Here is a 71,729-nt window from a genome sequence, read left to right as displayed (position 1 = left end):
ATCCTGCAGAATCTTAAAATGTCAATCCAATTAAAACTCCACATTTATTAATAATTTAGCCATCAAGAACAAAGCAGCAGCTGCTGCTACCGCCGTGGGCCAGAGATGGCGCTACTTCACCACCTCGTAGCTGCCAGCCACCAACAAGAAAAAGGGGACGTAACAAGCCTCGTCCAGTCACACTGGCTGTGTCTCAATTCAGGGTCTGCATCCTACGTCGGCCGGATTCGTCGGCCAGTTACGTCACAGCGCCGCGACTCGGCCTGTCCCAATTCGAAGACTCCTTCAAATGCGGTCGACGAATGCGGCCTTCTTTTCGCCTGAATGAAGGATAGGTCGGGTGTATCCTTCAACAGGTAGCATTTCCCAAGATGCCTTGCGGGCCGGCCAGCAGAAAAACTTAAAAACAATGGCGGACAGTGAAGCGGGAGCTGTCGGAGAGGATTGCGCATATAAATGTCAGTATAAACTTGAAAACTGTTAGGTTAAGGACTTTTTGTGATACATGAACATTATTTTAGTCAGAAATGTTACAGTAAAAGTGCTTGTATTGCGGTCTCGGCTCGTATGTTCGGCCGCTCGGTGTCGTACTTCTCCCGCTACGTTTCCCCCTGATTTTAATAGAAGTTTGTATTTTAGGAACAAAAGAGAAAACCAGGGAAGTTATTAAGCTTAGGGCGGAGATGGACCACATGATCACCGGAGCAAAGTATTCGGCGGCTGTGGCATGGAGGTACAATAACATCTCATATTTTAAAAAACTCGTTTGAGCTTATTTTTTCAGTGAAAACATGAAAGGAATAACCCGTTGTCCTCTTTTCTCTATCTGTTGTTTTTTCTTACATGTTTGTTAAGACTATTCTGGAGAAAATGGGCATCCAGGGGAAGGTGACAGCGATGACCAGCTCCTGGAGCTGATCAGGGAGGACATGAGGCTGCAGAGGGAGGCAGAGCAGCAGAGGGCACAGGAGAGAAGGAAGAACTTTGACAGCTTTTTACTTTGCTAGAAAAAAATGGTTAAGGAAGATTAAACATGTACATATAGAAGAAATATCTAAATAAAATCAGTTCTGCATTAAACTCTTGAATTTTATTTTTGTTTACAAATGAGAATTGTTTACTAGAGGGTATCCGCTGGGTCTTGAAAAGTCTTAAAAGGTGATAAATCGGTTTTGGTCAAATTAAGACCCTTAGAAAGTATTAAAAACTTTTATCACATCTTTGCTCAGGCTCAGCTAGTCTAAAGTATTTTCTCTGAATTAGCTCTCCAACAGTCAAGGAAATGATTAACCCCCAGAGACCCACGGTTGTAATATTACAACATCAGATTTAAGTCTACAAGAATAAACCTTCCCCATTTTTTTTCTTTTTAAAACCACATTTACATTGCTAATAGGTCCTATTCAGTTCTGCAACACTATTGGCTGTTAAAATGTGTAAATAGGCCCGTTTATCTGGCCTCCTAGAACAACATGTGAAAGGTTAAAAAATATTTTGCAGTTGTTTTCTAAATTTGGGTTTCTGGGGGTTAAAAAGCTAAATAAAACGTCGAGCTCCATCGTTTAAAGTTCCTTCTGCCTTCTGCCCAGCGGTTCCACGGTTGCTAGGCGACGGAACGTTCGCCGAGGGAGTTCATGAAGGCTAGGCCTGTCCAAATTCACAGCTGTTAACATCCGGTCTACCCGGCCGACGGAGGACGCAGCCCACGTCGGCCGGGTGGGCTGGGTCCTTCGAAGGATGCAGACCCTGAATTGAGACACAGCCATAGACCAAGCTTCAGCAAGCCTAGCTGCTAGCCTGCCATGGAGCAGGTTTGTTCTCCAGAATGTGTTAGCATGGTGACCGGGAGGGGCTTTAGGGAACTGAATTAGGAGAAATTAAGCCAGGATCTTCAGAGAGAGCCTGGCTTTTGGAACAGCCCCCTGCTGTGTTTGATTTGATCAGCACATTGTTCTGTTTATTTTCTGGTGAAACTCAAAAACCCAGAACATTGCGCATAAGTTCATTTATTTCAGTAATTCAACTTAAAAAGTGAAACTAACATAAAATACTTATTAGATGCAAGGCCAAATATGTCAAGCCTTTACCAACTATAACTGTGATGATTATGGCTTACAGCGTATGAAACCCCCATTAGAACACTACATGTCATAAATTAAACAATTATTTTAGAACATCTGGAAAAGTCGTTGTGTGTCCTCAGTACTTGGTGTGGGCTCTTGTGCTTTTACTGAAATGGATGAGCTTTAGAGTCATATTCTAGCTTTTCCAGTTTCATCTGTAGATTGAATTCATGGCTCTTGTGTGTGAATAATGTTGCTGAGACATTCTGATCAAAACTAAATAAACTCAAACATTACATCAATATAAATGGTAAACAGCCTGTATTTGTGTAGCACCTTCTTAGGGTTCTACAACCCCCCAAAGCGCTTCACAACACAATCAGTCATCCACATAATCACACACTGGTGGGGATGAGCTACAAAGCAACCACAGCTGCCCTGGGGCGCACTGCCTGAAGCGAGACACCAAACACTGGCGCCACCGATCTTTCTGACCACCACCAGAAGGTAAGAAGGATTAAATGTCTTGCCCAAGGACACAACAGCAGCATTCTCTGGTAGATGCTGAGATCAAACCTTCAACCTTTTGAACCCGTTCTACCTCCTGAGCTGCTGCCAAGACCGGATTATCCGATGGGCACAATTGGGCACGGGCCCAGCGGCCCACGCCCACTACACATCCATGTGAGCAGCCCGAGGGAGGGGAGTAAAAGAGGTCTAGACATTTATCATACAGTAACTGACCCAGCAATCAGCACGACACACACACCACTGAGGCTGTACGCCTCTCGCGCTTCAGCTTCTCCTCAAGAATGGAGAGCGCTGATTAAAAAACAAAAACTGCTGCAAAATGAATGAGAAAAAAATCAGATTTAAAAATCTAATTCAAATGACTTCAAATAATGTACACTGGTAATAAAGAGCATGTGGTAAATATATATGTAGCTGTGAGTGAGTGAGTGAGAGAGAGAGAGAGAGAGAGAGAGAGAGAGAGAGAGAGAGAGAGAGAGAGAGAGAGAGAGAGAGAGAGAGAGAGAGAGAGAGAGAGAGAGAGAGAGAGAGAGAGAGAGAGAGAGAGAGAGAGAGAGAGAGAGAGAGAGAGAGAGAGAGAGAGAGAGAGAGAGAGAGAGAGAGAGAGAGAGAGAGAGAGAGAGAGACAGAGAGATCCCCCACGCTTTAAAAAAGCTTGCAACGCCCCTGGACCCATCCTCCCTGGGCCGGTGCACCGGCTCAAAATGTCCTCCGGCCTGAGTTTTTGTCCCAGTCCAGCCCTGAATAAAATGATGATCAAACTCGTATGAAAACATCCATATCAGATTCATTTAATTATTTAAAACATAAGTGAAGTTACGTGTAAAAAGTGCTGGCTACAAGTACAGGCTTCTGGACGAACTCCGTTGACCTGTTGATGCTCACATCCCACTGTGTCATGACACAGACCGGTAAACGGGGCTGTTACTGGAGAGGGCTGCTAGAGAAAACCAGTCATTTACCTCAGTTACTGCAGTTGGAGGAGGAATGTTTCCAACAGCTTCGTTTCTTAGCTGCTAACTAACTCCATCTCAATCTGAAGCGGAACTGGCGAGGACACTACTCACCTTGCAAGGTGCAGATAACTCCCCCGTCTGTGGAAATGTCCCTAAACTCCCAGTAGAGGTGGTTTCACCAGTTCCTCCTCAGTATCCACTTCGTCCACTTGAACGCACCAATAAACCAGTAGTTCACTGCCGACTTTCGAACAAAAATCCCATCGTTTGGCCAAAATTACGCTTTCTTTAGTGTAAAGTTTAAAACGCCTGTACCGATCACTTATTAAATAACACAGTTCTATAGATTCTTACAGTTCGCGTATGAAATAAATGCGAGTGACGTCTCCGTTCTGAGGATTCATCCAGCGGGATGCGACGCTACATAGCTGGAACAACTTCGGTCGGCTCGCTCTAGCGCCAATTGCTCCACTGTTCTCCAAAAGGGGCGGGGCTAAGTCCTGCTACCTTCATGTACACTTGGTTTTTATACAATCAACCCGTGAAGTTGCTTTAAAGAGACAATGTGTAGTTTTTACCATTAATATCTGGAAATATCCATCAAAATGTTGAAAATGAATGAAATGATACCCAGTTGTTGAAAAAATTAGCAGCTTTATTAAATATTACCATAAAAATCAGGTCTAAAATACATACTTCTAAACTAGCACCCTCCCTGCACCCGTCCCCCCTCTCTACTGTCCACTCCTTGTTCCCTCCTCTCCATGATTGATGTCAAGTTGTTGTTGTTATTGTTGTTGTTAGCCTCAAGGGCAACATGCCGATTATCACTTGTAAGTCGCTTTGGACAAAAGTGTCTGCTAAATACATAAACATAAACACATAAGCATAAACATGGGAGCGGGTCTAGGGCCCAATCTCAGTACTTGCACTTGCACCCTTGGTCAGGGATGTGAGTGCGTAGGGTGTCCCGATTCTCAAGTGCGAAAGTTGACCATGCCCCCATTGCACCCTTAAGCATGAGTCTTTCCGTCAGCTCCAAAAGGGAGAGACATGCACAGACGGAGACATATTGCCCTTATACTTCGTCTCCTGGGGAGTGTTGCAAAGCAATTCCCCGCCAGGACAACAGAGGGTGTAGCGCTGTTCTGTAGTATCCTGTCATGTATCCGGTCCAAGATCGTGTGTTTATATTGTGTTTTTTGTATATAAGAGACTTTTTAACAAACAAGTTTGTCTCTCATTCTCCTCCACCTCTTCATGCGCTCGCAACCTCTAAACCCATGTTTCCTGTCATTTCCGTCTTCTCCGTGTCTGCCGCTAGATATCCTTGGCTCTCTCTTTGTTTTTGAGGGCGCAATGGCGGCGGTGTAGACGACAGCGGTGCCCTGACCAATCACAAGCTTGTGTTATCCGTCTCGATGGACGGATGTTAAGAAAAGAGAGCTCGACTCTGACCTTGCGGGGCTCTCCAGCATTCCCGCAAGGACGGATAATGGTGTTGCGTATCTCCACACTGATGCAGAAGCATGACTCAGGCTTTAATCTGCACTTCACCCAAATCTGCAGCGATGCAGACGTCGGGCAAGGGTATTACCCACAAGTCATTGCTGCAGGAGAAAAGGCTCAAGTTCCTTTTCTGAAAATATGTATTTTCTAGTGAAATTAGTTCATTTTAGGATGATTAGTTGATGCTCTAAAACTTTTAGACAAAGCAGCAATAATTGTAAATTTGTTTCAAATAACTGTTTGTTTGTTTAAAAGTTGGGTTAGTGTTAGGTTTTTGAAAAAGTATCACAGCGACCAGCAACCCGGCATGCGCTGGGATCGATGACGCAACGCTCCCTGTCTCAATTCTGTAATTATTTGCACACTTGTGTACTACGCACTTGAAGCCTTAAAGCACACTTTCTCCAAGTGCACTTTGCTGAAGTCTGCAGGGCACAGTGCGAGTATTGAGACTGGGCCTAAGTTTCTGGGCGACGCCATGTTAGAAGCCATGTTTCCTTCAACGGGAGCTCATGAGGACAAAATACATTTACTGTTTTGTAACAAACGGTTACAAAACTTTCACCATTTTTTTTCCAAGAATATATGCTATTAAATTTTCAATCTACAGTACACCTGAGAGAGGAGAGGTCCTACTTCAAGTGGAGGAGTTTAAGTATCTCTGGGTCTTGTTCACGAGTGAGGGTAGGAGGGATCGGGAGATCGACAGGCGGATTGGTTCAGCATCAGCAGTGAAGCGGACGCTGAGCCGATCTGTCGTGGTGAAGAGGGAGCTGAGCCAGAAAGCCAGGCTCTCGATTTACCGGTCGATCTATGTCCCAATCCTCACCTATGGTCGTGAGCTTTGGGTAATGACCGAAAGCACGAGATCATGGATACAAGCGGCCGAAATGAGTTTAGGGTGGCCGGGCTCAGCCTTAAGCCTGATTCATGCTTCTCCGTCAGCTCCGCAAGGGACAGACACGCACGGATTGACGGAACCGTTTTGCTCTCATACTTCTCCGTCTCCTGGAGAGTGTTGCAAAGCAATTCCCTGGCAGGACAGTAGAGGGCGTAGCGCTGTTCTGTGGTATCCTGTCCTGTATCGGTCCAAGATAATGTGTTTATATTGTTTTTTTTTGTACATAAGAGACTTTTTAACACAGACAAATTTGTCTCTCATCCTCCTCCACCTTTCCATGCGCGCGCCACCTCTAAACCCACATTTCCTGTCATCTCCGTCCACAAATAAAACGCCTGCTGCACATCTTTTCACTCCTCCAGTCATGGGGGAATTAAACGTTCATATTTTTAGAATTTTTTCGTGATGTATTCTTCAAGCTGCTCCGCGTCTGCCGCTAGTTATCCTCGGCTCTCTTTATGTTTTTGAGTGCACAATGGTGGCGGTGTAGACAACAGCGGCGTCCTGACCAATCACATGCTTGCATTGTCAGTCTCGACTGACGGATGTTTAGAAAAGAGAGCTCGACTCCGTCCTCTCCAGCAGTCCCGCAAGGACGTTTTGTGTCTCCGCACTGACGCAGATGGAGAAGCATGAATCAGGCTTAAAAGATAGGGCGAGGAACTCCAACATTTGGGAGGGACTCGGAGTAGAACCGCTGCTCTTCCGGATCGAAAGGAGTCATTTGAGGTGGTTTGGGCATCTTGTCAGGATGCCTCCTGGACGCCTCCCTGGGGAGGTGTTTCGGGCATGTCCTGCCGGCAGGAGGCCCCCGGGTCGACCCAGGAAACGTTGGAGGGGTTACATCTCCATTCTGGTCCGGGAACGCCTTGGCGTCCTGCCAGAGGAGCTGGTGGGTGTGGCTGGGGAGAGGACGGTCTGGAGCTCCCTAGTTGGGATGCTGCCCTCGCGACCCGGACCCGGATAAGCGGAGGAAGACAACAATGACGAGTACACCTTTTACACAGTATTATGTTGTATATTAAAAGTACGTCCTGTATCTAACCATCATGGAGCAAAAGAACAATAGAACAATTTAACAATTTTGGTTGTGCTTCAGTTTCTGGCAATCCTCTCCAGCGTATGAACATATATAGTATTGAAAGCAATATGCATATAGATATTTTTAACAAACGTTTAAGCAAGAAGTCCCAGAATTACACCTTGTTTTGCATCTCCCATTCCAGTCTTAATGTTGGTCAGAAGACTACTGTAAATCCTCTAATATTAGCCTGTATTTAATTAACTGCCGGGTATCATATTTTGGCCGGTGTCGCAGTCGGCGGAGGTGAATAATGGCCGTTTTTTTATTGTGGCTGGGTGGCACAAGCAGGTACGGCGGGTGGTTGTGTCATCCGTCTCACTTTTGATTTGCCAGTGATAGACCGCAAGGGTAACTTTAATCATGCGGAGACGAAGAGGAGGCGAAAATTTGATATCAAGTTCAAAGAGAACGTGCTGATTATGCTGCAGAACACTCTGGGGAGCAGTAGCCGGGGTTGTATGAACTAGTCACTAGTCGACTTCACCACTCTATGGCAACGCGCTGTGCCAGAGTGTCGGTACTGACACCCGCCGTAAAACGGACATTTAACCAAATTGTGACATTTACCCTCTTGTAATTTAACCTTCCCCTCACCCCCGTCCTAACCTTAACCAGCTAGCACATGCAAAGCTCTGATTGTTGACGCGCTCCAGACATCTGCGTCCTGAGCACGGCCACAAGTAACATTATCAAATCAGGTGTCGCCACCTCAAAAACTAATTTAACACGCGATCGTTCATGTCGGCTCATTTCCTTTTATGTTTTCTGTCTTTTATTCTTTTATTTGTGCCTGATGCGTTTTGCTGCTGTGGATCGGGGCGCATCGCCTGTTTTGTCCTCGGTGACGCATCTAACTGATGTGGCCGATGAGCACTCTGCTGTTTTTGCGGTCGGTAGATCTTTTAGAACTGCAGTTCAAAGGTAACTCATAAGGTGAATATAAATGAACCCAGGTAGCAGTTTTTCTTTAGGACTGAGAGGAGATGCAGGAAGATAATAAACAGACAGGACAGAAAAATAGTCAAATAAAAACAAGTTAGTTTTTGTACCTGGTGGTTGCAACAAACAGACACCATTGAAGGTAATCAGAAGTGAGGAACAGAAAATGAAATAATTATTTTAATGTTTAGAGCAGCAGGAACTCTGAGAGGCTGCAGGCGCGTCAGTGAGTTTGCGGCCGCTGCGCAGGGGGAGGGGGGAGAGGGCTGAAGCAGGGGGAGGGGGGAGAGGGCTGAAGCAGAAAGTACCGTTGTTAAAAGAAATGTGTTTAACTTTGAAAATGTGGGCGCAATTTTAATTGTCAAAACCTCCAGTGAACCATTAGTTCATTTTGCTCAAATAGAAATTGAGGCCTGCCTCTAATTCTGGCCCTCCTTCCAATAAAGGCCTGAAGCTTGATGAGCTTGAGTCAAATACAGGCCCGGGCCTGTATTAGAGGATTTACGGTAAGTGTTTTCCTACCCTCCCACTTTATAAGTCCTCAGATTTTTATGTCCATCATCTTAATATATGTAAGAAAAGGTGTCCATATTTTGTCGAATGAGTGTTGCTTGGACCCACCACCCGCAGGAGGAACATGAAGGGTCCGGTGCAATGTGAATCGGGTGGCAGACCAAGGCGGGAGCCTTGGCGGTCCAATCCCCGGACAAGGAAACTAGTTTTTGGGACATGGAACGTCACCTCGCTGGCGGGGAAGGAGCCGGAGCTTGTGGCAGAGGTTGAGCGGTACCGGCTAGATATAGTCGGACTCACCTCGACACATTGCATTGGCTCTGGAACCCGAGACCTGGAGAGGGGTTGGACACTCTACTTTGCTGGAGTTGCTCCGGGTGAGAGGCGGAGGGCTGGGGTTGGCTTTTTGTTAGCCCCGAGACTCTCTGCCTGTGTGTTGGGGTTTACCCCGGGGGACAAGAGGGTAGCTTCCTTGCGCCTTCGGGTCGGGGAACGGGTCCTGACTGTTGTTTGTGCGTATGGGCCAAATATCAGTTCAGAGTACCCACCCTTTTTGGAGTCCCTGGGACGAGTGCTAGATAGTGCTCCATCAGGGGACTCCATTGTCCTGCTGGGGGACTTCAATGCTCACGTGGGCAATGACAGCTTGACCTGGAGGGGTGTGATTGGGAGGAACGGCCCACCTGATCAGAACTCGAGCGGTGTTTTGTTATTGGACTTCTGTGCAAGCCGCAGTTTGGCCATAACGAACACCATGTTCGAACATAAGGATGCCCACCGGTACACTTGGTACCAGGGCAGCCTAGGTCACAGGTCGATGATAGATTTTGTAGTCGTATCATCTGACCTGCGACCGTATGTTTTGGACACCCGAGTGAAGAGAGGGGCGGAGCTGTCAACTGATCACCACCTGGTGGTGAGTTGGATCAGATGGCAAGGGAACATGCCGCGTAGACCTGGCAGACCCAAACGCATAGTGAGGGTCTGCTGGGAACGCCTGGCAGAAGAACCTGTCAAGACGGTCTTCAACTCCCACCTCCGGCAGAGCTTTGACCACGTCCCGAGAGCAGTGGGGGACATTGAGTCCGAGTGGGCCTTGTTCCACTCTGCGATTGTCGAGGCGGCTGTTGCTAGCTGTGGTCGTAAGGTGGCCGGTGCCAGTCGTGGTGGCAACCCCCGTACCCGCTGGTGGACACCAGAGGTTCGGGGAGCCGTCAGGCTGAAGAAGGAGGCCTACAGGGCGTGGCTGGTCTGTGGGTCTCCGGAGGCAGCAGACAGGTACCGGATAGCCAAGCGGGGTGCAGCAGTGGCAGTTGCCGAGGCAAAATCTCGGGCGTGGGAGGAGTTTGGTGAGGCCATGGAGAAAGACTATCGATCGGCTCCAAAGAGGTTCTGGCAAACTGTCCGGCGCCTCAGGAGAGGAAGGCAGCAACTCGCTCACACTGTTTACAGTGGGGATGGGGAGCTGCTGACGTCAACTGAGGCTATAGTCGGACGGTGGAAGGAATACTTTGAGGAGCTCCTCAATCCCACCAATGCGCATTCCGAGGAGGAACCAGAGCTGGGAGGCCTGGGGATGGACTGTCCGATCTCGGGGGCAGAAGTTGCTGAGGTAGTCAAACAACTACACAGCGGCGGAGCCCCGGGGGCGGATGAGGTTCGTCCTGGGTATCTCAAGGCTATGGATGTTGTAGGGCTGTCATGGTTGACACGTCTCTACAACATTGCGTGGTCATCGGGGGCAGTTCCTAGGGAGTGGCAGACATGGGTGGTGGTCCCCATCTTTAAGAAGGGTGACCTGAGGGTGTGTTCCAACTATAGGGGGATCACACTCCTCAGCCTCCCTGGAAAGGTCTACTCCAAGGTACTGGAGAGGAGGGTCCGATCGATAGTTGAATCTCAGATAGAGGAGGAGCAATGTGGTTTTCGTCCTGGCCGTGGAACTGTGGACCAGCTCTATACCCTTGCAAGGGTGATGGAGGGGGCATGGGAGTTTGCCCAACCAATCCACATGTGCTTTGTGGATTTGGAGAAGGCTTATGACCGTGTCCCCAGGGGCACCCTGTGGGGGACGCTCCAGGAGTATGGGGTGGGTGGCTTTCTGTTAAGGGCCATTCAGTCCCTTTACCAGAGGAGCGTGAGTTTGGTCCGCATAGCCGGTAGTAAGTCGGACCTGTTCCCAGTGAGGGTTGGACTCCGCCAGGGCTGCCCTTTGTCACCGGTTCTGTTCATCACATTTATGGACAGAATTTCTAGACGCAGCCGTGGTGTGGAGTGTGTCGAGTTTGGTGGCAGGAGAATCTCGTCTCTGCTTTTTGCGGATGATGTGGTCCTCCTAGCTTCATCCAGCTCTGACCTTCAGCTCTTGCTGGGTAGGTTCGCGGCCGAATGTGAAGCGGCTGGGATGAGGATCAGCACCTCCAAATCTGAGACCATGGTTCTCGACCGGAAAAGGGTGGCTTGCCACCTCCGGGTCGGGGGAGAGGTCCTACCTCAAGTGGAGGAGTTTAAGTATCTCGGGGTCTTGTTCACGAGTGAGGGTAGGAGGGATCGGGAGATCGACAGGCGGATTGGTTCGGCGTCTGCAGTGATGCGGACGCTGAGCCGATCTGTCGTGGGGAAGAGGGAGCTGAGCCAGAAAGCCAGGCTCTCGATTTACCGGTCGATCTACGTCCCAATCCTCACCTATGGTCATGAGCTTTGGGTAATGACCGAAAGAACGAGATCGCGGATACAAGCGGCCGAAATGAGTTTCCTCCGTAGGGTGGCCGGGCTCAGCCTTAGAGATAGGGTGAGGAGCTCGGACATTCGGGAGGGACTCGGAGTAGAACCGCTGCTCCTCCGGATCGAAAGGAGCCAGTTGAGGTGGTTTGGGCATCTGGTCAGGATGCCTCCTGGACGCCTCCCTGGGGAGGTGTTTCGGGCATGTCCTGCCGGCAGAAGGCCCCCGGGTCGACCCAGGACACGTTGGAGAAGTTACATCTCCAATCTGGTCCGGGAACGCCTTGGGGTCCTGCCGGAGGAGCTGGTGGACAAGGCCGGGGAGAGGACGGCCTGGAGCTCCCTAGTTGGGATGCTGCCCCCGCGACCCGGACCCGGATAAGCGGAGGAAGACGAGACGAGACGAGACGAGTGTTGCTTGGCTTTTAAGATATGAGTAATCTGTTCCAGTGGCATTACCTGTAATATGTTTCATCCAGTTATTCACACTGGGCCTATGGAGAGATTTCCATGCAATAGCTATACACTTTTTGCTACAATTAAACTAAGATCCAGAAAAACACGCTGACATTTGCTATAGGCATATTCGTTAGGGCAAAGTCCTATTGGAAATAATTTAGCACCCAATGGTACCTCCTTTTTGATAATTTTTTTAGTAGCAATTTTTACGTCCTCCCTGAACTTTTTGATTTCTGTACACTCCCAAACACAATGATACAACGTCCCTTTATGAACAGCGCACTTAGCACATGTGTCTGGTATATTGCTATTGTATTTGTTCAGTCTCTCTGGGGTGACATATGTCCACATTAAATATTTATGCTGAATTAATCTTAACCTTGCATTGATGAACTTGGCGTGAGCTCCACCACAGGCCTTCTCCCAGGCCTCTTTACTCAGTTCTTGCCCGAGGTCGTCTTGCTGTTCTTCCATCGTTCGCTGCATCTGAGTGATATTCCATGATTATACAATAACAGTCCGAGACTATTCCTTTTCATGTGGAGTCCTTTGTCATCATTTCTTCCAGGATGGTAAGGGAGGGTTTGGAGCCACCACTTTTTTGCTAAGATTTTAGAAAAATTCTGAGCTGGAGGTACTTAAAAAAATATTTCTTTTCTATTCTAGATTTAGTCCTTAGTTGTTCAAAAGACATGAGATTATCAGCGTTTTGCAAATATAAGTCCTTAATCAAATTAAAGATACTTTAATAATCCCAGAGGGAAATTAGAGTTTCAGTACACACAATTCAGAGATCAGACATACATGGGCAAGACACATGACAAGAATTGGTGACTGTGGTCATTCGCAACCCTGAGTCGCGCTACCTTAATAGAGATAAGAGGGGTTTACATGAGGATTGGTTCAGGTGGAGAGCAACAAAAGGCACTTCAGAGTTACCCTCTACCAGGAGGGCAGCTTTGCTCTGCAAAAAACCACCTCAAACATATATGCAACAGACTTCAGACAACACAACATAAGTGTCCACTAGGTGGGGTGGTGGGTTGGGACTATCCCCACTTCAGTTCCTGCAGCCACAATAGAAGCAGCTCATGTCACCTTAGTGTGGATAGGGGGAGGAGCATTGAGGGTTGGAGGGTTGCAGTGACCCTGGAACGTTTCAGCGGCCTTCCCGCAGTCCCGCCCAGGCTGGGATAGTAGACAGAGTTGAGTTGCCATAGCGACGGCGCATTCCAGATATCTTCTGAGGGGGGAGTTTTCATTGTAGCCTTGCAGGCTCAAGGGCACCAGATTCCAATTAGAAATTGTTTTTGGGAAAAGACAGAGACAATTTCCTCTCTGTCTTAGAGTTTGTTGGTTCTCAACCTCTCAAAATCCCAATAATGGACATTAATCTATCCCAATCCATGCTGATTTTTCCACTCTATCCTTGATGGCATCCATCTTCTGTGCCAATGAATGAATCTCGGCCAATGTTCCAAGCTTACGATTCATCTCGACAATTATGTGAGTCTGTGAATTCACAGCTCGGTACAATCTATCTCTGAGCTCGGGGATCAGGCCAATATTCCTTGACAGTTCGTTAATTTTCCGGTAAGCCAGGTAGCCTCCAATGCCGATCAGCAGGAAACCTGACACCAACACCACGAATATACACCAAGCCCCCACAATGCCTCTCTAAAAATGGTCCCAACCCGGAAGTAAGAAAAATTGCAGTTCCACCCTCATCCGCTGGGGGCTGGTACCAGAAGCGAGCAAATCCTCATTGACTCCCATGTTAAAAATGCCGATTTCACAGCAGAAATAAACATGTTTACAGCCTGGTTCAAAAAATGGTTTTTTGTCTAAATTATCTAGTTCACACTCATGACAACTCTGAGGGGGGGTGAATTTTTTTCTCACTCTTCTGTTTAAGTGTATTGAAAGCCTAAAATTCTGTATAATTAATGAGCATCCGACACACGTGACCGCCGCCTCAGACCCACGTGACCACATAGCTAGCTCCGTGGAAAGGCCTCAGTACAGCCTCGGTCTCTCCTGGAAACTGTGTGGGGATTTTGAGTCTCTGTGTTTGTGAATTCTGTTTTGGATATTATTGGTGCAATTGTTGGACAAAATGACTTGCTGTGGTATTAATTGCACTAATAGAGCGTCCAAGGAGTCTCCACTTCATTTTTTTCGGTAAGTTAAAATCTATATTTGTATTTTATGTCACTGCCGCCTAGCTGAGTTTACCGAAGTAGCTAGCTAACTATCAGTTTAACATGTAGCATGTACTGTTTAACCATGAAATTTAAATGTAAAATACGGTAAAATAATTAATAGGGCATATTTAGATGGGTAATAGGGTAAAACCCAGTGCATTTAAGATAAAAATGGGTTGAAATATGACGGAGCGCGCCGCTTGGAGGGACACCTGTGCTCCATTCTTTCATCCGGTAATCCCCAGCGGTCAGGCCGGGCAGGCTGACCGATGCGGCGCCTCGCTGCTGCGGGCTGACCGCTCGTGGATCAGTGGATGAATGACTAATATTCATGTTAACTAAAACGTTAGGTATTTAGGGGGAAAAACAAAATAATAAACATTATACAGATGTCAAATAAATCAAACTGTAATTAAACTATATATTTTCAAAGTCTCGATTCTGGATAAAATCCAACAACATATGCTTTATAAATAAACACTACACATGGCTTTTACACACACACACACACACACACACACACACACACACACACACACACACACACACGTTACATTGTGATTTCTTAGTAAATATTCTATTTGGCGAGAGATAAATTTTATTGTATTTATCCTAGTGAATCTATAATTAAACGGGTAAACTAGTAGTAGCACATCCAACATCAAAGAAAGTAAAATGTTATTATCAGGAGAGGGAGAATGTTTTAGTGGTTAGCAGCAGTGTGCTAGTCGATGGCCCCCTCCATGAGGCCACCACAGCTCAGCAGAACGTCATTGTAGCTTCTTCTGGGGAGAAAAACACTTACAGAGAAAATAAAGTTAACAGCTGAAATAGCAGGAAATAATACAGTTAAAGAGCAGATTGTAGAAGAAAGAAACCCCTGGGTTAAACTGGTCTGTCTACTGCATAATGCTGAACTCTAACATGTGTCCTCAGGGAAGGACCTGATTGGTGTCCAGAACCTGCTGAAGAAGCACCAGGCTCTGCAGGCTGAGATCACAGGTCATGAACCTCGCATCAAGGCTGTCACCCAGAAAGGAGAGACCATGGTGGAAGAAGGTAGAGCAGGTCTGGTCCTGACATGTTTCTGAGGTGTCTGCAGGTTCTGGCTCACTTTTTTTGGGTCCAGGTCACTTCGCTGGTGAGGAAGTGAAGACTAAACTGTGGGAGCTTCATGGACGTTGGGACACGCTGAAGGCCAAGGCGCCCCAGAGGAGGCAGGACCTGGAGGACTCTCTGCAGGCCCAGCAGTACTTTGCGGATGCTAATGAGGCCGAGTCCTGGATGAGGGAGAAGGAGCCCATCGTTGGAAGTCCAGACTAAGGGAAAGACGAGGACTTGGCCGAGGTATGGAAGTCCCTTCCTGAGAAACTCCAATCGCTTTTCTTTGCTCTCTTTCCAGTCCTTCATAATTAGTGTTTCTGTATTTGTCATTTCCTTCGGTTGTCTACCAGACGTCGTTGCTCGTTTGAGCGTCTCATGGGTTAGGGGTAGAAGTGCTGGCCTCGCACAGGAAGTGATGACAAACGTGTTCCCGTCGCTCTTATTTCAAACGGTTTACAAGCTGTGATGTGTGTTCCCGCTGCAGAGCAGCCATGACACGTGGCAGCCGGCAGAAGGCTCACGTTTTTCCACTAAACACCCGCAGAGCTGCGTCTGCGGTGAACTGAGCAGGGTTTGTTTTACGGTGGCGGATCCGATTTGACCATCGCTGCGAGAAAGCTCCACTTGTGTCAGACGAGCTGAAGGTTCTGATGTTCTGCTCCACAGGCTCTCCTGAAGAAGCACGAGGCCCTGATGTCGGACCTGTCGGCTTACGGCAGCAGCATCCAGGCCCTGAAGGAGCAGGCCCAGTCCTGCAGGGTGAGTTCATAACCCTCGGCCCGTCAGAACATTCTTATCCACCACGTTCTAACACCAGACCTGTTAACCCGACAGCAACAAGGTAATCAGCAGGTGCTTTTGTCCTGCAGGACCTGAAGGCCAACGAGTCCCGCCTGAAGGGACATCAACAAGGTGGCATCTGAACTGGAGTCAGAAGGTCTGATGGCTGAGGAGGCTCCTATGGTTCAGGCTCAGGTGAGCGTCACCTGTCTGCAGCAGCTGGTCCCTCTCACTTCCTGGTTTAACTCTGCTCGTCTCTGTTTGTAGCAACAAGAACATCTGGGTTCTGCTCCTGGAAAGGTGCATGTTGTCCTCCGCCTCCACCAGAACCAGACGTGGTGTTTTTGTTACCACTCATTTGTTTGTTTGTTTGTTTACAGGATGAAGCCGACTCTAACACGGCGTCACCCTGGAAGGTGAGTTCATTCAGCTGATCAGAGGTCACCTCTGATGGCCGCAGTCACGGCCGACCGTGCTGACATCACACAGGAATTCAGGTGACCCGGCAGGCACCAGGTGCTGGTGAAAGTGGGGACATGTCAGCTGGTTGCCATGGCTACAGTTATCTTTATGCATCTGTATGACTGCTGACTGGTGTGTGTTTCCTGTGACCTTTGACCTCAGACCGTACGGTTGGGCGTTCAGACGACGGCTAACTTTAATTCCATCAAGGTAAGAGGAAGCTCTTCCCTTCCTGTCTGAGCGATCCGTCTCCAGGTTTCCTCGTCCGGCGTCCAGCCCGCTGGCGTCCACCTTCATCTCACCTTCATCTCATCTCACTTCATTTATAGTGCAATACTTTCACATTATCATTTTCCCACACTTCTGTATACTTGTATTTTGTTGTTTTTCAATAAAGAATGACAAATTATTTAAGTTTGGTTTTTGTTGCACACAAATATATATCTGTAAAAAATATCTACAAAGCTAATGTTTACATAACAAGTATGATTGGGTTTTGCAATACGGCACTCAAGTTTATTTTAGTAAGATTTTCAAACCAAGTAAAGTTAGTAAAGAACACATTTCTATTGTCTGCTAAGAAACTGTTGGGATTTAAAATGGGCCTGTTGTACAAATAACTTGTAAATGATTATTCCTCACTTTTGTCTTAACCAAAGAAATTCCAGTAATTGAGCAAAAACATTTATTTTTAACACTACATTTTATAAAACAGGGCGCAAAGTGTCGGCACATGTATGTATGTCGATGGTCCGCCCCAACCAAACCAAGAGACACAGACGTCAGGGAGGCCAAGGTTGTGTCCAACGGTCTCTGCAGCTCTCTGGGCACCACGCCTCACTCAGCTGCCTCCGATGATCCAAATGGCTATGGAGAAAAAATAACAGGTTTGTCATAATTGTTTAAAGTACAAAACCATACATGAAGTGGTCAAGACAGGTATTTGGAACTTACACTTGCTGCGTTGAGTAGCTGATGTTGGAGACACAGGTTGCCATGGTGACCTTTTAACAGATCTAAGAAAAAAATGTAATAAAAGAATGAAACTTAAAAACTCCCAGACCTCATGTCATATTTACTAATCAGCTATGGCTGATTTGTTTGGAACACAGTGAGTTACACTAATTCTAATATATTTTTATTTCTATTATACATACATACTTTTTAACTGTTATTTTCACATGACTGTTATCAGGCTCTCTTGTTCTGGTTCTCATGATAATTCCGTGTAAGTTATCTTGTGCTTACTTCATCTGTATAATGTCTCTTTACTTTTGGTAAATTGTACTGAGTCCAGAATAAAGGCTAGTTGGCTGTACAAGATACAAACAAGTATTACGTTTTGGAAAAATATGAAACATCACCAGCATCTGTTAGAGCCTGTGGCGGGGTGCTGAGGGCCGGCTCCAGCCCAGGAATGAGCTCTCCACGCCGGCCGGGAGGGTTTGAAACACCGCCATCCTCTCCTCTGCTGGCTGTTCATTCTGTTATGGTTACCGGTGCTTGTGTTGCAATGTGAAACGCTTGGTCTCAGATTTTGTAAGAAAGATAATAAAATGTCCCCCCAAAATACGACTTAAATATATTTTCTCTTCTTCATGATACATTTAATGGCTGGTGCGACTCAGGAGTGATACCGCCGAAAAAAACTGTACTGAAAACTTGCTCAAAGCAAAATGTTTTCATTACGGAAATAAATTATAAACTTACCGATTTAAAACTTTTTTAATACAGGTACTTCTCACGAGCAGGCGCAGAAAACCTCCACCTAAACGCCGTGTGAGGGTCAGGTCGTTGGGTGTTCCAGTTAGCTCCGGTTGGGTTGAAGCTAGGTGGCTACATCCGTTAGCTCGGCTCCCACCTCCGCTTTAGCTTTGGGTTAGCCAGGGTTAGCTTCAGGTTAGCTCGTAGCTAGTTCGTCACTCGATCCCAGCCTTACAGCCCCACCCTCAGCGCCTCCTCTCTTCCCTTTTATGGAATTGTCTGGCCTGGACGGAACCTGTTGTCGCGTGCACGTCCCATTTACCGGTTCCGTTAGAACTTATGAGACGGTGCATCCATCAGGGTTCTAGGGGATGTCGGCGAGTTTTATCGTATCAGATCCGGGTTTGGACCACCTAATTAGAATCGTGTCTTTTATTTTAAAGGTGAAATGACTTGCACGAATAGCAATCCCCAGAGTAGTCCACTTCTTTTAAACTCGTTATCTTTTGGTTAAGATACTAGAGAGAAGTCTGGAGGCAAGCCAAGCCTCTCAGCAATTGTTTGGGTTATCTGGATTAATTGCGCCTCTAACAGCTTATGTGGGAGGTTGGTAACTATAAAATGATTTATGATAGTTGATCAGGCTAACATAAGTTTATCAATTTACTTAATTAATCAAACCTCTCCAGCTGGTAGAGACTTTTTCAATCTGCAATCAGAGCCAAAAATAACCTCTAATATTCTGATTTTATAGCCCTTAAGACAACTCGTTACTCGCAAGGAGGGGGAGTTAAACTCCCCTTATCTTAAGGTTTCTTTATATTATTTTATTACAAACTGTAAAGTAAGTCCTGATAATTCAGAGACCTATGATCGACATGCTTACCTCTGTGCAATTATGGCCAGGGCTCCAAACGTGAAGCTTTATGTTTCTTTTTCAAAAAAGGTTTATTACAAAATCAAAAATACAAAAATGGGTAAATAAAAAACAACTGCTATCCCCCAAGGAGGAATTAGTTCAAAATGATTAAATAAGAGTTAGTTTACACCAGCTCCTGTCTTCTGAGAATCTCCCCAGCTCTCGTCTTGGAATCTCCCCCCCCCCAAAAACTCTCTCAGCCCGATCTGAGCTGCATCCTTTTATATCATTCCTGAGACTGCTCTAAACAATGTAAGAGTCACAAGTCATTCTCTCCTGACAGTTTAGGTCAAGGGGTCATTAACCAAATACACTTTTTTAGCTCTACATAAGACATTTGGTATCATTTTCACTACATGCAGTATTCACATGAGGGCACAAAAGTTCATGTTGCACTCCTGGAATGGGAGCACAGGTCATAAATCTTCATGTTGGTAGCAAGTTGTAGATCTTCCTTCAGCATTCCTGAGGACTTCTGGGTCCAGATAGACTGTCCTTACTCCATTCCAGTCCTTCTTTTCCCGCCAGAGGTGGAGTTAGGGGCGGGGCCATGGGTGGACCCATGGGTGGATCCAGAGAAGCCAGCCTGCCTTTTGACCTTTTGCCTAGTTCTGTCCCCACCAGCAAGTCCTGAACTATTGTCCTCTTGACCCTTGTGTGACCCTTGTCTCTGACCACTGTTTCTAAGCCTTGACCGGCCAGGACTCGCAACACTGTGACACGGTCAAAATGGCGGTGGTGGCCACCTCCCATTATGGACAAAAAACGTGTTATTGGAGTCTATGGAATCCGTTTGTCCAGTATGTACAGTCTATGATATACACACATCTTCAGAGTCCTCCACAGACAGCTGGTCTGTCCCGGATGGGCATCCGGGAGCCCCTTCTCCCATTCTCATCGTTAAAAAAAGAACAGCAGAAGGATTTAACTGATTTAATTCCCTCGAGATACCAGCTTTTAATTACGGCAACTGCTCTTCCTGGTGTACATCGCTGGTTTCCCCATATGGGACTAAATTGGGACAATTCCAGGTCTTCTTTAAGATGCTTTTTCGTTGAAAACCAAATTTTTATCATATTTTTCACTATTGGATTCTTTATATGTTTTAATCATTTCTTTTACGAATCAGAGTATACATATAAAAAGAATGGCAACTTTAGATCTAGTGACTCTAATTCTTCCCAAAGGTGTGGGATTTGTGGCTGAAAAGGAATATGTAATTGCCCTTAACTGTGCAGCCCAGTAGTACCACTTTCAGTTGGGGCATTTCAGCTCCCCTCTATCATAGGGTGTGTAATGGATTAGAATTACATTTAATTAAGGACCATAAGAGATTGAAAATTCATATCTAGTATGAATCCATCTTACGGACACTGGGTTATTTAAATCAGAAGATTGGATCTTTTTATTACAGGGTGTAGTGGAATATAGTTGTATATTCTTACACTTTTTATTAGGTCCAGATATTATAATCAGAAGAGGTTGTTTTTACTTCAGGGAGTTTTATTTAAACACTTTGTATTGACTTAGAGACAAGAAAAGAGAGAGTTGGGATCGTTTAAGAATCTTTAATTTCTATAATTATAAATTCAAACAATCATCCAGGACTAACTCTCTATGATGGATGCATATGGATTTGAATGTTGAAGTGTTGGTGTGTGTGTTCAGAATCTCCAGGCTGAGGCAGGCGGATCTGTGTGTCAGATGTTTTGACTAGGAACCACGAGGGCTTCAGAAGCTCATGACATGAAACGCCATCTTGCCGAGTCTACGTACCGTGTGGAGTCTCCCGTGGTCAGATCAGGAATGTCAGGTCCTCGGACCTCCTTGGTACTGGACTGATGAAACAGTGTTGCAGCACGACAAAACCCGTCTACGGATAGCTCCCGGCAGTAGTGGCAGGTCTCAGGGCGTTCAGCTTTTATTTTGAAGGAACCGTCGTCTTGTTGTTCAAACGACAGAATTTCCAGCTTGACAGTTCTCAGCCTAAAAGTAGAAAAATACAGCTGGCCAGACTGTAATCTCCTTTAGCGATGATGATTTGAGAGCTGGTTGAAACTACGTTGAGTCTATGATGTAACTCCGTTGGAGCTGAGATGGAACTGCCCTTAAAATGGCGTTGCTCTGTTTTATTAACTTAGTTGTTTATAAATCTTAGCAAATCGGAGTGGACAAATTGAGTAAACACTCCAGATTCTGCCCTGCAACACAACGGAAGATCTGATTGGATGAGAACAATGTGTCATGCGTTCTTATGTGGATCAGTATGTCTGGTGCACAGTCCTGTTTATTCATTAAACACATAAATCATGACATTTTAATTTCACAGATCGTTCACCTGATTATTATTGATCAACAGTTGTTTTGATTAACTTTATTAGAAATAAAGTTCTTTGATTAATTAATGAAAAGCGTTCTTCGTCCTTCTTCTGTCTTCTTTCCTGGAATGTAAGCATTAGAAAGAAGCACCCGACCTTGGCGATTCCTGCACACTGTTACCGGTGCAGGATAACAGTTACATGATGGCCGGCCCATCATGCCGTACCCTCTCACCCACTGAATTCAGTGTCTCCACATGACTATTGACCAACACCGGGAGACCCTCCACTTCCTGGTCATCCAGGCTCCGGCTACGCCTCTCATCCTGGGTCATTCCTGGTTCTGCCGCCATGAGCCTCACATCTCCTGGTCCACCAGTAAAGTCCTGGCCTGGGGCACGGGTTGCCATAACCACCGGGGCTCCCCTGCACCTCGGACTGGAGCAGCCCCTCCCACAGACGTAGACCTGATGCTCGTCCCTCCTCAATACTACGACCTCGCTCAGGTCTTCGCTAAAGAACCCACTACCAGGTTACCTCCTCACCGACCCTACAACCTGGAGATCAGGCTCCAGCCTGCCACCCCCCCCCCCCCCCCCCCACCCCCCCTCGTGGTCGCCTGTTCTCCCTCTCTCCGGCGGAGACCCGGGCTATGGACAATTATATAACTGATGCCCTCCAGAAGGGATTCATCCGTCCCTCAACATCCCCCGGGGCCACGGGGTTTTTCTTTGTAAAGAAGAAGGAGGGGGGTCTCCGGCCCTGTATAGACTATCGAGGGTTAAATAAAATAACTATCAGGGACCGTCACCCTCTCCCTCTCATGGGCACCGCCCTGTATGCCATCACACAAGCCGCAGTGTTTACTAAACTGGATCTGCGCAGCGCCTATAACCTCATCCGTATTAAGGAAGGTGAGGAGTGGAAGACCGCTTTTATCACGCCCACTGGCCACTATGAATATCTGGTGATGCCTTTTGGACTCTGCAACAGCCCTGCCGTCTTCCAGCGGTTCATTACAGATGTGCTGAGAGACATCTTGGGCCTCTGGGTCTTTGTTTATCTAGATGACATCCTCATCTACTCACGCACGGCCGAAGAGCACATCCGGCATGTTCGAGTTGTTCTGTCCTGCCTCCTGGACCATGGACTTTACTGCAAACTGGAGAAGTGTGCGTTTCACCAGGAGTCCACCTCCTTCCTGGGTTTTACCATCTCCTCCCGGGGCCTGAAGATGGATCCCCAGAAGGTTCAGGCAGTAGCTCAGTGGCCTCTACCCACGACCCTGAAGCAGCTGCAAAGCTTCCTGGGTTTCTCGAACTTTTACCGGAGGTTTATACGCAACTTCAGCTCCCTCGCAGCGCCACTGACCTCACTCACCAAAACCACCAATCAGCCTTGCCCTTTTCGTCTTACTCCAGAGGCTGTCCGTGCTTTCCATGAGCTGGTCGGACGTTTCACTAAGGAACCCATCCTCCTCCACCCGGACCAGACCCGGACCTTCGTCATGGAGGTGGACACCTCTGATGTGGGAGCGGGGGCCGTTCTCTCGCAACGGGGTCCAGACTCTAAGCTCCACCCATGTGCCTACTTCTCCCGGAAGTTTTCCCCCACACAGCAGAACTACGGGGTCGGCGACAGAGAGCTGCTGGCTATAAAATGGGCTCTGGAGGAATGGAGGCAGTGGCTCCTGGGGACCACCAATCCCTTTCTGATCTGGACCGACCACCAGAATCTCATTCATCTACAGTCTGCCCGCCAACTCAACCCTCGTCAGGCTCGGTGGGCCCTCTTTTTTGAGCCGTACCACTTCCATATCGCCTACCGGCCCGGCTCCAAGAACCTCAAGGCGGACGCTCTCTCTCGGCGTTTCGCACCAGATGCCCACCCCCCGGAGCCTCGGACCATTCTACCGACTCAACGCTTCCTGGCCTCCCTCCGATGGCCGTTGGAGCAGTCCATACGGGCAGCACTTCCTGGCGATCCGGCGCCGCCGGAGACTCCACCGAACTGTCTCTACGTTCCCGCCTCCTGCCAACAAGAGGCGCTCACGTGGAGGCATTGTTCATGGCTCGCGGGACATCAAGGACAAGCCCGTACCCTCCAGTTCCTCCGTGGGGCTCTCTGGTGGCCGTCCATGAGGAAGGACGTCCGCGAGTTCACCGCTGCGTGTGATGTGTGTGCTCGCTCCAAGTCCTCCAACCGACCTGGCGCTGGAGAGTTACAGCCTCTCCCTGTGCCCAAGCGGCCGTGGTCACACATCGGGCTGGACTTTGTCACGGGACTGCCGGCGGTCGACCACCTGGACACCATATTGACTATCACGGACCGTTTCTCTAAGGCCGTGCACTTAGTGGCCCTGGCCGGTCTCCACACAGCCAAGAGGATGGCCGAACTGCTCCTGGAACAGGTGGTGCGGCTCCATGGTTTCCCTCAGGACGTGGTTTCCGACCGAGGACCCCAGTTCGTCTCACACTTCTGGAAAGCGTTCTGTAGCCTAGTCGGTGCTTCCACCAGTCTGTCCTCTGGATACCATCTGTAGACAAACGGTCAGACAGAGAGAGCTAATCAGCAGCTTGGACGCTACCTTCGCTGCTTCGCTTCGTCCCAGCCGACCACCTGGCCCCGCTTTCTCCTGTGGACGGAGCTGTCACACAACCTCCAGACCTCCTCTGCCACGAGTCTGTCTCCCTTCGAGACCTGTTACGGTTATTAGCCTCCTCTGTTTGACCATCAGGTGCCTGAGGTGGAGGTCCCTGCTGCCCAGACGCTGGTCCGCCGCTGTCGGCTCGCCTGGATCCGGGCCCATGCGGCCATCACCCGGGCCAACACGGAGTATGCCCGTCAGCATCGCCGCCGCCACCGGCCTGGCCCCGTCTTCCGGTCTGGCGACCAGGTGTGGCTCTGCTCCGCTAACCTGAGGATGCCGGCTGGCTCCCGGAAGCTCACTCCTCGCTTCCTGGGTCCGTTTCCTGTCCTCGAGGTCATCAATCCAGTCACCTGCCGTCTGCGCCTTCCGGCTACTCTCCGGATTCACCCGGTCTTTCACGTCTCCCAGCTTAAGCCGGTGATCTCCTCTCCACCCTCCACCGGTCCGGGTGCCTCCGCCCCGCGGGGTTGAGGCGGATCGCACCTACACGGTCCGCAGGATTCTGGACACTCGCCACTGGGGATGAGGTTGGCAGTACCTCGTGGACTGGGAGGGGTACGGGCCTGAGGAACGCTCTTGGAAGCCCACGAGCTCGTTTGTCGACCCTACCCTGCTGACTGACTTCTGGGCTCACCGTCCTGGGACTTCGGGAGCCGTCCCTAGAGGGGGGGGGTCCTGTCACGAACTCCTCCCGCTGACTTCATTCCAATCATTTCTGCCACCAACGTGGTGGCTGACGTCATCACGCCGACACTACTTAAGGAAGTGCCGGCGTTTCATTCATTGCTCAGTCATCGTTCTCACCAGACTTTGTATCGAGTCTCCAGGCTTAACAGCCCTCAAAACCTTCTAACTAAACCTTCAGGAGATAACCACGCCGGTTATTTCCGTCACTCCGCGTCTGGGCAACAGAATCTCTCAGTCACGCTTCAGATCTGCCAACGAACCTGACAGACCTCAGTCTTCGAAGACAAGGTCACTGGAATCCCAATGAAATCATTGACAGTTAACGAGCAAGGAATGAGTGTGTGTGTGTGTGTGTGTGGGGGGGGGGGGGGCGGGCCCTCCCCCCTTTTGTCCCACATGCCGTCGTAAAAACCTTTGCTCATGATTGTAATGTCCGAACCCGTGTCTAGTAATGCGACACAGCGATGTCCCTGATGTGCAGTGACCTCTACTGTGGGTCTACCTGTCCCCTCTTTCACGTCTAGAGGTGCGAGCAGTATTTTGTCAGCTACGGCGATAGCGGTACCTGGGCCGTCGTCCACGGGTGCATCGTTTCAAACTTTCAAACTTTCAAACGTTTAAGGAAATTTATAACTAAATGATTTTTAAACAATTTAACAAGACTAACTTCCTAATGATGGATGTTCTGTTGGAATGAAGTGTGAGGTGAATGGTGTGTGTGAATGATGTTAAATTCAGCACCTTTGCATCCGGAGAAGCGAAGTTTGAGTGGCAGATGATGTTTGGCTCTTAGCTGATCAAAGTTTGAGACCCGTGGTCATAAACACATGAGACGCCATTCTGTCGCATCCACATACCCTCAATGAGAGCTCCACGATGGATCCAGAATGCCCAGGTCCTCGGACCTTCCTTCCGGTACTGGAGCTGATGGTACAGCGTCACAGCACGACAGACTAGTCCTTGGATTGTCTCCAGGTAAAAAGCGACAGGTGTTTCACAGCGTCAAAAAGGGGACCCTCCTTGGGTCAGCGAGTTCAGCTTTCATTCTGAAGGACCCGATGCTTGGTTGGTAACTACAGAATTTTCCCAGCTTGAATGGTTCTCAGCTTAGAAAGAAAAGTATAGATGGCCTGTCTGTACTTCACTTAACATGCGATGAATTTCATGGGATCATGAATACTGAACTTAAGATGGCGTTGGAACTGTTTTATTAATCTGGATGTTTTTGATTCTGGACGAATCAAAGCTGACAGATTTAATAAACACCACAGACACTCTGCCACGCTTCAGACTAGGAAGGTTCTGATTGGATCAGCAACAGCAATGTGTTGTGTGATTATTTACCTTAGTGTATCAGCGTGTCTAGTGACTAGAATAAGTCATATTACTTATTAAAACATATTAATCATAATATTGTGATTTCACAGATCGGTCACATTGTATTATTGACTAACAGTTGTTATGATTAGCTTTATTGAAAATAGAGTTCTTTGATCTGATAAAAGAAAAGAGTCTTCATCTTCTGTCTTCATTGCTGGAAAGTAAACAGTTTAGAAGCGAATGCATGACCTTGAGGCTGTTTCATGCACTCTGGCGCTGTGTCAAAGGGAACAGTGGTTAGAGGATAAATAACCTTGAGGAATAGCTCCTTCGTCACGTTACATACCCCCCTTTTCAAGGGCATGGTGGTCCGTCCAGAGACCACCTGGTCATTGAACAACCCAGAGTCATGAAGGACTCCGACAACAGAGCAGGGTGCAATCCCACAGGAAGAGGCCAACGAGGCCAGTGGTGAGGTACGAACCCCACGCCGAAGAACAGTCTCGCATACTCCTCGGGAAGCACACAAGTCAGTAGATTATCAGATATTCCTGTGGAAGCAATAATTTGAAGCAGCAGCAACTTTATATATTGTATCCACGGGTCTGGAATACTTCCAAACAGCATATTGATCTTTGTAAGAGAACTTATCGTAATCCAGCACAGGAAAGAGCAGCAGGCAGGTCGTCCCAGCAAGCGAAGTATCCCAGCAGTCATGCCAGAACCAACGGACATCCAGGTCCAATGAGCCAGAGCACCAACCAGGAGGAGTAGATTCCGATGACGAGTCACGGGTCCACGCCCAGGAAGCAGGATCATCACGAACTCAGCAGGGAAGAGAGAGCACAGCACAGGGCACTTCAATGAAGACACAACAAAAGGGCGTCTCATGCAACTTAACAAACAAATATAAACCTATCACTATGAGTACCTGAAAGTACTGTGTGTAGGGATTATGTGAATTAACCTAAGCGAAGAATTGGGTGCAACCCTATCTACGTGTGATGCAAAAAGGTGGTGCAAAAAAGCATAAAATCAATAGAACCCTAAACTGTGTAAGGTTATGAAGTTCATTGTTTTCAACTCCATACAGCTGCCCCCTGGGCACAATAACACCGTGTAGAAAAACCAAGGTCGGGTGTTCCTCAGACTGTTTACATTCCAGGAGAAGAGTCCGAAGGAGAAGAAGAAGCTTTACTTAATCAAAGTACTTTATTTGTGGTTAAAATTATTAAGCAAAACAGATGTTGATCAACAATAATCAAGTGAATTATCTGTGAAATAAATATGTCATGAATTATGTTTAATGAAACCAGGACTACGGCACAGACATACTGATCCTCATCTCCATAGAAACGCATGACACATTGTTCCAACCAATCAGAGCTTTCGGCTGCCGCAGGAGAATCTGGTGTTGACTTCAAGTGTCCAATCCACTTTACTCCAACTTATCAACAATTCAGAGATATAAAACAAGGCAACGTCATTTTAAGCTCAGTTCCATTTTGACTTCAGTTCTATTCACCATCATCCTAAAGAAAAGCACAGCCTGGCCAGATGTGTTTTCTTCTTTGAACTAAGAACTGTGAAACGGGAGATTTTCGTCGTTTAACAACCAGACGACGTCCTTTCAAAATAAGAGCACCTGCTGACGCCAACGAACGGTACCGGGGTCGACCCTCCAGACGGGCTTTGAAATGTTGTGATCGCTGCACCGACAGCTCCATCGTACATCCGAGGTCTCCAGACCTGACATTTCCTGATCTACCTGGGAGACCCCCACTGGGTACGTACACGGCAAAATAGCGGCTCATGTCATCACTTTATAAGCCTCGTGATATCTAGTCATAACAAAGACGACCAGATTCGATTACGTCAGCCTAGAGAATCTGAACCAGACACACACACACACACACACACACACACACACACACACACTAACACACACACACACACACACACACACACGCACCAACACAACATCCGAATCCATTCTCATCCATCACAGAGTAGTCCTGGTAGATTGTTTAGAATTTATAATTCAGAAATTAAAGATTCTCAAACGATCCCATCTCTCTCTTTTCTTGTCTCAAAGTCAATACAGAGTGTTTAATTAAACTCCCTGATGATAAAAACAGCCTATTCTTCTGTTTATAAAAGTGAACTACTAACTGTGTATTAAAATACAACTTTAGATAGTTACATCACTTCTATTCCGTTACAATATGGCGAGCCTAGCTTGATATCTGCACAGTTTATTACACTTTGTGCCGACTCTGAGACATTTTATTTGGGATTTTTTTTGGTTCAGTGTCTGTGTGTTAGAGAAAAGAAAAAGGCGAGCGCTTCCTCATTCAGCTCTCAGAAAGGGGGGGGGGGGGGGGGGGGGTGCACATTCATCACCCTCCAACAGGAGGCGCTGTTTCATCAAAACACCTTAAGTGCTGACGTGTGTTGGCGGCCATTTTGAGGCCTACATCTAAGGGTAAACATTTCTCCTGTTTTATTGCATTGGAACCGTCTGTTTATTGTTTGTCGCGGTGTTTGTGACACTGTGTGCATCCATTTGTGTAATCGGAGACAGAAGACTCCGTCGGAAATTTATTTCCATTCGATGAGCGCAGGATCCGCGCTGTTCTTAGTCGGAATTCTCGTTAGCACCTGCCGTAGCTTGACTTGCTCGGTAAACGCTGTCAGCCGAGAACAACCGCAGAGCGATACTGCATCCAGATTGCGTACGCTATTGAGACCCTTTCAATCACGGAGCGAGAGGCCCGTTGGTTGATCGAGGCAATTTTGAGACCCTGGTCGCGACAGGGCGTTCGCTAGCATTAGCCGACGAGCTAACTAGCCACTCTCTGTGAGAAGGCTCGAGAACGCGTCCCGCGGAGCTTTCTAGCCGTTCCGACGCAGCGGAACTGCGTCCTTTAATCCGCTAAACCTTCCGGTACGGAGTACTTTAAGGTAATGTTAGCGGCGGTTCTAATACACGCTGCGGTGGTTAGAATCGTGAGATTGCTACGGAGATCAAAGCCGGGTGTCGGACGACGCATGCGCGGCGGTCCGCCATCTTAGATGCCCGACGCGTAGCTCGACCCGCCATCTTGGGCAGGTCAAATGACAATGATATTTTTGGCATTATTGAACAATTTTGCCCAAAATATTCATTCACCAGCCAAGCTTCCCTGTAACTAATTCTTTAAAAAATCTACAGGTAAGGTTTTTTTTTTCTAAATAAACATCTAATTAGAAGGCAAAATCGAAGGGTAAATTAGTAAATAAAACGGGAAAAGACTATTTACTATGTTGGAAAATGGACTCAGAGGTCACAATGCAATTACAATCCCAACTTCAGGTGGCGATTCAAAGCGCTTTCCTACCTATGATGACTGAGATGAAGACCATGATGAACATGATTTGCGCTCTTCAGAAAGACGGCGAGGACGTCAAACAATTCATGCGTGATTCTCAGGCGACACGGGCAGCAGCTCCGGGTTTGCCTGAGAAGCCACAAAATGAGACTGAAATGCTGCAGGTTGATGTTTTCACAGGCTCTGATTCACAGGACAACAACAACACCTCAAAGGAAAGCGACAACACCTCTCCGGTCGTTCCATCCGTGGCGATGTTAGGCGACGAACCCGCAGATGACGACCGCAGTACCACTACTACCACCGCCGTAACTGAGAAAATTTTGCTTGCACCTCTGGTCGTGAGAAAGGGATCTAATAGGCCCGCAGTGGAGGTCACTGTAAATCAGAGACATCGCTGTGTCGCATTATTAGACACAGGAGCGGACATCTCGCTCATCAGCGGAGCTCTTTACAGCAGCATGTGCGAAAAAAGGGGGGAGGACATCTCACCCCCCACACTCATTTCGGGCCCAAAGGATTTTGACGAGTTCTATGGCGCTCCCTCGCCCGCGGCTGCGACGACTGAGGTCAACATCTCGATAGGAGGCATGTCCTTTAAACACCTCGTGTACATCAGCGAGGAGATGCCGATGCCCATGCTCTTAGGGTTGGACTGTCTCCAACGCCTTGACGCTAGAATCAGCGGTGCGTCCGGACAACTGTTTGCACGTGTGCGGAAGCCAAAGCCGTACAAACCGTGGCCTGACACAGGCGGACGCCCTTCGGTGGCATGTCTTTCGCGGGGGGACGCGATTTCGACCTCACCACCACTCTCGAAGCCACCGGGTAGACCCCCGGAACTTCTGTTACAGATTGAGAAGGTCATAGACCAAGCAGATGCTCTCACCAACGATGTCGAGCGAGACCAGCTAAGACAACTTTTGCTAAAGTACCAGGATTTTCTTTCACTTGACTCCTTGGACTGTGGTCTGACCACTATCCATGAAGTCCGGATTCCTACCAGGCCCGATGCACCGCCGTCCTTTGTGCGGCAATACAAGATTCCCCTGGCGTCCATAGAACCGGTCCAGGAAATCATTGACATCCTCTTGGCTAACGGGGTCATTCGACCCTGCAACAGCACCTACTCGGCTCCGTTGTGGCCGGTACTGAAGCCTAATGGTAAGTGGCGACTTACCATTGACTACCGGCAACTCAACAAACAGGTCCCCTTGTCTAGGTGGCCTATGGCACGACTGGAGCAGGAGCTTCCAAAAGTGAAAGATGCTAAGTACTTTTCCACCCTTGACATTGCGTCTGGATTCTGGACGATTCCCGTCCACGAATCGGACCAACACAAACTTGCTTTCTCCTTTGCCAACCGGCAGTACACCTTCACCCGGTGTCCTTTTGGTGATTCCAACTCACCAGCTGAGTTCAACATCTTCTTGAACAAGGCCTGCCCCGATGCTCGGGAGCGTGGGACACTCATCTATGTCGACGACATTCTTATTCGTCGGCGTACGTTGGATGACCACCTGGCCGAGCTGGACCATGTCATGGGTCAGCTCGCGGCGGCGGGTGCTAAGATCTCTCTCGCCAAGGGACAGTGGTGCAGGTCGCAAGTTCAGTACGTTGGCCTCCTTGTGGGACCACAGGGAGTGCAGCCTCAGCTTGGCAGGATTCAGGGTGTTGCCACCATCACACCTCCGACGAACGTCTCCGAACTTCGCAGCTTCTTGGGGGTCTGCAACTACTCGCGTCAGTTCGTGGAACATTACGCTGAGTTGGCACGACCTCTGATTAATCTGTTGAAGAAGGATGTGGCGTTCGAGTGGGCGGAGCAGCACCAGCAGGCCATGGATGACCTGAAGGCCGCCATGTGCTCGGCTCCGTGCTTGGCGCTCCCCGACTGTGACAAGGAGTTCCATCTTGAGGTTGATTTCTCAGCTCACTGTTTGAGTGCTGGTCTCTACCAGATTCATGACTGCGACAGGCGTGTCGTAGCCTATGCTAGTAAGCTCTTGACTGGACCTGAGTTGAAATACTCGGACTGTGAAAAGGCTTTGCTTTCCACCATGTGGGCAGTTAAGTACTTTGCGAACTACATTGGCGGACAGAAAATCATCATTGAGACGCAGCACCAGCCGGTGACCTTCCTTAACAGTCAGCGCATCAGAGATGGTGTGGTGACCAATTCACGTATCACTTCGTTGCTGCTGGCTCTTCAAAGCTTCGATATCGAGGTGCGCTACGCCCAGAACCGACGTAGCCCTCTTGGCATGGGTTTGGCTGCGTGCCAACATTGCTCGGACGACGCCATCGCGTCAGTCCCGCCAGCCAGGCCCCCTCAGGCTCTTCTAAACCGCAACCACCACTACTACGACCAGTCGTACTGTGCGGATTTACCGACCGTATACGTGGATGGCAGTGCTTTTCGGCACGGTTCTGCACCTAGTGCGGGCGTGGGTGTCGTCTGGGTAGACGGTGACCGCAGGGAGTCCCGATGTTACTCTCTGGGTGAGAAGACCTCACAGTATGCTGAAGTAGCGGGGATCGTGATAGCGCTACGTAGCGCTAGGGACCATGGCTTCCGTGAACTGGTGGTTTGCACAGACTCGGACTACGCGCGTCTCAGTTTCTTGTGTCACCTACCAACGTGGAAGAGTAACGGGTTCCAGACCGCTAGCCGGAAGCCCGTCAAAAATCAGGCCCTCTTCAGGGCGTGTGACATTCTGGTGACTGCACTTGACATGCACATTTACTGGCGTAAGGTCAAAGGTCACTCTCGCGCACCCGGTCCTGAAAAGGAGTTGAACGATCTTGCAGACTCTTTGGCCAAACAGGGCGCGACCGATGGTCCCCTGTGGGTTTTCGAACCCGGGTAGCTTGAGGGACATGTGTGGTCTTTCCCTGATGAAAACCAGGTGTGTGTAGTTACTCGAGCTCGGGCTGCTAAAGCGTCCGACTCGGAACAACCCAAAGGTGCGGTGGCCATTCAACCTGCCTACTCGGATACCGATCTTGTCAGTCTTCAATCCCGGGACCCTGCTATCAGCAGGATGATCAAGTACATTTCTGATCCTAAAACCCAGCTACCGACTTCCGTCGAGCTTGATTCCGTTCCAGAGCTTCGCTCTCACTTTCGTGTGCGGTCCACGCTGAGGGTCGTCGAAGGGCTGCTGATGCACACCGCCAAGCCTCCTTCGCCGCCTGTCCTTGTTACTCCAAAACCGCTGAGGAGGGACATGATCTCGCAGGCTCATGACTCTCCATCCGCCGGTCACAAAGGCGTCAAGGCCACGTTCGGTGCCCTGTGCCAGGTTGCTTATTGGCCGGGGATGCGTTGTGATATCTCGGACCACGTCGAGTGTTGCTTGGTTTGTTGTCAGTTTCAGCCGTCCAACCCTACGCACAGAGCTCCCCTACAAGAAAAAGGGCCGACCACTCCGTGGTCGGACTTGCAATTCGATTGGGTGGGGCCTCTGACCAAATCCACCAGGGGGAGTAAGTACATACTGACTGTCACCTGCGCATTCACCAAATGGGTTGAATGATGGCCAGCTCCTGATGACACGGCTAAGACTACAGCGGTCCTCTTGCTGAATCACGTTTTTGCCCGCTTCGGTTTGCCCACGAGGGTCGACTCGGACAGGGGTACCCATTTCACCTCTGACGTGATGAAACATCTTTGGGAACTGTTGGGTGTCAAGGCTAAGTTCCACATTAGCCACCGGCCCCAGTCCTCTGGACAGGTCGAAAGGGTGAACCGCACGGTTATCAGCATGTTAAAAAAGTACGTGAAAGCTAACCACCGAGATTGGGATGTGAAACTTCCGTTGGTCCTCATGGCCATACGCGCTACCCCTCACGAGTCTACAGGTGTCTCCCCGTTTGAAATGATGACGGGTAGGCAGATGACCCTACCGCTTCACCTGCTGTATCAACGACGGGTTCCGTCCGACACAGCCCCGGCTTGTACAAGCGGCCAATACTTGCAGGACCTGAGAGATCACCTGCTTGCAGCATTCTCGTTCGCACAGGCCTCTCTGGAAAAGTCAGCTGAAGGCAGAAAAACTTATTACGATAAGAAAGCCTCACATTCCGAACTCGATGTAGGTGACCAGGCCTGGTACTACATTTTCGCTCCCAAAACGGGTAACAACAATGCGACCTCGGGGAAGCTGGCTAAGAAACTTTTGCCCAGATGGTCGGGTCCATACCTGATTACAGATAAGATCTCTCCGGTCGTGTATCAGATCAAGATCGCCGACAAAAACAAGGCGCCCGTCTACAAATGGGTACACAGGGACCATATCAAACTGCACAAGGGTCCCACAGATTTGGCCGATACCAACAACAACAATCCACCGACTTCAAAAGGGGGGTGATAAATACGTCCCGTTGGTTCCGCAGATTTCTATCTCTGATTACACAAATTTGTTTGTTTGTGAGTGTACATGGTTGTCTTTCCTGTTATACGTCACGTGCAGACTTAAGGTGTGTTGAGATGGACGTGCTGTGGGCTCCTGGAGTCAGGTAAAAGGCCAGGTAACAGTGAGTGGGTTAGGCCACATAGTACTGTTGTCCAAAATTTTGTTTTTTTTAATCTTTACTAATCACAATTCCTTAGGGGTACATTAACATGAACATGATTACTAACCACTGATTTACACTTTAGTACTGATTTACATTTCTGTTTTTTTATAGTACCTTTGACCAGTTGATTTTTACAGTGAAAAGTATGTTTGTGATTATCACTTCTTTGATTTATCCTACGGGGCTACAACCAATTTTGCCCCTGTCCTGACAGCGTGTACTTACAGTGAGGATTCACTGATACCAGTTAGGGTTTCTTTCATTTTTCTGCTTCTCGCATCATCCCTTTTTGCATCTTACACAGTCAGGGCTGCATCCATTTCTTCACTTACTGGGTAATTACACTTACAACTAACACATAGTACAAAAGGCACTCATAGAGTTAGGTTTTTATTCTTTTTATTTCTTTGATGACATAAAATGCACTTTTGTCGTGTCTACATTGAAGTGCCTACACTGTGCTCTCTCTCCTCTGCTGAGCTTGTGAGGATCCTGCGTCCTGGGGGTGGATCCGTGACTCGTCATCTGCATCGACTACTCCTGAGGGTGCTCCAGCTCGTTGGCCTTGGACGACTGTGGTTCCGGCATGGCTGCTGGGACACCTCATTCGTTGGGATTACTGTCACCTGCTCTTCCCTTTTTGTGGATTACGATAAGTACTCTTTCAAAGTTCAACTTTTATTTGGAATATTGCCCTGCCTGCGGATACAACAATCGTTTTTTATTGGAATACTACCCTGTTCGTGGATACGTTCGAGATTTGCTCCTGCTTTGCTTTATTGCCCGTGAGGATATGACGTTGCTGTTGCTTCGTTTATGGCTTCCATGGGGAATAATTAATAACCTGCTGACTTGTGTTCTTCCTGAGGAGTGTGCGAGACTGTTCTCCGGCGTGGGGTTCGTACCTCACCACAGATGGCTGTTCCCTTGGGATCGCATCCGGTTCTGTTGTCAAGATTCTTCATAACTTGGGTTTGTTCAACGACCAAGTGGTCTCTTGAAGGACCACATTGACCTTGAAAAGGGGGGATATGTAAGGTTATGAAGTTCATTGTTTTCAACTCCATACAGCTGCCCCCTGGGCACAATAACACCGTGTAGAAAAACCAAGGTCGGGTGTTCCTCAGACTGTTTACATTCCAGGAGAAGAGTCCGAAGGAGAAGAAGAAGCTTTACTTAATCAAAGTACTTTATTTGTGGTTAAAATTATTAAGCAAAACAGATGTTGATCAACAATAATCAAGTGAATGATCTGTGAAATAAATATGTCATGAATTATGTTTAATGAAACCAGGACTACGGCACAGACATACTGATCCTCATCTCCATAGAAACGCATGACACATTGTTCCAACCAATCAGAGCTTTCGGCTGCCGCAGGAGAATCTGGTGTTGACTTCAAGTGTCCAATCCACTTTACTCCAACTTATCAACAATTCAGAGATATAAAACAAGGCAACGCCATTTTAAGTCAGTTCCATTTTGACTTCAGTTCTATTCACCATCATCCTAAAGAAAAGCGCAGCCTGGCCAGATGTGTTTTCTTCTTTGAACTAAGAACTGTGAAACGGGAGATTTTCGTCGTTTAACAACCAGACGACTTCCTTTCAAAATAAGAGCACCTGCTGACGCCGACGAACGGTACTGGGGTCGACCCTCCAGACGGGCTTTGAAATGTTGTGATCGCTGCACCGACAGCTCCATCGTACATCCGAGGTTCTTGGACCTGGCATTTCCTGATCTACCTGGGAGACCCCCACTGGGTACGTACACGGCAAAATAGCGGCTCATGTCATCACTTTATAAGCCTCGTGATATCTAGTCATAACAAAGACGACCAGATTCGATTACGTCAGCCTAGAGAATCTGAACCAGACACACACACACACACACACGCACCAACACAACATCCGAATCCATTCTCATCCATCACAGAGTAGTCCTGGTAGATTGTTTAGAATTTATAATTCAGAAATTAAAGATTCTCAAACGATCCCATCTCTCTCTTTTCTTGTCTCAAAGTCAATACAGAGTGTTTAATTAAACTCCCTGATGATAAAAACAGCCTATTCTTCTGTTTATAAAAGTGAACTACTAACTGTGTATTAAAATACAACTTTAGATAGTTACATCACTTCTATTCCGTTACAACTGCATATGGGAGAAATCACTGCACTACGTAAAGATATAATCAAACTGAAGGGCCATAATGGCTGTGGCCCCTGTTGGTAATTAACCAAGCTAATCATGAAGATTTCAACTCAATCACTGTAACAAAGTTCTATAAAAAGATAGATGTGTGTGTGTCAAGGAGCTAACAATGTAAATCAGTGAAGTTAGAAATAAACCTCATGTGAATGTTCCCATAAGGAATTAAGATTAGTGAAAAAAAAATTTGGATAACAGTAATATGTGGCCTAAACCCATCTACTGAGCGGCCGAAATGAGTTTCCTCCGTAGGGTGGCCGGGCTCAGCCTTAGAGATAGGGTGAGGAGCTCGGACATTCGGGAGGGACTCAGAGTAGAACCGCTGCTCCTCCGGATCGAAAGGAGCCAGTTGAGGTGGTTTGGGCATCTGGTCAGGATGCCTCCTGGACGCCTCCCCGGGGAGGTGTTTCGGGCATGTCCTGCCGGCAGAAGGCCCCCGGGTCGACCCAGGACACGTTGGAGAGGTTACATCTCCAATCTGGTCCGGGAACGCCTTGGGGTCCTGCCGGAGGAGCTGGTGGACAAGGCCGGGGAGAGGACGGCCTGGAGCTCCCTAATTGGGATGCTGCCCCCGCGACCCGGACACGGATAAGCGGAGGAAGACGAAGACGAAGACGACGAAACCCATCTACTGTTACCTGACTGATTACCTGACTTCAGGAACCCACAGCATGTTCAGCTCAACTCACCCCAAGTCTGCACATCATGTATAAACAGGAAAGATAACCATGCACACACACAAACATAGACAAACTTGTGTAAATTGAGATAGAGAACTATGGAACCGACGAGTCTGGCCACAGAAATCACTCCACCTTCTACGTCCTAGCAGGAGGAAGAGGAGGAGGAGGAGGACCGACCGGCTCAGGCGGAGGCACCTGGGCAGCCGGTGCTCCACAAACCGGTGCTATGGCTCGAGTAACCCCCAAATTCCACTACCTCCGCTTCGCTCCGACACGAACGCTGGAGACAAAATCGGTCCCGTTGTAGTCAATCAGAGCAATTCCACTACTGCGGCCGTGCTCCGGCAGTGCTGCGCCGTGCGGCGCCCTCTGTTCCGGCGGCCGGCAAAAATAGAATCGATCCTATTTTCGCCGGACGCCGGAGCACCTCCGCAGTAAATGGACAGGAATCACAACGGCCCAACAGGAAAAGGAGCGGGCACAACTTCCGTTTTTCACAATACATCGATAAACAAAAGACGTTTTTTGTTTCATATGCACAGGCTTAACAACTTTTAACAACTATCAGTGGCGGCTGAAGTTTAAATGCACAAAAGTAAGCCATAAATACAGTTTCCACTATCAAAGTAGTCACACTTTGTTGATCCAAACACTGCTGATCTGTCAACACAAATGATGGGCAGATTAAACTGTTCATGCCAATGCTTCTCCCACACAACGGGTGTTTGGATATAACTTCCGCGTTTATTGCTCGGACTGTATCGCAAGATCTCGAAAATCCCGCGCATGCTTGTTTGCCCACCTCAGGTCTCCGCACCGGAGCGGAGCCGTTGTAGAGCGGGTACCAGTAAAAATTGAGTTCGGAAGCGAGCGGCTGCGGAAAGCGGGGGCGGACCGGAGCGGAGCAGAGCGGAGGTAGTGGAATTTGGGGGTTAGGCGTCCTTTGACATCGCCAATCGAGTTCCCCAGAAGGGTCAACCGTGTGGAGAAATAACGGAACAGGACAAAGAACAAACCCCAGAACAGGCCGAGGTTTAGGCAAATAATGAATATTGTTATGTATGGACCAAGAGTTATGGTGTGTTATGCAAGTCATTGCCAGTAGGGGGGGCACCACGCCCAGTTATGTGTGTGTGTGTTACTTCTGTGTTCTGCAGTAAATAAAAGGGAGAAGAAAACCTCGTAACCAAGCTATCTTGTATGCAGTCTGACTCGGAATAAACTCTAATAGTGTATTGACACTACGGTGGAAATATAACATAAATTGGCGACGAGTTGTGACGTCCGAGAGACTAGGCCGTCTACTGAGCATGTAATGACTGTGTGGCCGAGTTTGGACGGAAAACGGACGATCACGTGGCGACTTAGCATCAAAGCTAGCGGCTAGCTGCTTTTTCTCCGACAAGTCAGAAGCGACAGTGTGGGCTGTGGAAAGAGGATACATCATGGCTGGAATGATTTGGCAGATGGACCCCTTTGATGATGCTGGTGAGCAATGGGCGACGTATATTGAACGTTTTGAGCATTACATCCTTGCTAATGACATTCAGCCGGAGAAACAAGTCCCGGTGCTGCTGAGTGTGTTGGGTCCCAAGACATACGGTCTTCTGCGTAATCTGGTGGCTCCAAGCAAGCCTGGGGCAATGGAGTATGACGATATTGTGGGTGTATTGCAAGCTCATTTTGCTCCCAAACCTCTGGTAATAGCTGAGAGTTTCCGGTTCCACAAGAGGAATCAAGGGGAGGAAGAAATGGTCGCACAGTATGTGGCGGTGCTGAAAAGACTATCAGAACATTGCGAGTTTGGTGCGTATCTGGAAGATGCTCTACGAGACAGATTTGTGTGTGGATTAAAGTGTGAAACTGTGCAGAAATGTCTTTTGACTGAAAACGATCTCACCTTTCGCAAAACAGTTGATTATGCTGTGTCGGCAGAGACAGCAACACGTGAAGTGCAGCAGTTAAGTGGTTCCCTTAAAGTGAATGCGGTGCTGGCACAAAAAGGTGATAAATGCCATCGCTGCGGGAAAATAAATCATACTGATGAGGACTGCTGGTACAAAGACCGTGACTGTCATCAGTGTGGGAGGAAGGGCCACACGAAACGCACGTGTAAAGGTAGAGCCAGAAGCAGCCAGGACTGGAACAGGAAAGAGAAAGAGGGAAAACCTGAGCTGAAAGGTAATGCAGTTAAAACAGAGCGAAGGACAAAAAGAGGAGAATTCATCGGGTTGCTGCAGAAGAGAGTGAAAGTGAAGGAATCAGACTCGACACTGGTAGTGAGTTGGAGTTGTATTCTTTATCTCGAAAAGAGAAATATGCACGCATCTCTCTAATGCCTGTAGTTAACGGGAAGAAAGTGGAGATGGAGCTGGATACAGGGGCTGCAGTGTCATGGGAACGTACAAAAGTAGGCTGAGTCAGTTGCCGCTGCAACCCACGGACATTATGCTGAAAACACACTGGGGAGCCGCTGGCACCAGAAGGGGTCATCAAAGTGCAAGTTGAACTGAATGAGCAGCGTGCTACACTACCCTTGTACGTGGTAAAGGTGGATGCTCCACCACTGTTTGGTAGGGAGTGGCTGAGACTGATTAAACTGAACTGGAAAGATTGAAAGATGATTCATGCCAGAGAGGCATGAGCTTAAGCAGAGCGGAAATGACAATCTGGAGGCTGTGTTAAAGAAACACTCAGCCGTTTTCTCTAAGGAGCTGGGCACAATCAAAGGAATTAAAGCCAGATTGACTCTTAGGCCTGATAGTGTACCCAAATTCTGTCCACCATGTAACGTGCCATATGCTCTCCGCCCTCGGGTAGAGGCGGAACTGAAACGCCTGACTGAACTTGGGGTGATCACACCAGTGGCGCATAGTGATTGGGCTACGCCCGTGGTCCCTGTCAACATGAAGGATGGCTCAGTGAGACTCTGCGGCGATTTCAAAGTCACTCCAAATGCGCAGCTCTGTGTGGATAAGTACCCACTTCCACGCATTGAGGACCTGGTTGCTTCTCTAGAAGGAGGTCAGCATTTCAGTAAGCTAGACTTAGCAAATGCCTACCTACAGATGGAGGTAGAAGAGGAGTCTAAGAAGCTGCTGACTATTTCGACACAAAAGGGGCTGTTCTGTTTCAATCACTTGCCTTCTGGAGTGGCGTCGTCACCTGCATTGTTTCAGAAGGCTATGGATCAAGTGCTTCTTGGCCTACCATACACCCATTGTTATCTGGATGACATTCTCGTCGGTGGTCCAGATAAACAGACACACCTGAGAACCCTTAAGGCAGTTTTGGGCAGGCTGGAGGACTATGGCCTGTGTCTCAAACAGGAGAAGTGCCTGTTTTTCCAAGAATCAGTGGAATACTTGGGCCACATAATTGATGCGGCAGGGTTGCGCAAATCACCAGAAAAGGTGCGGGCCGTTATGGAAGCTCCAGCCCCAGCAGATGTCAGCCAGTTACGTTCTTTTCTGGGAATGCTCAACTATTATGGACGTTTCATACCTGATTTAGCTACCGTCCTGAAGCCGCTGAATGAGCTACTCAGTAAAGTGAAGAAGTGGCAATGGACAACAGCCTGTGAGTCAGCTTTCCAGAAAGCTAAAGAACGTCTGGCTTCACCAGAAATACTCACCCCAGGGGCGGTTCTAGACCAAATTTTCCAGGGGGCCCACAGTGGGGCCAGTATTTTTCATGGGGGTGCAAGACAAAAAAAGGGAAAAATTAGGGCAGTATCAAAATTGTTTTTTGTCTCCGTCATATGACTAATTTTGTGCTTGTGCAGTGGAGTGAGATGGCGCTCGCGCGGGTGCACGCTGCAAGCTGCTCGTCCTCTTCATGCAGTGGTACCTTGCTTTTTACTGGCTTTTATTGGCGTTTTATTGGCTTTTATGCATTTTTGTTGTCTCTGATGACTTTTTTGTATGGTGTGGATTTCCTGGTGACATACGATCGAGCTGCGCTGCTGAGGCTTCGTCCTCCCGTTGATGTAGCGGGTTGCGCGAGCTGGGAACCTCACGGATGGTGCTTCTGGTTGGACTCCCCGTGTGCTCTCTCCCCCCCAAGCCGTGATGTGTCGGCCCTCTGTCCGCCCCAGCTCGAGAAGGAAGCAACGGAGAAGACGGGGAAAGAGAGGTAGCCGGCGCGTGAGACGTCGGGCTGGATCCCTGAAGAAGCGGCTGGCCCGATTCGGCACAGCTTCTGACCCGGTGGTTCCAAGATGTATCATGGATTAATCTGCGCCCTGCCTAGGGAACTTGGCCGGCTCTGAGAGTGAACTGGCACCGCGCCACGGCCAATCGGCTCGAAGACCTTGCCAGACTGGGGTTTGCTGGGAGAATCTGCGCTCGGTTACAGGCACAGAGTTAGAGGGGACTGGGCCCGTGCGCGATCTCGGTGCCGCAGCCCCGCCGCTGACCCGGTTTGGTCTGGTCAATGCCAGATCTGTGCTGAACAAAACTTTCATACTTTGTGGCTTTTTTATTCTGCATGACTTGAGTTTTCTGTGCATCTGTGAGTCCTGGATCCCGTTTGGTGACTCAAGCGCCCTGCTGGAGCTGGAACCACCTGGCTGCTCCTGTTTTAATATCCCCAGATCACGGGGCAGAGGTGGAGGGCTGGTTGCTGATTTTAAATCCAGCTTTCCTTGTAAACAGCTCACACCCACTATGTCATTTTCTTCATTTGAACTGTGCTTATTTGAACTGTGCATCTCCCCCCGCCTGCTCGTTGTGCTGATTTATCGCCCTCCAAAGACTGACTCTGACTTCCTTAATGATTTCAGTGATCTTGTGGCAGACTGCATCCTAAAATATGACTATGACCTATTTTTTGGTGATTTTAACATCCATATCTGCTGTCCTGACAATGTGCTTGCGAAAGGTTTTTTGAATTTGCTAGATTCATTCAATTTGACTCAATGGGTATCGTCCCCAACTCATGCCAGGGGTCACACCCTGGACCTGGTTCTCTCTTTTGGTCTACCCGTCATGAACCTTGTGACTTTGCCTCCTGAGTTCTCTGACCACTCTCCTATACTCTGTCAGTGCGTTTACATGCAGCCAGTAACCCTTTTAAAACCCGAATATTCACAACAACCCGGTTCCGCAGGTCCGTGTAAACACCGCCAGAAACCCGGATATGCTCATAACCGGGTTTTTAAAAACCCGGTAACTACACCTGGGGTAACCCTTTTCTATCCCGAATGTTTGGTCGTGTAAACGCATATCGGGATATCCCCATCAAAGCGTGTGTTCTGCGCATGCTCTGTTCACAAGGAATCTTGGTCTTTTGAGTAGCGAGACGTCTTGTATGCGCCAGAACTCCGCAAGTAAACAAGTTGGGAGCAAAATGGCGAGTCGCAGCACAGCACCACACTTTCAGAGTGACGAGGAAACTAAAGCGCAAACAAACGCGGTCGCTATCTCGTCCGAACTGGGAAAAATGTTGTTGTTTTCACGGATACCGGAACGAGAAGAACCGGAAATGACGCATATTGTCCACACGTCCTGACGCTACCCCAACGTCTGCATGTACATCGGGTTATGCAAGTTAGGGGTAACTCTTTCTATTTATGCTTGTAAACGGGTTATTCTGATCAACTCAGAAACCCGAATGCCGACCTTAACCCGATCATAACCCGGATATTGGCTGCATGTAAACGTAGTCAGTGATGTTACGTTGCCATGTCCTGTCCCTGTGTGTGAAGCTCCAGCTACTAGGTTCAGAGCCCTGGATGCAGAAACTATTTCAAAGTTTGTGGACTGTATGTCTGTAAGGTTAGAGACCTTTAACCCAGATCCATCTAACACTGAACACTATTCACAACACTTTGATGTACTTTGTAATCAGGTCCTGGACGTGGTTGCCCCTCTCAAGCTTTGCAAGTCTCGGCCTAGGAGGGAGCCTTGGCTATCTGATGTCACACGGGCTTGTAGGCGGGCGTGTAGATCCTCTGAGAGAAAGTGGAAAAAGGATGGCCTACAGGTCTCGCGTGAGTTGTTCAGAGCATCTCTGGTTGCTTATCAGGATGCTGTGAGGGCTGCCAGAACGGCCTATTTTGCAGACATCATCGAAACAAACTCCAAGAATCCCAGGATTCTCTAAAAAACACTAAACTCTGTTCTGGTGTATCAGGAGCCCAGCTTCATGTCTCCTACAGCTGCTGGAAACTCTGAAGATTTTCACAGATACTTTGTTCATAAAGTATCAGGCATTAGAGCAGCTAATTATGGTAGCTCTATTGACCCTGTTCCAGTTCCTCCATCACCACCCACCCTGAGCTCCCTCAATACTTTTTCATACTCTGAGCTGAGTAAGCTTGTTGCGAGGCAGAAGCCATCTGGCTCTCCCCTTGACGTTCTGCCGCCTCGTCTCTGGAAGGCTGCCTTTACGTGTCTTGGCCCATCACTTGGTCAGATTATCAATGGGAGCCTCAGCACAGGTGTGGTCCCAGCTGCTTTGAAAGCAGCAGTTATTCGGCCAACCCTGAAGAAACCTGGTGCTGATGTCTCTGTGATAGAAAATTACAGGCCTATCTCTACCCTGCCTTTTACATCAAAACTGCTTGAGAAAGTCGTTTATCAGCAGCTGGTCTCACATTTAGCTGACTCTGATCTGTTCGAGGTTTTTCAATCGGGGTTCAGGTCTGGCCATAGCACAGATTCAGCTCTACTGAGGGTCCTAAATGACATCTATCTATCACTAGATCAGGGTACATCTGTGGTGCTTCTGTTGTTAGACCTGACAGCAGCCTTTGACACAGTTGACCACGCGATTCTACTGGATCGCTTGGAACGATGGGTTGGAATCAAAGGGTCTGCTCTGGACTGGTTTAGATCATATCTCCACAACAGGACATTCTGCGTTAAACTGGGTGATGTTTTTTCATCTTGGGAGAGGCTCCGCTGGGGGGTCCCGCAGGGATTGATCCTTGGTCCACTTTTGTTTGCCATTTATCTGCTACCTCTGGGGTCAATCTTTCGTAAACATGGCCTATCATTCCATCTCTATGCTGACGATTGCCAGATTTACTCTCCATTGTGTCAGGAGAAAGGTCACTCTATCCAGTCCTTTGTGTCCTGTCTTAACGAGGTGAAGTCTTGGCTAATGGCCAACGTTCTGCATCTGAATGAGGGAAAGACAGAGCTCATTGTTTTTCACCCCAACAGCAGGAATGTGGATTGTTATGTTGATCTTGGCCCTCTTTCTCCCTACTCAAAACCAGTTGTTACCAGTTTGGGGTTGAAACTTGATGCTGGACTTAAATTTGATGCTCACATCAATTCTGTGATCCGGTCCAGTTTCTTTCACTTGAGACGCCTTGCAAAAATCAAGCATATGCTGTCAAGAGCCCACCTAGAGCGGGTACTGCATGCCTTTGTTATTTCTAGGCTTGATTACTGCAACTCTCTCTATGCAGGGTTGTGTCAGTCATCACTGCATCGCCTACAGGTTGTGCAGAACAGCACAGCCAGGTTCCTGACTGGGACCAGGAAACGGGACCACATCAGTCCGGTTCTGGCCTCCCTACACTGGCTTCCGGTTTGCTATCGCTCACAATTAAAAATCCTCGTCTTTGTTTATCATTTCTTCCAGGGTGGTGGTGGAACAGACACTCCCCATCACGCGCTCTGCGCTCCTCTGACCAAGGCCTGCTCACTGTCCCTCGTTCTAGGTGTCGTACTCGTGGGGACCGGGCTTTCTCAGTCCTAGCACCGTCACTCTGGAACCAGTTGCCACCCTCAGTTAGGCTGTCCCCATCTCTGCCAGTTTTTAAGAGTTGCCTCCTCCGCTTGGCGTTTCCAGAACATGTTTGATTTTGGCCCTCTTTTATGTTGAATTTATTTCACAGTTTTCATTGGTTCACTCTATCCCTTGTTTTACCCATCTGTCCTGTACCAGAATGTTTCACCTATTTTGTAATTTGTATTTTGTAATTTGAATTTCTTTTATTTTTGATTTATTCAGTACATTTTCCTTCAACTGAACCATGTTCAGCGCTTTGGGCTTCCTGACTGGGTTGCAGAAGGCGCTTTATAAATAAAGCTTTGATTGATTGATTGATTGATTGAATTTTGCCAAAGGAAATTCCTAGTACTGTGAAACTACTCACTCTTTTGTTCTCTTCTTTTTCATATCTATCTTTACTATATTTTGGGGATCAAATTAATCAAAAATTTTCCTTTACTTTTTTCATCTATGATCTTTTACAGCTGTATTTTACTAAAATAAGATTCAAATAAATTCATAATTAAAGACAATGAATAAGTAAACTATTACAGCGAATGCAGTGATGGTTTACTTGTGAAAGTAAAACTGGCATGTTTTTATGGCACTCGGATAACAATTCTGAATGCTTCACCGCGACAAGAGACTTGAGTAAAAAAAAATTCTAGTGGATTATTATAGTTTGTGACTTTATTTGAAGATTACATGTACTGTACATATGAAAAATAAACATTCAAACAAATTAAATATGTGCACAATACAATTTCAGACAATTTTCAGACTATTTCAATTTTTGCCTTTCGGACTTTGCATGTACTGAAAACCCCCCTCCTCTCTCAGTTGCTTTTTCCAGTTCCTAAATCCACATGATGAGTCAAACACACTTCCTGCGCTACTTGGCGAGCTAAAATGTCTGCATGCATGACAATAAGTAGAGTCCATAGTAACAGAATATTCAACCCAAGGATGACTTTCATACCAGCTTGGCTGAAAGCTGCGTCTTGTCTCCTTTTAATGTCACTGGAAATGTCCTCAAATGATGCTGAGTAGGTGGGTCATCCTTGCACTTGCTGATATCTGAAAGAAAATAAATGTTAGCATGAGGATAAAAGTCATAATTAGTTAATTCAGAGTCTTGTTTTTATCTATTTATTAAATATAAACAACAGAAACTTTGGCCCAGAGTCAGCATGCCTCAAATGCATTTTACACACAATATGAGCTGCAATCACAGAGGGGTTGTTCAACACCCACAAACCTGACGGTGCACATGACAGAAGATGTCCCTCTTTTTGCTCCTCACTCTCTCCCTCACAGCCTACATCTTCCTCCTCCTCACTCTCAGGGTGGACAGCCTCTGACCTCTCTGGTTCCTCTCCAACCATCTCCTCCTCCTCTTTCATCCTGCTTCCCAGCTCCCTCGTGACTTTCATCCTCTCTCTCTGTCTACGCTGTTCTTTTTTAACAGCGGTAAAAAAAGGACAAAATGACCCTTTTTCTTTTCATGGCCGCTGATGCTTCCAGTCAGTGCTGCGAGAAAGTCCTAGATAAATGATTACTGTGATCTAATCTCAACGTGTCGAAGGCTTAAAATGCAGCAACTTCATTTTTATTTTACAGTTAATGTTACAAAGGAAAAACTAATCAGTGTTAACTGTGGATAGACTCAGTTATGAACTTAAAAGTAAATGACAGAAACGCGCGACTATGATCAAAACACTGATGTCAGGAAAATAAACTGTATTGCTTACCTTCGTCTCTTAGCGTCTTTTCCGTTAGTCGTCCTCAAGAATTTCTTTGGGTCCCATTCATAGGCGTCATTTTAACCGGGGACGCCGGGGACACGTCCCCGGCAAAATTTATGATTGGCAGCTGTGTCCCCCCCACTTTCAAAAAAGCCTGCTGATGAGTTTTTTTTTTTTTTTTTTTTTTTTACCAGCTCAGATCGTATACCTATGTCTGCTCCCAGCAGATTTTTTAAATGTCGCAACTGGCATCTAATTATTTATACTTGAGCTTTAAATAAAAACAAAACCATAATCAATTAATTAATTAATTTGTAACATTTCTGAAAAAGTGCCCTGCGTTATGCTGAGTTCTCTACCCTGCTGCCCTGCATGCAGCTGTCAGCAGTTGTGATAAGCAGGAAAGCACGTCACCCACACTGCTCAACAAACTCCTTTCAGCCTCACAGGATGACACTGGGACCACAATTAGCAGTCTCACCAGAGTCTCAACTTGTGAGAAGAGCCCTCTGACCTCTGGTTGCACCCTCTTAAGAATTTGGGCAGCCTCTTTGCAGGAAGTGTAGGTATGATTTGCTTTAAACTTTGCCAACTGAATTTGCATTTTTTGCAGGTCCAGTTCTGGGTACAGGCTCACCATATCATTGGTCTTTCCAGTAAGCAGCAGCTCCTCCAGCTTGTTCAGATTTTCCAGGCTCGGCTGGTCAAAGCGATCATGTAGCTGGGTGATCACCGTGTCAATGGCACTGAAAAAATGGACCCGGAAATACTCCTCTGGTGTCGCAGGAGTATGATGCTTGGCTGGACCACCATATTTTCTGGATGGCAATCGGACAGGAGGTGGGTGTACTGGCTGGAGGTCCAAGTCTGCAACAAGTTTCACAGCTTTACCATAGATGCCCGTGAAACTATCATTAGTCCTCAAAGAGAGAAAGCCCTGTCTGGTGTATTCAACAGCTTTCAGCATTCCACTGATGGTTTTTCCTCTTGCCTGCAGACTCAAGTTCAGGTCCTCCAACATCACGAGGCTCTCTTGTCCCAGGAGAAGGCCAAGAATGGTGTTGCCCTTTTCTAGTCTGTCAAGTAGGCCGTTAGCTTTAGAAGCAGTACTGTCAGTGAGATTTGTAGATGCCATCTTTTCCAGGGCAGCCAAGATGGACTCATATTGAGTCAAGACTGCTCTGATTGCTGGTGTGCGCACAGTCCATCTGGTGGCACACAGAGGCTTGATGGAAGTGAAGGAGCCTTTTTTTGATAGGCATATGTCTTTGAATGTAGTTTTGCATTTGCCAGACTGAGCGAACAAGCAGCCCAGCTCGTGTACCCACTGCAGAGCATCCCTGATCACAGGTGTGGAGGTGCATGCAGCCTGTGTGGGCCTCAGTGTGGGCCACAGTGGACAAAGGTGGCCAATGGTTGCTCTCTTCTAATCTGAGCTTGTAACCCTGACAGGTGCCCCGACATGTTGGCTGCTCCATCATAGGTCTGTCCACGTAGACCTGAGAAAGGCAGGTTTAGACGGAGCAGCACATCAGAGGCGATTTTAAAAAGATGCTCGCCAGTTGTTGAAGAAGCCTCGTACAGTCCAACAAACTCCTCCTTAGGCTCCAGGCCATCATCAACATACCGGAGGCATATTGAAACCTGTTCAGTGCCAGATATATCCTGGGTCCCATCCGTTATCAGAGAGAACTGCAGTACAGGTAACCATGGATTTCAGTTGTTGTTTGTCTGATAAGGTTGTTGCTCATTAACATCAGCAGCTCATTTTGACACGCATGACTTCTGCATCCAGCTTGCCAGATTGAGGTCATTCTCAGCCTTCTCATCCAGGTGCTGCTTGAAGTTTCCGTCATAATTGTCATGACCTCTGAGAGCTAGGCCCGGTTTTGCAAGGTACCTCACTGAACTAACAATCTATCAGTGCTGACCTGGCCTTCTGTGCACTTTCTGAGATGCTGCATAGTTGCATTCTGACTGACCTGTGTGTGTGTGTGTGTGTGTGTGTGTGTGTGTGTGTGTGTGTGTGTGTGTGTGTGTGTGTGTGTGTGTGTGTGTGTGTGTGTGTGTGTGTGTGTGTGTGTGTGTGTGTGTGTGTGTGTGTGTGTGTTGACAGCAATTATGTGTGCCCTACTACCAGTGTGCCTGTCAAATGACTCCCTAGCCTTCTTCCAGTTTCTGAACCCCTGAGAAATAAAGGTATGTTCAGTTTTTTTTTTGCCATTGTTGAAATGTTCTTTTTAAAAGCAGTTGTGCAGTAGAAGCACAAAACTCCTTTTATTTCACGACTGTAATGGAGCCAGGGGAAGATTTTGAACCAGCTCTCCTGGAAGTGAAGAGTGTGGTTCGGCAGAGTTTGTGGCTCAATTAGCAGTGCTGCTGGTTGGTATGGGGAACCTGGACCCTCAGCTGTATGGATCTCCTGGTTTGCTTGTGGAGGGTTATCCTGCTTCCCTGCATCAGTAGCTGATGGCTCGACCTACAATGTAATTATTCAGTTGTCATTAGTTTCTTTACATAGTTCTCAGAAATGTTTTGATTCTACGCACTGTTCTCCAATTGGTCTACTATTGCCATTATGTTATATACACAACTTACTTTTCTGTTTGTATTTTAGTAGTAATTGTAGTGTTGTAGATCTGTTGTTTTAATCAAATCTGTTTTCCTTCCACACTTTTGTACAAGTTGAACCAATGCAAAGCCCTGCAGATGGATAAAACTTGCATATGTTTGCTTCCTGAACCCTCACCTGCTGAATCTGATCTGAGCTTGTTTTAACACTCTCCATTTCTTCATCCAGTGATTGCACTTGCTGTAAGAGTATACCAAAGTTGGTTTCATATTTACTGTAAGGTTATATCTGATTTTCTGTTGATTTGAATTTCACCTCTGCATTCCCAGCTGCCTGTTCCTGCGTGTCTTCATTTTCCTCTGTCACATGCTGTTCCTGATAGAAAAAGGGTATTCAAATAAACATTACAATTTGTGTGATTTAATTTTTTTTATTTGCAGCATAGACTTTGACTTAATTATTTTTGGTTTTGTTGGAAATCTTTGGGGGGCAGGTCTGTGGCCCTTCACACTCTCTATTGGACGCTCCTATAGAGAAACCTTACATAAACAAGCGCGTGTACACACACAGGGGCTCACATGGTGCTCTCATAAGTATGGACTTGTGCACGTTAAACACATGTCTTAAGGCTGTGGTTGGCACTAAATGCACTGTGATTTATTATCGTGTGATTGTTCAGTTAAACAATGTTGGTTTTATATTTCCTCATCAGGCTGACACAGTGATAGCTTGCTCCTGTTGTATTGCTGTGTGTCCATTTCATTTTTTGTTTGTTTGCTTTTTTTCTTTCTGCAGGTCTAGAAGCAGACTCATGCTCATCATTGGTTGGTTATTTTTGTGGACACCCCCCCCCCCCTCCTTTTGTCTCTTCCTTTCTCTGTCTCCGTGTCTGGTCAGTATTACAAGCATTTAAAAAAACAACAACAATAAAGTTTTAAGTATCAGGCGTGACATTAAAAGCAGATGCTTTGATGCTCCACCTGAGAGTAAATCTGTAAGGCTTGTTACCAGCATTCAGACATCAATGCTGTTTGCTTCACAGCCAGACAGGACACGGGAAAAAATAAATAAAGATGCAGATACACCTCTAAAACATGCTGCTCTCTGGGACCAGGGTGCCTAACCCTGCAGCTAATCTAAAGCTATGGCTAATGGCTATTTACCTTGCTGGGTCGTAAATCAACTCACAAGGTCAAAACAATAAGGCTCAGGTGTACTTGTCTCCCCCAAGCCTTAGCCGCTTTCCTCTGTGTATAGATGGAGAGAAAAGTCCTCCACTTCAGATGACTGCTCAGAGTGAGTCAAAAGAGCTAGCATCGCCTTGTCTTCATCACTGCCACAGCTCCACCCTCTCGGTCCACCAAGCAACACAAACTAGCGGTGCATTTTGCAAAATTGAAATGTGGGTGGAGTAAGACTCTGAGGCAGCTTTGCTCATTAATTTATTATTGTCAACAAAAAATGTAGCAAAGCGTAATTTTGCCTGCAGTTATTCCCTAGAAAAGCTTAACATCTCTGAGAAAATGAAAAAAATCTGAAGTGATTAAATGACCCAGGGAATCAGGAAAGTAGGAAGAAATGTTAATTCGGTTTTTACATTTTTCATTTCAGTTCAAACTATTTATAATTTTGTGATTTCATCACATTTAGCTTGAATTTTACTGACTTATATTCATATTTATTCACTTTGAGTCATTTGTGTTGCACTGTCTACAGCAAGGGTGTCGAACTCAAATTCCCACTGGGCCGAAATGAAAAACCGGGACGAAGTCGCGGGCCAAAGTCAGTAAATTTTTAAAAAGTGACGGCAATGTGCACAGTTTCCTTTATCTACAGCTATGTATGGTTGAACCTTTTCATTTGGAAACAAACTTATTTTTGCAGAAACACTGAATCTGGAATAAATTACACACGAGCAAGTCGATTTTAAATAAAGCACACCGGTGGTATTCGTTACTTATGTCTCAATTCATTTAAATATTTGTTTTCCTTAAAATGTGTAAACATTCAGAATTTCTTTTTATTTTTTAATCTTTAAAATATTTCTATTTTATATTTTCTTGTGTTTTCTTATTGTGATGGACAGAAGACGGAAGCTGCCGAGCTCCGAGGGTGTGGTGATTGGACACCAGCTGGTCCTCGTTATGGATAACGAGGCCAGGGAGGATAAAAGGGTGACAGACCTACTGAGAGGTGTGCGTGGTCGACCTGTCATTGTGGCATCGGACTTTGAGGGGTGGGGTCGTTCGCAGCCGGGTAGGGCTGCCGGCGACGAAGATAGCTGAACAGGTGTTTAGTGTTCCAGCGCCAGGAGGGAAGGCTGGTCGCCTTCTTTAGACAGTTAGGGCTGGGCATAGGTGATGCCAAGGCCGCGCCGACATCTGCCGCTACGGACTCTGGCAGTGGACTTATGTTGTGAATTTACCCGCCGTCCTCGCAAGCTACACCCCGGGGCGTTGGACGGCGTTGGAAGCTCAGACCCTGGGGACGGGGGTCACATCATCCGTGACAGATAAGTACCGCTGCTTACGTGACTCATGCTGGACAGTTGGTTTTAGAAGAGAGGGCTTGGGCCATGGTGTTTTATCGTTGTGTTTTATTATTGGTTGTGCAATAAAGTGTGTCTTTTATAAGTCGTTGCCTACTGGTGGTGTGTTCAGGTTCTGACTGGAGGGCAAGATATTCTGCCCGTGCTGCCCACGGCTACTTTTATTACACTGGTGTCAGAAGTGGGATCTAGCAATCCAAAATGTCAGAACCTGAAAATAACACACCTCCTCCGTTGAGACCAGCTGAAAATCAACCCGTGAGCACAGCAGCTCGGCCGATTTTTATGCCGGAGAGCTTTTCCGGTGTTGGCCGTGAATGGGCAGACTGGGTTGGACAATTTGAAATGGCAGCCGATGTAAATAACTGGGATGAGCCCCTTAAGCTGAAGTTTCTGTGTCTCCTGTTGTCTGACAAGGCTCGAGAGGTTTACAATGGCTTGTCGGGGAGCGTTAAAGCTAATTATGCCGTGTTAAAAGAGCAAATGGGGAAGTGTTTGGATCCGTGTGACAGCGCTGATTGGAATAGGGCTGTTTTCTCCGCTCGACGCAGGTGGCATAATGAAAGTTTCCGAGAATTTGGGATGGCATTACGACGGTCGTTAAAGCTTATCCGACAGTGGATCCCAATATACGAGACATGTTGGCTAAAGATCAGTTTATAGCTCATGTGGGGAATGGAGACATGAGAGTGTGTTTACGGAGCGCCAAGCCCGCGTCGCTTGAAGCAGACATCGACCTGGCGGCGGAGCTTGAGCTCATTAGGAGCTTGGAGACCAGCTCAGTATCGGACGCAAGAGTGAGGGGGATAACTGTGAAAGATGCTGATGATAAAAGCATTGCTTCGCTAATGGGGGTGGTTGAGAGCTTGAGACAGGAGGTGAAATCCCTCCAGGAAGTGGTGCACACACTGTCAGTACCTGCTGCATCTAGTCCCCACCGTCGTGACGCTCAGAACACAACCTTGCAGCCTAGGCAAGAGTATTCCCGGAGGGAAGGAAATGAGAGATTTGGAGGCTGCTGGGAGTGTGGCTGTAACCGGCATTTACGTCGGGACTGCCCTTACGTGCAGGGAAACTAGAGGGGGCGTGTATCGTGGGTCAAATGCCCGCCCCCTTCCCTGTTGTTGAGACCCCTGTAGGAAGAGGCAATGCTGGGTACTTGAAGGCCAGGATAGGTGAAGCCTTTGCCTCAGTAGACAAGTATGTGACGAGGCTGAAGGAAACATTCACTACGATGGTGGATGCGGTGAAGTGCCATCAGGGCAGAGCATCGGTGCAACAAAGGAGGGCACATGATTTTGGGGCCTCCCGCCGGTTCTACGCTGCAGGTGACTTAGTGTGGGTCAGAAATAAGCTGAGGAGACGAGGGGTGTGTCCCAGGCTTCAGAGGCGAGATAGGGGACCGTTTAGGGTCCTCGAGCGGGTGACAGACGTGTTATACAGGCTAGTACCCGTTGAGGGGGGTCCTGAGAGTGTGATTCATTTCAACCGACTTAAGCCGTGCACTTCTCTTCCACTAGTTGCAGCACCGATGGCTGTGGGGTCCCGAGAGAGAGCGAGGCAGAGTCTGCGTCAGCAGGATGCCACCTGGGAGGACACCAGCAGGGTTCATCGGCGGTCTGCAGAGACAAGCAGGTCTGGCGGCGCAAGTGACCCGGCCCCATCACGTGGAGACGCTGCTCGAGGAGGTGCTGCTGCAGGAGGACCGGAAGGACGTCTCCCTGGGGAGATCGACAGACGTGGAGCTGCGGAACAGCGGGTGGTTCATCAGCCGGATGCCACCTGGGAGGACATCAGCAGGAGTGCTCAGCGGTTTTCGGAGACGAAGGGCTCCGGTGATTCAAGCAACCCTGCCCCATTGCATGGAGAGGCTGCTCGAGGGGGTGCGGTTGGAAGAGGATCGGGAGGACGTATCCCTGAGAAGGTCGAGGGACCTGGAGCTGTGGAGCAACGCGTGGTCCGTCAGAGGAGACCCCCTGTTTGGTAGAAGGATTATCAGGTGGAAATCTAGGACTCGAGGGCGAGTCCTTCAGGACAAAGAGGGGGAGAGTGTGATGGACAGAAGACGGAAGCTGCCGAGCTCCGAGGGTGTGGTGATTGGACACCAGCTGGTCCTCGTTATGGATAACGAGGCCAGGGAGGATAAAAGGGTGACAGACCTACTGAGAGGTGTGCGTGGTCGACCTGTCATTGTGGCATCGGACTTTGGGGGGTGGGGTCGTTCGCAGCCGGGTAGGGCTGCCGGCGACGAAGATAGCTGAACAGGTGTTTAGTGTTCCAGCGCCAGGAGGGAAGGCTGGTCGCCTTCTTTAGACAGTTAGGGCTGGGCATAGGTGATGCCAAGGCCGCGCCGACATCTGCCGCTACGGACTCTGGCAGTGGACTTATGTTGTGAATTTACCCGCCGTCCTCGCAATATACACCCCGGGGCGTTGGACGGCGTTGAAAGCTCAGACCCCGGCTACTTTTATTACATTATTTTTACTCTCCTGTAATGAATGTTACTGCTGCTGGGACACCAAGCTTTCCCCACTGAGGGACAATAAAGGGATTTTCTATTATTTCTATTCTCTTCTTCTATCTGTAATGTTTCCAGTTCCTGTTTTAAAGTAGGTGACATCTTTTTTCACAGGCCAACAACAAAAATAAATAATAGTAATTATCTTAAATGAAAATGCAATCTCACCTATTACCTTTCATGCTTTGGAGCAGAAAAGTGCATCAAATCAAAATAATGCAAGCTCAGTTTGCTCCGGTCTAATTTACTGTGATGCTCGCCTGTTCCAGCCTGAAACTCCTGCATCTCTGGGGTTGGCTCTGAGCTGAGGAAGGAGTTCGTCAGTGAGACTCCTGTTGTCTAGTTCATCTCCATCACAGACAGCAGCTGCTCACATAAGTTTGTGCTGCTGAACATAGAGAATCTGAGCAGCGGGACCATGCAGTTGTGTCCGTGAGGAAAGATAAACACTGCAGCAGCCATAGAGTCATACTGACTTAAATCATCTCGGTCTGGAAGGTCGGTGTGCTTTCTGTCAGCAGCAGATTACTGAGCGGTTCAAATCCATTTTTGGGCTTCAAAGTCAGCAAATTACAGATTAAACTCGGCGCTGAGTAAGAGGAGTGTTTTCAGTTCGTCCAACGCGGTGATGTTACATCTTTGTTGAAACGCCTTCCTTCTGCATCGATCTTTCTCTTCCTGGACATTTGGGGATCATTTGTGGATAGTTATTTTCACTTGTTGAATTAAGTAAACACAAATTTGGATCTAGCAGCGAAATACTGCAACTGCACTGGGAACACGATCGCCATGCATTATGGGAAATGTAGTTTATAGTCAATGTGTGCTTTGAAGCGGCATAGACCTATTATAAGACACTTGAAGCTCTTGCAGGCCTCGTGTCTGACATGTGTGGTTTAAAGAATCAGTCATAACTACCTGAAGGTTTGTGCTCTTTTAAATAGGTTTTGATTATTAAATGTTCTGTAAATTGCATTCAATAATATTTAGAAGTATTTGTTCTGCTGCAATTCATCTGGTATGCGAGACCGTTCAGAAGTTCTTTTTGACACAAATATACAGAAGAAAATAATATGTGATTATAGATTTGAGGCCATATGACCCATTCCTACATGTTTTCTATATCTCTGCTTCAGCCCACCTGATTTATATTATATTTGCCTTGCCTTCTCATGGAGGAGGTCATGTGCTACAAAAACCTGTTAATCACTTATTTGTTTAGATCATGTGTGGAAACATGGAAACACCTAAAACCTGTAGGAGAGTGGGGCACTGAGGGCTAGGGTTAAGAAACACTACATGGAAAACCAGAGCAGCTGCTATACGTCTGCTACTGAGAGGTTGTGAAGCCTCATTCACACCGAATGCAGAACAAATGCGGTCTAGTTTTGCATAGATGAGAAATCACAGAGTCCAATCAGAGCATTTACACCAACTGTGATCAGAGCGGGATAAACGCAAAGGCAAAGTAGGCACGTGCCTGGAGCCTGATTGGCTGGATAAAGCCAAGACAGAGAGACAAAATTAAAAATAAATCAATTAAAATAAAATGTACAATTGTCTTTGTGGATAGGACTGCTATCTACAATTATTTTCAATAATTAATTAATTAACTAAAAATAGTGACAATATTTATCGCAACCATAGACTGTTACATTAGCTACGTCACATTAACGCCAGCCCATGACTGTAGCCTACAACTTGGACGCCACCCAATTAAGGACGTCAGAGAAGCGGTCAGAGTCAGTGCGGGACACAACAAAGCTAGCAGGTGTTTTTGAGTAGGCTAACTTTCACGATGCTTTCAGGTGCGGCAAAACGTAAAAAGAAAAATAAATGAAGAGGAACAAAAGAAGAGACAGCGGGGGGCTTTACAGAAATTCTGTCGAGCTCCCGTCCGACAGCTGTGAACCTGCTTGAGTCAGCAGAGCCAGGGGCCGGGCCCGAGCAAGACCCGGAGGAGACACGACCCGAAGACGCGGTGGAAGATGCAGCGGAAGACGCTGTAGCGCCGACGCCGTCAACATCAACGCCGTCACAGAAGGATGAACTGGAAGAACAGCAGCCAGCCAGAAGTGAGCCCAATATAGTCTTACAGCAGGAGCCTCTAGACCCAGAAAGGGTGTTAACAACTAGCTACCCATCTGATCCTGCAGTGGTACCAAACTGATGACGGGATGCGTGAGTACTTTGCACTAAACCATCCCTCTCAAAATACTGGATATTTCTCTGCATCACAGAGGAAATATAGAGACGTAAACCGAAGCTTAACCAAGGAACGTTTCTTTAGACGTGTTTCTGCTGTGACTGAGGCCTGTGATGCTGGAAGGCTGAAGATTATCCCGGAGTGGAGAATGCTAAATGGTTTCCTTGGTAAGTGTTGCTGGTTTTATTAATTATTTTTCAAATAATTTCATTAATGTTCAAATAGTATAACAAACAATAAGTTCACACTCAGAAAATTCATACAGAATTTCTGATTCAGCAGAGGCAATAACAGCCTGAATGAGCATAAAGCTAGATCAAAACTTAAGATAACGTTTTCATTTTATTAAAATACTTTCTTTTAAGATTATAGATTGTATTAAATTTATACTGTAATAATTTAAGCTGCGTGTCTATAGTTTGTGTTACAAGCCATCTTCCCAATCTAGCTGACTCTTTAACAGACGTTACGTCTCAGGGTTGACTTGTATTTCTATTTATGCGTGGGCGTGATATTCAGCCAGTCTCTAAAACTGCCTGCACACTATAGGAGCTGATCAGCGATCACCATTAACCTAGACTGTGATCCTGGCAAACACACTGCTTGCAGCTCAAAGGAAGACTCGTTTCAAACCCAAACACATCTTTTAGTCACCTGCAGCTTACGTATTACTCAGGTTAAAGACTCTAAAATGACTGGCCTAAACCTCTTGGAGTGGGATAACAAGTAACCAGCATCTCACCTTTTCGGTTACACGACACCAACGGAGACCCCAGGCATGGAATCCTTTTTAGTTTCTTACAATAAGAAACCAAGGTTTTTATTTAATAGGATGAAAAAAGATCAATCCAAACAGAATCACCCCGACGCAGCGGGTAAGACAAAAACCACCGAGCTCCACCAAACTCGTACAGAACTTCCCCAGAACTCCGAGCCTAGAACTCTCCTGGGCCCCCCTTTTTATTACTTCACTTCCCCCTCCTTCTTGTATCCTCTTCATTTCCATGACAACTCCCGCTTCAGGAAGCACTCTGCTCGGCCTTGTGACTCCTCCCAGCGTCCCTTGCTTGGTGTTCTTCAGGCTTGTGGTGGTCATCAATCGACAGGGCGAGGCGAGGCTTCCTTGTCTTCTCCAGCGGTCTGCTTAAGCCAACCATAAACATTTCCCAGACGCAGCGTCTACCCTGAATCTTTATTGCATTCTGGGCTAACCCCACAGAGGTCAGTAAAAGGCTAAAGCTACAACATATATTTATCAGAAACAGCGGAGTAGTGAAGCACATCCATTATTTCCGACATTAGGAGATCAGGAGTCAAATCACACACACACACACAAACCTTTCTCTGACCTCTCAGCCTGGTTTTATTAACACACAGATTGAGAGGTAATCCAGAACTGCTTTTGTTTAATATACAGGTCTGGAGGAATCGAAATCTTTGTTCAACAGTTTGTTTTTGTTCAGTCCATTCAAAATAATCTATTTATTCTTGAATGTCTTTCCACCATCATGTGCTTGATTTGTCAACATTTATAAATGTTGTAAGCTATTGCATTCAGCAGAAAATCTTTTTAATTAAATGTAAACAGAGCAAATAAGGTAAACAAATTTGCTAATTTTACATAGTTTAATGACACCTAGTGGTTATTTACTGGTACTACTGCCTTGACAATGACACTCCCAATGGATGAGGATAATTTATAAGCATTTAATACAGCTGTGTAATGACGTATAAATTATTAATATCAAAAATTGTCTGATAGAATGTTTTACATACAAACAACCAATTTGTAACCAAAGACTAGGCTATGTAAAATGTGAATGAACTTTTATTAGTAACTTTGGTAAGTTTCAGATTTCAATTCATTAAATAAACATCCCGGGGGGGGGGGGGGGGGGGGGGGGGGGGATGCAGACTGCCTAGTGTAATCCATTTATTTAATCCGGCTCTGGCTGTGATGTGGTGCGGACCCGGATGCAGAGCTCCGGAAAGTTTCCGCCTGGAGTCTGGACCCTGCATGAGGATTGCTGAAGTTAAAGTCACCTGAGCCAGGCAGGAAGTGAGATGTGGTTCTGCGTTTAATGAAATTATTTTCATTTCATAATCAGTTGTATGTGGTCTCATCTCAGTCTTTACAGGTGTGCTCAAAGGAACCTCAGAAAACTTCCTTTCAGCTCAAGTGCTGCATTTCAGGCAAATAATCCTAATTGCTGTCAATCTGCACAAAATGATATTATGAGTCAAAAACAACAGCTTTGACTCTTTGAGATGATTTTATTCCAATAATCATCTAAATTAAAGTAAATACCAGTTACCCAGCCATCAGTTGTGACTCAGCAAATTATACTTGTTAAAAACAATAAACCCAACATACTTTGAACACCGTGTCCTCCATTCATTCCTGCTGCACCTGTTTCTACGGCACCCCACTGGGCAGGACACTGAATATCCAAGAATCAACCCAAACACAGACAGGACTGCCTTGCTTCAGCTTCAACCACCAGACTGATGAGTGAAGCGGAGCACAAAGTGAATGTATGTCTGAAATCACATTAAATCTTTTGGTATTATTTAGGATGAATTTTACATACATGTGGAGAAGTGGGTCTACTAACCCAACTAATTCCAATGAAGGGTATCCTTTAAACAGGCATTCTGAAGGGTGTGTGTGTGTGTGTGTGTGGTGCCTATCAGTCTCAATAATGCACAACAGAGTCTCAAACACAATGAAAACGTTAGGCTGTGCTGCTACTTGTCCCAAAACAGAATTGGGTGAGGAATCTTAATTTGTTTGTGTCAGCATGACATCAGCAGCTCCAAAGGCCTCCTTAAATGTTGTAAAGGGACACATAAAGTGATGAGAAGAGGGGAGGAAGTCCTCTGATGGTTTGTCTTAGGTGATGTCCTTCTGTCTGGGAGGCCGGTGAAGGTTCCTCACCACACACTTCACCATCCACTCAATGCCTTCGTTTACTCCGTCCCTGCATCAACACAAACATTACATCAGTTTTCTCGTTAATATCCGCCCACTTGGCCAAGAGCCTCCTGACGGGACGCTGCTTTTATGAAAACTGTTTTAATGAAATGTAATTTGTCAAGACATTATTTATAGATAATTAAACATTTTAAACTAAAGTTTTTTAATTACAGTAGGCCTGGAATAGAATGCCTTTATTGTCATTGTACAAGTACAACTAAATTAAAGAGTGGTGCCATCTCCTATGGTGCATATACAAATAAAAAAATTAATACATAAATAAAGCACATACCACAAATGCACTCACACCCTCATTCCATTCATGCATTATTGCACGACACATGATATTACACAGTTTAGAAGAATAATGATGAAAGTCATATCTATACTGTATTTAATGTGCTTATTGCTTTTGCATGGAAACTGTTTTTCAGTCTGTTCGTGCTTTTAATGACCTAAAATGTCTCCCAGAGGGCAACAGTTCAAAGTGTGGATGACCCAGATGAGACGAGTCCCTCATAATGTCGTTAGCCCTCCTGAGACAGCGGGCGCTGTGCTGATCTTCCAGAGTGGGGATAGACACCGGCCAGGTCTGTGCAGGCCCGCAGCACCCTTCCTGGGATGCCATCGGGTCTTGCTGCTGTCCTCGGTTCCACAGCCCTCAGTGTGCGTCTCACTTCATGCTCCTCCACTGTGACGATGTGAGTGCTGTGGGCTAACAGGTGTGATGCCACCATGTCCTGTGACACTGCCTCCAATCGGGCAAAAAAATGGTTCAGCTCCTCTGCCAGTGTGGTGTCACTGGCTTCAGCTGAGGTACTGGATCTATAGTTTGTAATATGCTGAACCCCCTGCCACACCTGCTGTCCTCAATCCTCCTCTTATAAACAGCTTTGGCCTATCTGATGCCTCTCTTCGGGTTGGCCCTGGCAACGCTGTACAACGCCGCATCACCAGACCTGATGATGATGTTCCTTGCTCTGAGCAAGCACTGCACTTTTTTGGTCATCCACTGCTTCGTATTCTGATAAATATGAATGTGTTTATCCGCAGTGTCCATGCAAAAGTTGGTGTAACCCAGGACATTTGTCGTAAACCGCTCTAAATCGTGGTAGATAAAAACATCCCAGTCTGTTCACTCAAAGCAGTCCTGCAGCTCTTCAGAGGCACCTTCGGGCCAGGTAATAATGGTTTCTGTTATAATAGGAGCACGTGTAGCACCCAAGCCAATGAATGTCCCCACCCTCCAGCTAACCAGTGACTGGCAGTACTGAGTTGCATTTGCAGCTCAGCTTGGTATTCTTAAAATCACATTAAAGCAAGTAGTAAGAGACGACAACTTGGAACCCGTAAGTGATTGAAAAGGACTACAATTAACTATCTGATTTCTAGTCTTTGCAGGAGCTGTGTGGGAATTGCAACTGTTCTGCACTCGGCGTGAAAGAGGTGTGACAAGAATGAAGTCTTACCCTGTGAGAGCAGTGCAAGGCTGGACTAAACAGTCTCTCTTGCCGATCTTAGGTGCACAGTCACTAAAGGCGGTTTTAATGTCTGCCACTGACAAACAGTTCTGAGAACAGAAGAGACAAAATGATAAGTGATAAATGACCAACACTTTTATAGCGCCTTTCAGAGTCACAGGACTCCAAAGCGCTCTACACAACAGTGCATCATTCATTCGGGAGGATCTTATCCAACCACAGAGCCTTGCCACCGAGAAGCTTTTTGACCACGTAAGTGACCTCAGCAGCAGAGATTGAAGCACCCAGCCCAAAGACCCCAGACTCTGCTTTGTCGCTGGAAGACATGCGGGTGGGATTAAGTCCTCAAAGTACTCTGCCCCCCGATCAATGACGTCCCGAGTTGAGGTCAGCAGCACATGATCCCAACTGTAAACAGTGTTGGTTAAACACTGCTTTCCCCTCCAGATGCGCCGGATGGTGGACAAAAACTTTCTCAAAGCCAAATAGGAGTCTTGCTCTAAGGTCTCGGCAAATTCCTTCCACATCTGCGCCTTTCCCTCTGCAAGCACCCGAGCCGCTGCCTCTGGAGTCCTAGAGGCCAAAAAGGCTCAACAGGACTCTTTCTTCAGCTTGATGGCATCCCCAAGCATGCAGCATTTTTACAGAGGAAAATACTTTTTGGAATAATAATTAGTCAATATAGTATAGAATAAAGTCAATAAAGTAATCAATCAATAAACAATAACAGTATTTACAAACCCATAAAAACATGGATAAACCATCGACAAATATATGTATGTATATATATGGACAATGGGTTTCCATAGACTTCAATAACACGTTTTTGAGGAAAAATGGGAGGTGGCCACCACCGCCATTTTGACTGTGTCACAGGTTCCATCAAGCCCAGACAATTCCACAAAAGGGAAGAGGGTGAGGGTGGGGCTGTAAGGCTGGGATCAAATGACGACACCCAGTCGAACTAGCTACAAGCTAACCTGACGCTAACCCAAAGCTAACGCGGAGGGGGAGCTAAGCTAATGGAGGTAGCTACCTAGCTACAACCAGAGCCAACTCTGTGGAACACCAGCGACCTGAAGCTCACAGAGATTGTGTGGAGGTTTGCGGCGCTTTTTCATGAAAACTATCTTTCTGTGAATAAAAAGGTATAAAACTGGTAAGTTTATAAGTTATTTTCTTAATGAAAATATATTTTTGCTTTGAGCAAGTTTTCAATATTTCTAACGTACCGTATTTTCCGGACTATAAGTCGCTCCGGAGTATAAGTCGCACCAGCCATAAAATGTATAATGAAGAAGAAAAAAAAACACACATAAGTCGCACTGGACTATAAGTCGCATTTTGGGGGGAAATTTGATTATTTTCTTACAAAATCTGAGACCAAGCGTTTCACATTGCAAGACAAGTACCGGTAACAATAACAGAATAAACAACGCGGGCGCAGCAGCGCGCCACGGTCTCCAGCAGAGGATGGCGGTGTTTGAAACCCTCCCAGCGGGACAGGGGAACTCATTCTTGGGTCGGAGCCGGCCCGCAGCAGCGCGGTGTAGCCTACATGTTTTGTTATATAAGTCGCTCCGGAGTAGCAGGACCGGCCAGACTATGAAAAAAGTGTGATTTATAGTCCGGAAAACACGGTAGTTATTAGTATTTGAGATAAATTAGCAGGCTAAATACATTTCATATATTTCCAAAACGTAATACTTGTTTGTATCTTGTACAGCCAAGTAGCCTTTATTCTGGACTCAGTACAATTCACCAAAGTAAAGAGACATTATACAGATGAAGTAAGCACAAGATAACTTACTGGAAGAAACAGAATTATTATCATGAGAACCAGAACAAGACAGCCTGATAACACTCATGTGAAAATAACAGTTAAAAAGTATGTATGTGTAATAGAAATAAAAATATATTAGAATTAGTGTAACTCACTGTGTTCCAAACAATAAATCAGCCATAGCTGATTAGCAATCATGAAATGAGGTCTGGGAGTTTTGAAGTTTCATTCTTTTATTTCATTTTTTTCTTAGATCTGTTAAAAGGTCACCATGGCAACCTGTGTGTCTCCAACATCAGCTACACAACGCAGCAAGTGTAAGTACCAAGTACCTGTCTTGACCACTTCATGTATGGTTTTGTACTTTAAACAGCTAGACCAAACCTGTTATTGTTTCTCCATAGCTATTTGGATCATCGGTGACAGCTGAGTGAGGCGTGGTGCCCAGAGAGCTGCAGAGACCCTCGGAGACAACCTTGGCCTCCCTGACGTCCGTGTCTCCCGGTTCGGTTGGGGTGGACTGAGGTGGAAAGACCTTCTCCCCTTCTTTTTCCACTCCCTGCGAGGAAGAGCAGCTCCTGATGTCCTTCTCATCCACTGTGGCGGCAATGACATGGGGGTGGTCAGCAGTGTGAAGCTGGTCAACATGATGGAGGACCTGCACTGGCTTCACCTTCTACACCCTCATATGATGATCATCATGTCATCCATCACCCAAAGGCGTAGATGGAGGGCAGGTGTAAAACCTGCTCAAATTGAGAAGGCCAGGAGGTTCGTCAACAATGTAATGGCTTCTTTTATTTCTAGCTTAAATGGTGCCGTTGGTGTGCATCCTCACATCAGACATGACAGTCCAGGGATATTTTTGTCAGACAGAGTTCATTTCACTAATAGGGGAAATGATATATTTTTAACTAATATTGCCGATTGTCTTAATGGCCAGCTCCAAAAGCAGTGAAAGACTTCCAGGTGGGAGTCTCGCTGCTTTTGAATTTGGCCTTTAGGACAGATTTATTTTCAGGCAAACAGGATAAACATGTCCCTGACTGTTCTAGCTAATGTGTTGATGACGTAATTTATCTGTAGCCATCACACTGTTGACAGCTCTGTTCTTCCTTCACAACCCAATGTTCCACTGACTCTGCAGCTCTCTGGGCCCTTTTGTACCGACACTTTGTGTCCTGTTATTTTATAAAATCCAATGTAAAAAAATAAATAAATGTTTTTGCTCAATTGCTGGAATTTCTTTGGTTAAGACAAAAAAGGATGAATCATTTATGCCAAGTTGTTTCTACAACAGGCCCATTTTACGTCCAACAGTTTCTTAGCAGCCAATAGAAATGTGTTCTTTACTAACTTTACTTGGTTTAAAAATCTTACTAAATTAAACCTTAGAGGCTGTCATATTGCAAAACCAAATCATACTTGTTATGTAAAGATTAGCTTTGTAGATATTTGTAGATATTTTATACAGATATATATTTGTGTGCAAAAAACCCCATAAACATAAATAATTTGTCATTCTTTATTGAAAAACAACAACATACAGGTATACAGAAAGAGTGTGAAAATGATCATGTGAAAGTATTGCTCTTTAAATGTAATACCATTTATCTTTAAAAAGAAAAAAACTCTAAAAGTGTCCTGTACAGCAACATGACAGAAGAAAGGTGGTCTGTCTGTCAGAATGTGCTGAACAGATTTGCTGACATGTCTCACCTTTATTCCATTCATTCCATTCCATTTATTTGATAAAGCACATTTAAAAACAGCATGTGAGCTGACCAAAGTGCTGTACAGGGGTAAAAACATATAAGGTTAAAAGAATAATATAAAAGAATAAAACAACTAGAGCAGAACAAAAAGAACCATGAGAAGTCAATAAAATCAGTCAAAGAACAGTGTAAATAAACCATCGATAAAATAGCTAGGTAGTAAAAGCAAGAGAATAAAAATAAGTCTTTAAGTGGGACTTAAAAACCCCAATGGAGGAGGAGATTCTGATATTCAGTGGGAGATCATTCCAAAGTTTTGGAGCGCAGACAGAAAAAGCTCGTTCACCACGGGTTTTGCAGCGTTGACGGGGAATCTGTAGGAGGTGTAGGTCACCTGAACGGAGAGTCCTGCCTGGCACATAAGGAGTGAGTAACTCGGATATGTAGGGTGGTGCTAAGCCATTCAGCGCCTTAAAAACAAACAATAAAATTTTAAAACGTATGCGGTAGTGCACAGGAAGCCAGTGAAGTCTTGCTAAAATTGGAGTGATGTGCTGACGACGGCCAGTATTGGTCAGAAATCTTGCCGTCGTATTTTGTATCAGCTGAAGGCGAGATAATGCAGCTTTTGAAATACCAAACAGAATTGCGTTGGAGTAGTCCAACCTTGAGGTGATGAAAGCGTGAATGGTTGTCTCGAGGTGGCGCCGATTCAGAATGGGTTTTAGTTTGGAAAGACGTCTTAGCTGATATAAACATGATTTAACCATGTGATTAACGTGAGAGTCCATTTTTAGAGCCACATCCATTTTAATTCCAAGATTAACAATTGTCTGACTAATTTTAAAAGGAAGAGCAGAAAAATCAGGAGCGGAGGAAGACGAGCCATTAGGAGTAAAAACAATAAACTCGGTCTTAAAATCATTCAGCAGCAAAAGATTTGCTGACAGCCAGTCTTTAACCTCACTCAGGCAATCAAGGAGCGGCTGGATGGAGGTAAAAGCCTTCAATGGAACATAAATCTGGCAGTCGTCCGCATAAAGATGAAAGTTAATGTTAAACTTCCTGAAGATTAGTCCCAGTGGAATAATATAAATGCTAAATAAAAGAGGGCCGAGAATAGACCCCTGTGGAACGCCCCAAGGAAGAGCAGCAGCGGGAGAAGAACAGTCGTCCATTCTAACTCTAACAGACCTGTTGTCAAAGTAGGAGCAGAACCAGTCAAGCGCGGATCCCTTAATGCCGACCAAATTCTCAAGGCGGGACAATAAAATGTCATGGTCCACCGTGTCAAATGCAGCTGAGAGGTCCAACATCACCAGGGCAACATGGGAACCGGAATCAGTGGCTAAAATAATATCATTAAAAACCCTGATGTGAGCGGATTCTGTGCTGTGATATTGTCTAAAACCAGACTGAAATTTATCCAAGACCCCAAAGTTGTTCAGATGGGGCATGATTTGGTTATAAACAGCCTTTTCCATCACTTTTGACAAGAAGGGGAGCTTTGAAATGGGGCGAAAGTTCCTGAGGTCAGTTGGGTCTAGGCCAGATTTTTTCAGTAGTGGTTGAAGCACGGCATGTTTAAAAGCAGAGGGTATAATTCCCGAAACAAGGCTGGAGTTAATAATATTGAGCACATGAGGGGCTACCACTGGAAGAACCTCCTGGAAGAGTCTGGCTGGTACAATGTCATCAGGACATCCTGATGGCTTCATGGAAGATATTAATCTCTCCAGGGCAGGCAGTGTAATCGGCTCAAAATGGTCAAAGCATCCGGTACAAACTGATACGGGTAGCAGAACATCTGCAGGGGAAATGATTAGACTCCTAATATTGGAGACTTTGTCTAAGAAAAAACTTAAAAATTGGGAGCAGAGATCATCTGTGATTGCAACTGTAGGAGAGTAATCACTCGACAAAACTGCATTTAGCGTTTTATATAAAACCCTCTGGTTCCCAGAATGGGTAGTAATAATGCTGGCAAAGTATTTATTTCTAGAATTCCTGACTGCTTTCTGATACTCATCTAGTGCATTTCTAAAAAGTTCATGGGAAATGGATAGTTTATCCTTCTTCCATCTGCGTTCACACCTTCTGCATAATCTTCTGAGTTCATGTGTGTGAGAGTTTAACCAAGGGTCAGATTTTGGCTTAGGGCGTCTAACCTTTAAAGGAGCAACGATATCCATCACCATGAGACAGGCTGAGTGAAAAACACGCAAAGCATCATCTGGATTGGTGTAAAATAGTGTGGAGGCCGGCAGTTCAGTGAAAGAAGCACAGAATCTATCAGCTGTAACCGGGGTAATAACCCGTGTCTGGCGCAGCACCACAGGCCTTTTACGTAAGCTCACCGGACAATCAAAATCAAACAAAACTGGAAAATGATCAGAAATGGCAGTTTCATCAACAGACAAATTATTAACATTTATCCCATAAAACATCACTAAATCTAAAATATGAGACTGGTTATGGGTAGGAACCGACACAACCTGCTTAAGACCGAAAGAATCAAGTGTATCAGTAAAATCTTTCACAAGGGGCTTGGCAGGACAGCAAACATGAACATTAAAATCACCCATAATCAGGGCTCGTTCGTATTTTGATGTTATTTCTGCCAAAAGTTCTGACCATTCTTCAATGAAGTCCTTATTGAATTTAGGGGGGCGGTACACAAGCACACAAAGGACTGGATGGGTATTACCCAGTTCGAAAGTAATCAGTTCAAAACTATTGCTGATGGTGGTGAAGGGTACCATCTTGCAGGGGATATTCACTTTGAAAATAGTCAGCAATCCTCCCCCGCGGCCCGAAAGCCTGGGAGAGTTCAGCACCAAGCACCCAGGAGGAAGAAGTTCAGTTAGCAGAGCGGACTCACCGGGAGGGATCCAGGACTCCGTAATACAAAAAATGTCCAGGTCTTTATCAGAGAAATAATCCTTCAGGATAGCGGTTCTATTTCCAACGGAGCGGGCGTTAAGCAGAGCAAGCTTAACGCGAGCCGGAGCAGGAGAGAGCTGCAGATCCAAAGTGGAGGCGGAAAGGTGTCCAGCGAAAGCGCGCAGGTTTGCGTGGTTGACTCCGCGTCTCCATAGACGCGGGTAAAAGGGGCGACGCGCTGGAGCTGCATCCTCTGTGCAAATGAACCAAGGCACAGATGGAGAATCAACGAGGGGAGAATGGAGCAGGGCAGCCGGCAAGGTCTGGATAGACCCCCGGGAAATCGCCATGGCAGCTCGCGCCCGGACACAGCGGCCCCCGCGCCTACCTCGGCGTCTTTTCCGAAGCCAGGATGGGCGTGGCAGCCTCCACAGGTAAGCAGGAATACCTGATAGCAGTGGATGAAACAGTTTCTGATGTGTATTGGCTCTGGTTACTGCATGATCCACCGGTAAACGAAGCTTTAAAAGGGTGAGTCTGTCATACACCAGGATGGAGTTGACACCATCCACTAGAATGCTAAAAAACAGGAAAAACAAGACAAGTAGAGAGAGCAGACGGCAAGCCGAGCACCTTGGCGCCATCTTGAAAAAAAATGAATTTATGTTAACATTGCTTTATTTGATGCACTCCACTTTGATCTGGAGTTTTATCTCCTGGTAATCAGACCGCTTATGTCCCGTTCCTAAAGCCAGAAGGTGAGTCAAACACACTTCCTGTTGGTAAAAACATCTGAGAAACTAGGCAGAGTCCAAAGTAACAGAGTATTCAGCCCAAGCAGACTTTCATAGCGACTTGGCTGGAAGCTGTCTTCTGTCCCCATTACTGTCCTGAAATCAGGCTGAGCAGGTGGGTCATCCTGGCACCTGCTGATGTCTAAAAGGAGATAAATGTTAATGTGAGGATAGAAGTCAGAACAGTAACTGCTTATTTCATCTTGTATTTTTATTTATTATTTATAAGTATTCAAATTCAGGTCCACAGTCAGCATGCTTCACATGCATTTAAGAGATGAATAAATGATACAGAGTAAGGACTCCAAAGCGCTTTACACTACAGTGTATCATTCATCCATTCACACACTGATGGTGATGAGCTACGATGTAGCCACAGCTGCCCTGGGGCGCACTGACAGGCGCCATCGGCCCCTCTGACCACCGCCACCAGGCGAGGTGGTTTAATGTCTTGCCCCAGGACACAACAGCAGCAGTCTCTGTCTGGAGCCAGGATTGAACCTGCAACCTTCTGATTACTGGACCAGCTGCTCAACACTATGAGCTGCAGTCACACACTCAACACCACAAACCTGATGATAGTGTACTGGTGCACATGACCAACGATCCTCTGGGTAACCCTCTTTCTGCTCCTCACTCTCCCTCTTACATCCTCGTCTTCCTCCTCACCATCAGGATGGACGGTGTCTGACCTCTCAGGTTCCCTCCAACCAACTTCTCTTTCATCCTGCCTTTCCGCTCCTCATGACCTCCATCCTCTCTCTGTTGTGTTTCAGTTAGCTCATATGGATGAAGTTACTGCCCGTCTGCATCAACATCCATGCTGTTCTCTGCTGGCAGCACTAGTAAAAAGCTTCTGGTGTTGTTTTCTGTCAGAACTTCAAGAAAGTTCAAAGAGCAAACAGATTATTTTCCTTCCTTCTTCTTCTCAACAACATGACTTTTTAAAGCTGTAAATGAAGAAAGAGTAAAACCAGGATCTGCAGAGATACTGCTGTACCAGTTGCGAATGGTCTGCGGATGAGGCAAAGCCAAGTGAAAGTGTTCTCTAGCGTAGTCATAAGCCTTAGGAGAGTAACAATGCAGCGTAGTTGCAAATTGCTTCAAGTTTTCAGACAAAGATGATCTTTCTTCGGATTTATTTTCTGAAACAACTCTTTGGAACACCATCCAAACCATCAAGAAGAGAGGCACATTCAGTTGATAGTAGAAGTTTCTTCTGAAGAATTTTGGTGACACTTTTCAAAGAAGAAATTCTTGCCTTCAGTCTCCTTGTCTTCTGGGATTGCAATCTAAGCGTTTTCTGAACTACACATACTTTTTCATTTGCTGACAGAACTCTCCTTTAAAGCGTTTTGGGAGACTCTGTGATTTGATAGCAATGGCCACTCAGGATGCTAATTGGCTGTAATGGCACAGTGTTAAACCGACCAGAGTCTGAGTCATTCTGGTGTTGAACACTGTGACCAAAATGAGCAGTATCACACTCAACTGCTTGCAGAGGAATGCCATCATGTGTTACATTTTGAGTAACAAAGACCTCTTGAGGTGAGGCTTCACACATCATTATATTGTTCAGATCAACAGCAACTTTTATGGCACTGTCGTCCCCTGCTTCTACATCTGCAACCTTCTCAAAACTATTTACAAAACCAATGGGGTTGTCACTTACCTTGTCATTCCTAGTTACCTGTACTTTCCTTCTTGGAAGAGGTTTTTGACCTTAAAGGAAGAGAAGATTGTAGGTACTGTGTCCTTCAGGAAAAATCTCCCCTAAAATAAAAAAAAAATAAAATAAAATAAAGAGATTCACATATACACACATCAGACAAGGTCAATTTCTATATCTCAAAAACCCACTGGTACACCAGAGCACTGTGTGTGTGGAAATTATTTTTTGTTACACAGCAATGTAACATCTGTATATTATACAGCTAATGCTTCAATTTTTTCAATCTTAACCAAAATATGAAGTCATGTGTTTGTACCCTGCAGTCCGTGGTGAAGTGATGACTCTCAAAGTGTTCACTGCACAAGCGGGAGTGTGAATTGGGAGTCCAGCACTCTCTTCTTTGGTTGCTTACCCAAAGGTCAAGCCTCTCTGGATCACCTAGAGGAAAACTTCATACAAAGAACTACTTAAGCATATGGGTTTAAAATACTTAACAGCTTATCATGGCCTGTAGTAAAAGGTCTAAAATTAGGATAAAGAGTGATACAAAATAAATACTTTAAAAAATATATATATAACCAAACATTTGAGTCTATTGTCTTATTGGATAGGATATGAACCTTTTAATAATCAATTTTATTAACTAATTTCCATTTTATTAAACTGCACTAGTTCCCATGAGAACAGGGCACTCGGACAGATTAGTTATTTAGTCGCTCCCCACCACCACTATTTTACAAATATGCAAAAAATAAAAAAACGAGCGAGTTTATGTGATGGCATACAGGCTTCTGGAGACTAACATCAAGCACTATCAACCAACTCACCGAGCTGCAGTATTTCTGCGGTCAGGTCTCTCTCCGAGTCCGCTCCACAAGCGGTCAGCCCGCGCAGCAGCCAGGCGCCGAAGTGGTCAGAGATGTGCCGGGCTGACCGCTGGGGAGAACCGGGTGGAAGAATGGAACACAGAAGTGTCCCTCCGAGAGCTCCACCAACAGGTCATATTTCAACCCATTTTTATGTTAAATGCACTGGGTTTTACACCCATCGACATATACCCTGTTAATTATTTTACCGTATTACATCTAAATTTCATGGTTAAACAGTACATGTTAGACTGGTAGTTAGCTAGCTACTTTGATAAGCTCAGCTAGCGCAAAAGCGGCAGTGACCTAAAATACATAAATATAATTTTACTTACCGAAAAAATGAAGTGGAGACTCCTTGGACGCTATTAGCGCAATTAATGCCACAGCAAGTCATTTTGTCCAACAACTGCACAAATAATATCCAAAAAGAACGCACAAACGCTACAACTACTGGTCTAAGTTCAGAGACTAAAAATCGCGGAACAGTTTTCAGGCGAGATCGAGGCTCAGACTGAGGCTACTGAGGCCTTTCCACGGAGCTAGCTCTGTGGTCACGTGGGTCTGATGCTGTGGTCACGTGGGTCTGATGCTCATTAATTATACAGAATTTTAGGCATTTAATACACTTAAACAGAAGAGTGACAAAAAAATTCACCCCCTCAGAGTTGTCATGAGTGTAAACTAGATAATTTAAACCTAAAACATGTTTTGGTACCAGGCTGTAAACATGTTTATTTCTGCTGTGAAATTGGTCTTTTTAACATGGGAGTCAGTAGCCACGTTTACATGCGCATATTTAATCGGATTGAATGCCCATTCAGATTGAAAATTCTGCATGTAAACATGTCAATCAGAATATTCTGATCCGATTCGGCCCGATCGGATTGAAATTTCAATCCGATTGAGAGAGGTGGTTTATTCCGTTCTTCATTCCGATTGACGTGCATGTGCACAGCCATTCGGATTGTTGGGGTAAAACAATGCCCACTGCGCATGTGTGCAACAGCCAGCGGGCCTCTCCGCTGTCATTTGGACTGCCTGACTTCAAAAATGACGGTGTAATTAACAAGCGGCGGCTTTTAAATCCGACAACAAGCCGTCCCGTTTCAGTAATATTTAATTCAGAACTTGCATTTTGTGGAAGTAAAATAAAAATCTGATTATTGCACAAATCATTCGACAAAGATGTTCAAATCTTTACTGGAAATACGCAGGTTTATCGTGGGGGTTGCAGCGCACGGATCCCCGTTTCTGATGTCAGCTTTGAACGCAGCAGCTTCTGCAGCAGGTGATGGAGACACGCTTGTAAAGAACACAGGATAATCTGGGTTTTACAGACCTGATTGGAGGCTGATGTTGGGTAGGAAAACGTCCTCGGTTAAATACTCTGGACGACAGTAAAGTCCGTGTTCGTTAAAAGCACGTAAACGCAGATGACCTGAGATGCGGTTCGTTGATGATGAACACAGGCTTCTAAACTTTCTGAACATCTTCTGTTATTTTGTTTGAACAGATTTTTCTCAACAGTTTCAGCTGATCGTCACATGTTATTAATAATAAGCCACAACAGA

At 46.5% G+C, this 71,729-nt stretch overlaps 3 protein-coding genes and 2 long non-coding RNA genes across 8 annotated transcripts in view; 1 reads left to right on the top strand and 4 right to left on the bottom strand.

The window, feature by feature from the left end:
• LOC107397087 (plexin-B1) overlaps positions 1-5,460 on the bottom strand; it is a 215,833-nt gene extending 210,373 nt beyond the window's left edge. For 2 of the 3 annotated variants that reach the window (XM_070549100.1, XM_070549101.1), the window contains exon 1: positions 3,662-5,447. The gene's annotated coding sequence lies outside the window, so the exon portion shown is untranslated. Of the gene's footprint in view, positions 1-3,661 lie in introns of all 3 variants that reach the window. The other variant, XR_011520067.1, reaches the window with a different exon arrangement.
• On the top strand, positions 327-1,548 carry LOC139068822 (uncharacterized). The gene is made up of 3 exons (XR_011520068.1): positions 327-458; positions 640-733; positions 856-1,548. It is a non-coding gene; the product is annotated as an uncharacterized lncRNA (long non-coding RNA).
• Positions 5,461-16,897: 11,437 nt separating the features above from the next.
• On the bottom strand, positions 16,898-21,752 carry LOC139068823 (uncharacterized). The gene is made up of 2 exons (XR_011520069.1): positions 17,181-21,752; positions 16,898-17,093 (listed from the first exon to the last, which is right to left on the bottom strand). It is a non-coding gene; the product is annotated as an uncharacterized lncRNA (long non-coding RNA).
• Positions 21,753-33,575: 11,823 nt separating this feature from the next.
• Positions 33,576-48,356, bottom strand: LOC139068821 (uncharacterized). The gene is made up of 2 exons (XM_070549099.1): positions 45,654-48,356; positions 33,576-45,472 (listed from the first exon to the last, which is right to left on the bottom strand). The coding sequence occupies exon 1, from the start codon at positions 47,273-47,275 to the stop codon at positions 46,496-46,498; it is 780 nt and encodes a 259-aa protein (XP_070405200.1). The 5' UTR covers positions 47,276-48,356; the 3' UTR covers positions 33,576-45,472; positions 45,654-46,495.
• Positions 48,357-58,244: 9,888 nt separating this feature from the next.
• Positions 58,245-71,729, bottom strand: part of arfrp1 (ADP-ribosylation factor related protein 1) — a 39,333-nt gene continuing 25,848 nt past the window's right edge. Inside the window, exons 6-7 of one of the 2 annotated variants that reach the window (XM_054737204.2) lie at positions 60,431-60,531; positions 58,245-58,965 (exon numbers count right to left, since the gene is read on the bottom strand). In XM_054737204.2, coding sequence (XP_054593179.2) covers positions 58,878-58,965; positions 60,431-60,531 — 189 coding nt within the window. In that variant the 3' untranslated portion in view covers positions 58,245-58,877. The remainder of the gene's footprint in view (positions 58,966-60,430; positions 60,532-71,729) is intronic. The other variant, XM_054737206.2, reaches the window with a different exon arrangement.

The sequence above is a fragment of the Nothobranchius furzeri genome, chromosome 3, assembly GCF_043380555.1.
Source record: "Nothobranchius furzeri strain GRZ-AD chromosome 3, NfurGRZ-RIMD1, whole genome shotgun sequence".
Taxonomy (NCBI): domain Eukaryota; kingdom Metazoa; phylum Chordata; class Actinopteri; order Cyprinodontiformes; family Nothobranchiidae; genus Nothobranchius; species Nothobranchius furzeri.
Note: the sequence above shows the minus strand (reverse complement) of the source record. Positions and strands in the feature narration are given on the sequence as shown.

Coding starts and splice junctions, on each gene's coding strand:
- LOC139068821 (XM_070549099.1), bottom strand. CDS start 47,275: ATGGCATCTACAAATCTCACTGACAGTACTGCTTCTAAAGCTAACGGC.